Raw genomic sequence first — 72089 nt, forward strand, 5'->3', positions numbered from 1 at the left:
AAATGCAGCTTCTGCTGCACTAGACAACCTGAAAGCAGTTTTGATGGAAGTTAAGGAAGTCAAAGGAGCGGCTAGCTGGCTGAAATTGCGAATAAACCACTGGTAGAAATTGGCAAAGCCCAGAAACCTCTGCAGGGCCTTACGAGACTCTTGGGTTGGCCAATTCACCACAGCCTGGATCTTGTCGGAATCCATGCGCACCCCCTCGGCCGAGACGATGTATCCCAAAAAAGGAACAGACTGTGCATGGAAAACGCATTTCTCCCCCTTGACAAAAAGCCCATTTTCTAACAGCCTCTGAAGCACTCGCCTGACGTGTTGAACGTGTTCCTGGAGAGAATGAGAAAATATCAGTATGTCATCCAGGTAAACATATATGAACTGATCTACCATATCTCTCAACACATCGTTGATGAGTGCTTGGAATACCGCGGGGGCGTTACAAAGGCCAAAAGGAAGAACAAGATATTCAAAGTGCCCCCTGGGGGTATTAAAAGCGGTCTTCCATTCATCCCCCTCTCTTATGCAAACCAAATGATAAGTGTTACAGAGATCCAATTTCATGAAAAATTGCGCCCCCTGCAGACGCTCGAAAGCTGACGACATCAGCGGTAAAGGATATTTCTTCATCGTGATGTCATTCAACCCTCGATAGTCAACAGACGCACACAATCAGACAGAGACTCAAGATGAACTCACAGACCGATAAACCATGACACTCCCCTCAGGGCTGTGTCCTTAATATTCACCATGATGACCCACGAGGGCCGTGCCAGGTTCAGTACAAACCATGTTGTGAAGTATGCAGATGATACAACAGTGATGGGCCTTATTCAGGGTGACGACGAACAGGCCTATAAGGAGGATGTGAGACAGCTTGTGGACTGGTGCAATACAAATAACTTGCTCCTGAATGTTGGAAAAACAAAGGAGATCATTGTTGATTTTAGGAAAAAGCAGCACAGGCACACACCACTCATTATCAATGACACTGCGGTGGAAGTATTAAATAGTATTATGTTTTTGGGGATGGAGATCACAGATAATTTGACATGGTCCTTTAATTTTTAGTTTTTAGATGCTGCTAACTACTATGTGCATTATTTTAATAATTATATGTTGCTGTCATTCCTCTTAGGGCTATATACCCTTAAATGAACACTGCTGCAATTTTTATTATATCTATATTTTTATACAGATTTTATGGTATGTGTTTAGTTTAGTGCAGTATTCATGAGCCAGTGGAACGGAATTTCATTCATATGTGCAGTCTGTATGTACAGTTGAATGACAATAAAAGTTACTTACTGTCACGAACTGCAAACACAAACAGGAAGATCCAGCAGCAGTGTTTATTGGGTTATCCAGAATCGTAACTTAGCCAGGCAAAGGTCAAATTCCAGGTAAGCAGTCCGAAACAAGAAACATGAACAAAAAAACAGGTAACATGAAAAACCGGGTGACATAAACCAAGGACTCCATATTAAGGACATGTGCAAACAATGTAAGTGGGGACAGCTGTGTACAATGAACAGTGATGAGTCCAGACAAAGGCTTGTGTGAAAAGCAGTACTGAATTGGGGTGACGAAATGTGGAAGTGAGACCTCTAGTGGACACACAGGGATACACGAACCAGAATCTGTGACACTTAGGGCCCTTACATAGTCAACGCGAGAAACGCGAGCAAGCAACGCGAGCAAGCAACGCGAGCAAGCAACGCGAGCAAGCAACGCGCTCCCTTTCATAGTCTAAACAGTGGACGCAAGCGTCACGGACGATGCGTGTATGCAATACACCGCTCACGCAACAGGGGGTAGTAGAGTCGGGGTGATATTAGTAGAGTCGTGTCGCGTGATATTCAGATCACAATGGCATTCTGTTGCTGATTTTACATCGGCGGCAACAAAGGCAACGCAGAGATAAATGTGGATGAATACGTATAAGTTCGCATAATTTTTCCTCTTCGCCCGCCATTGTATTCAAACCTTCTTCTTCTGTAAACACAATATACTTGAATTAATGTACAATACTTGCAATGTCGCCCCCACCGACAACGCATTGTATTGCATGCATCGGCGCGTCGCGTATCAAAAACTAGGACGACACATTTGGCTACGCACCGACGCATAATGGCGGCCGAAGCGTAACGATGCGTAGCCTCGGGGATGCGTATGCGTACAGATGCGTTGACTATGAAACGGCCTTTACCTTACCTATCATAAACGTTTTGACAGAATTATTATTCAGTCTCTAGTAATAAAAACTGTCTCTCTTTTACAGATTCAGGTCTTTATTTTCAACATTAAAAGCACCTACCTAATGTTGTGTAGAGGCCCCCCGTGCTGCCGAAATAAAACCTAAAAACTGGAATTGTGTTTCTGATGAATTGAGGTTTGTTTCCTTTTCCTGAATATCTGACAGTGTTTGAAAATCCTGATGTATGATAAACTGAATCACACTGTCATGTACAGCAGTATAACATGATCAAATAATGTCAGATTCTTTAAGATTAAAATTATATTAAAGTATTCAGTAGGAATGTAGGTGTAGGTGTTTTTAATTCCTCTAAATAAATAAATCTGCGTCATCTGACATTTTTGATTCCAACATTCATCATCTTTCTTCCGCATCTAAAAAAACAATTTTAGCAAGAACTAGTAAGACACTTGCTCTCTAAATAAAGTTGCGCTTTTGTTATTCTATTATTATTTTATTATTTAAAATAAGTCCAAAAGAGAATTTATTTACATTATTTACCTTTATTCTACACCTTCACCCTAAATCAGAATAACATGACTTATTGTAAAATATTTTAAATTATTAAAAGGATTTAGCTCAGATGGTGTTATACTTTGCCACTAGGCAAACATCTTGCTACACATTGAAAAGCATATTTAACACCTGTTTGATTAATGGTAAAGTCCCGGGTTCATGGAAGGGTGCACTCATTCATAGAATATCGAAGAAAGATAATGTACCAGAAAACCCCTCAACATGGAGAGACATCTCACTATTGCCATCTGTATACAAAGTCTTTATGAAGTGCCTGCTTTCAAGAATACTACCTTGGCTGGTTGATGCTGGAATTTTGTCTAACAAACAATAATGCTTAGATTGAGCGACAATTTGCTTGAAAACTGCGATTGACGAGGCATGAATCTGCTAAGCTATACATTGTGTTCCTAGACTTCAGAGATGCCTTTGGCACATTGCCTCAGAGTCATGATTGATGCATTGGAAGAGATACAGCTCCCTGAGATCTATGTAGACATAATAAAAGATGTATATAGTGACTCCTACCTGCAAGTGATCTGTGGAAAAGACCTCACCAGACCGATAGCACCGATACACCATGGAGCACTGTAAACTTTAGCATTGCAATAAATCAATGGCTAAAATGGCTCTGTACACATGCACCTCCTCATGTCCTGTCACCGATCCCAGTCTGTTGTTGACATGCAATAACAGATTCCTGACATGGTCTGGCCTACAAATAAAGCACAGTAAATGTGCAGTTTTCTATGAGGGGAGCGTTGGTATCGATCAAGGGCTGACCAACCCCCCTCTTTTACCATCTTAGACCAGCCACTCAGAGTGTATACTAGACATGAGACCTACAACTAGCTGGGTCACAAGTTTAACATTGCTGGAGAATGGAGTCTGCAAGCCACTGACATGCCACATCAGTTTATGACCAGACTGTTACTCTAAAAGTGCAAGCAATAAGAGACATAGCTTTTTCTAAAATTCAACAGCTTTTTGCAAATGTCCGTATCCCACAAAAAGTATTGTGTGAAATGAGCAACAAAACTGTTGACGTGGTTATTAAATGGCTTTGTCTCAACACACACATTCCACAAGATGTTTTATCTTCCAGAAAAGACAGGACGGAGGACTTGGAGCTCCAAACTGCATGTGGGAGTACACAGCCACAAGACAGTCTCACCTTATCAACATGCTAAACTGTGATGACGTCAGCATCACAGTTTAATATGTTTAATATGGAGTACTGGTCCAAACTCCAGGGAAAGTTGGCAAAACTGCCCTGCGTGGACCACTCTGTATCACACACCATTTACAGCAATGCCACCACCAGTGAGAAGATCTTCACTTTCTGTGTAAAAGCACATCTACAGGTTCTTCTTACAAAATACAACCTTTATCTGTGATTTCCATCCACACATCCCTCCTCTGCCTGCTGCATGATCCTCCTCAACACCTGGAGACAGTTCCCACATCATGAACAACTGTTCATCATTTACAGGACTTCATACTGCCAGACATGACAGACTTGTGGAGCTCATTGATGCTCAGATCCATGTGTGGCTGATGAGAAGATCTTTAAATACACTACTGTACAGTCTGAATCGATCAACTCACCTGCAAACACTTTTCTAGGAATTGCTAATACACCAGATATGGTTAACATCTCTCAGAATGGCAAAACAGTTACTCTGTTTGAGGTGTCATGTGCATTTGACTTGTTTATAGAGGACTCTTACTGCTCTAAGACTTTAAAATATCAGTCGTGGTGATATCTACCATTGAGAACCTTGGGTACAGATGCTGGTGTTTTCTAGGACATGTACACAGGCTGGTGATCCGTGGACTTTGCATTGGGGCGGTTTTTCTTAAATAAGGGCTAAACAGTTGCAAAGTACTGTTCAACTCAGCAATTATAGGATGCATGTTTATTTGGAAACAGAGATGTTTTCTGTACCCATAGAACTGTATAATCCATTACAATCTGCTGATTTGCTGTAATCTGTTGGATCATTCAAAAAAATTTATTCCTAATGAAGCTTGACTTGTAATGTAGAATCAAATAAGGTATATAAAATGTGTGTGTTGATGTTCTCCCTTGATTAAAGTGAAGTGACCCGTCAAAGAGTGGTGATGAATGCCAGTACAATTCAGTTTTATGTTGGCTGATAGTAGAATTATGTGCTACATATTGCATGTTGAAAGCATTTTACATTTAATAATGTGTATTGTTCATGTTACTTGTATGACTGGGTATTTCAAAATATAATCAAATAAGTTTCAATGAAAACTTAAGCAGCAGAGGGATTTTGATTGTACACTTTTTTTGGGGGGGGGGGCGAAAACAAGAACATACACAACAGTACAAAATACAAAATATCAACAAAAGTGACACTTGAATAGTCAATAACAAAAAGTAAAACAGAGTAAAAACAATAAATGAAAACAAACAAATAAATAAACAAATAAATACAACAGAGTTCTGTCTTTACTTCTGAGAGACTCTGCCTCTCTGTTATAGCTGATCATGTTACAGAGCTGATGTTAATTAACTTAATTAGATGATAGATCTTCTCCCAGCTGAATCCTCTTTAGATTATTTTTAGCCCTTTGCTGCCCCCTTGCAAACTTTTTTTGAGACCTGTAACAGTCATCACATTTGAATTGAGCTCATTTAGTTGATAAAAGTGTAACATCACTCCATTTAACATTTGTTGGGTAATCTTTGTTCTATTGTAAATAAAATATTGGCTCGTGTGATTAGAAAGTCTTTCAGTTTTCATTTTATTCAAATAACAAACAACAACAACAAAAAACATACAAACATCCCAACATTTCCAGAATTCTGAGTCAGTGTCAGTGGCACTAGGGCGGGACACAGCCCCCCTCAAGGATCTTCCTGTTTTTGGTTGTCACTTTCATTAACATTAAAGATTAAACATTAAAAAACAAAAAAGTGGCTTATGTGTGGCCTATAAACAACTGATATTATGGGGGAGGGTTCAAGCAACACAAGCAAACAATGCGGAAAATGTGCAAGAGATATGCCGTGAACTTCAGTCAATTCATAAAGAAAGTGAAAGTAAAAATACAAAAAACTGACAGTGTTTCTAACACTGCATTAACGCTGCATATTCTGTGAGAGACAACAAGAGGTGAAACTACTAAAGAGAAATATTATTATTATGGGAACAATAATATCCCCATATTATCAGTTGTTAATAGGCCACATATCTGGCACCTTTTTTTTTTAGGTTTTTAATGTTTCTTTTTCAATGTTAATGACATCATCATTAGGCAATGGAACAATAGACACATCAAGCCCCGTCCTAGCACTGCCACTGTTGACAGATAATGTCAAAATAAACAGGAATTTTCTGACTTTAGAGTAATTAATTACTGATTGTTTTGTACACATTGTCATGTTACTGTAATTATAATTTAAATGCATTTTGTTTTATTGACTACAATATCATTGCTATTTGTTTGAGAGGGGCACTTTTGAATAATTTTGAGAAACCCCTAAACACCACCCCTCCCTCAACCCCCCTCTTTCTGCATGTGCCTGCTAAAGACTCATGCTGTTGGAGCTCTGTTTAAAGTGCACCCTGGTCAAAGGGATGTTATTCTCATAGAAGTAATGTTATTCTCATAGATCGTGTAATTTCACCAACTGCAACTGACTAAAGTTGATGAAAATTTACCAAAATTTGAGCCAAGCTCATTCTTCTCAGAACAGGGCACAGTCTTTGATAGCTATTTATTTATTTATTTAAATGCTTTTCACAAAGGTCATCAGTGATGAAGCTGTTTTATGTAGGACAGAAGTCAAACAATCATGTTCATATGAGCAGTAATGTAAAACAAATAAATAAAATAAACCACACACTGTTTACACCTGAGACATAAAAACTGACATCAACCACAAACATCCAGTAATAGACTGATGCAGAAGATGTTTCTCCACTCAGCGGATCAAACCACATCAGTACAGAGTGAGTTTTGAAGATAAACATATATGCTCTGAATTAGTTTTGAGGCTTAATGGGTCAGACAACAATGCTAAATTGGGATGTATGATCCTGATGCAGATCATCGGTAAAAGTCTTTGTATTACAAAGTAACTTTTTTCAAGATTTTTAGGGACCATTTCATTAATCTACCTCTGAATTTCACACTGTTAAAAAGTTTTCACCTCATATCATCTGTTTTATTTGTTTTGGAGCCAACACACAGATATATGTGTTGATTCTCTCTAATCCTGAAACTCAACCAGTGACTTTGAATCAGAAGTTTTGGCGGGAGATTCCTGGTGAAGACAAGGACACAGCTGGATCTGATACTAGAAGAGGTTTAAGATCATCTTCTCTTATAGTGACAGGAACATACACCACATGAACATCCTCTTCACGTTTCTAAACAAAACACATAAGATAAGCTAACATGAAGCAGCTTGAGACCGGGCTGTCAGTGTTTTTACTTCAGGGTTCAGATGTTACATTAGGTGTCAAGTAATAACGTCACAGTGGCAACATTTTAATTATTCAAAAGAAAAAATCACATAATGATAAGAATTAAATAACATTTTAAAGCATAAATAACAACAGCGGTGACAGTTGTGTCAAAACAGACCTGTGTCCCATTTCTTTATTCTCACATTGCATTTGACTTCCTGACTTCAGTTCACACAAAGGATTTCACTCGAGTCAGAGCCTGTTTGTGCAGTTTTAACAAATATGTTGTTGTATTTTGATCTGAGGACATTTTCATTGCAAGAACTGTTTTTATGGATTATGGTCAATGTCTTAATATCTTGATGGACTGGTTTCATGCAGCTTGCAGCATGCAGCTTTTCACTTCTCAAGATGTTGTGATGGATTGGAGGACTTTCTTATGGATTATTGTGATGTTTTTCAGATGTTTGGACTCTTATTCTGAAGGCACTCATTCACCTTAATCATGTTGTGTGATATGATTAGATATGAACATATTTCATATAGAACTGTATTAATGTAATATGTTAATGTCATCAGTTGAGAGGAAATACTTAATCACTGGCTCATATTTAGCATCAGAAATATCTAATTAATTAAATTAAACTATAAAGTACTACAGTTTACAATTGATTTCATGAGTATTATTGGACATGAGTCAGTGTTTCTCATACTGAATGAAGATCTTATGGCTTCTGTACACATCTGATGTGTGTAATTGTGTGTGATAGGCCAGCATGAAAAAAACAATGTGCACATCATAGATGCACAACATAAATTAGAAATGAAAGTTAGTAAAGTTTTTAGGCAAACTTTACGTTTTTAAGGTAATAAAATATATCAGAAAATATATAGATAAATAGATAAAAATGAGTAAACTAACGTGTCGTTAGCATGCATGATTAGCAAGTCACTGGCATGTCGTTAACAAAATTCTAGCATGTTGCTAACATTATTAACAAGTAACTAGCATATCGCTAGTATGTTTCAGACATGATTAGCAAGTGACTAACATGTTCCTAGCATGTCACTGGCATGTTTCCAGCATTATTAGCAAGTATCTAACATGTTCACTAACAATGTTTCAGGGAGGATTAGCAAGTGACTAGCATGTTACTAGCATGTTGTTAACATGATTAGCATGTGACTAACATGTTGCCAGCATGACTAAGTGATTTGCATTTCATTACAATGATTAGCAAGTGACTAGCATGTTGCTAGCATAATTAATGAATGAATAGCAAGTCACTAGCATGCCGTTAGCATGATTAGCAAGTCACTAGCATGTCGTTAAGAAGTTTCTAGCATGTTGCTAACATTATTAACAAGTGACTAGCATGTTGCTATCATGTTTCCAGCATGATTAGCAAGTGACAAGCATGTTACTAGGATGTTTAATAAGTGACTAGCATGTTGCTAGTATGGTTAGCAAGTTACTAGCATGTCACTAACATGTTTTCACCCCATTTTAGCTGGTTTTGATAGTCTGGTTTATGAAAACCATAAGCTGGATCAGTTAGAAAAGATATAGCAACCCGAATCAGACCAGTCTGAAGATCTGACCCAGGTTTGGTGGTTCTAGTCTGAGCTACATTTAAAATTTAATATTTAGTAAGAAGAAGAAGAAGAAGAAGTTTAAATAGAAGTGCAGTAAGCCAACCGAATTTTCTTACCGATTTATGTTCATTTCTTTCAAAGGATGTTGGATAATGTAACATTACAGCACAAGTGATCGTGTCTTCACAAGTCTGAACTGTTTGAACAACATCAGATTAAAACAACAATCTCAGTCATAATTCAATTCAGTCAAAGCCTAAAACATATTTTATTAGCGCTGTCAAAGTTAATGCATAAAATTAAACTCTGCACTTTTGTGAAACTGCGTTATCAAATTTAATATGACATAAAAAAAATTTCCACTCATATACATAAAAAGATCCCAGCAGATTACGCTAAAAAATATTATATGTTTTTTTGTGTGAGTGATATAAATTTGAAAGCGCTGACCAGTATTATTATAATTGTCAAAACCAGTATCTATTATTTTGTTCTTTATATAAAAAGGAGATAAATGCTAAATATGAATTAAAGTAGAATTTATTTTTAAATATTATTTGTTTTAATACTTGTTAAAATGAGAAGTTAACACTTGCCTTCTTGATCAGTTTTTCTGAGTGTCCAGCAAATCCAGCTCATCATGACTGCAGCTACAATCAACAGAGATCCAGCAGCAGAAATCAACACTATCAGAGAGACTGAGCCTCCTGGAAGACATGAAGAAGAGTGTTATGATGATGAAGAGAGACATGCATGTAAGTGAATATGAACATTAAAACAGCGCTGCTGTACCTGCACATGGCTGACAGAGTTTGTTGATGTCCAGATGTGTGGTCTGGTTTGTGATGGGATTGTTGATCACACAGCTGTAGCTGTTTTTCTCCTGATATTCCACCTCCAGAGGTAGAGAGAGACTGATGCTGAGATCAGACACACTGATGCTGGACAATAAACTGTTTCCTTTGTACCAGGAGAGAGTCACATGACCCACATTCACCACTGAACACAACAGTGAACAATTCTGCTGTGATGAAGATGATGATGATGAACATTGTGAAGAGTTACTGCTGATGACAGGAACAGGCAGACGAGCTGAAAACATAAGATAATAAACTAAAAATAAGGTTAAATCTACACAGTGATCTTATTTTCAGCATTGTATGTTGACTGTCAGTGAGTGTTTCTGTCATCTCAAACTATACATTTTATTTTTATTCAATTATGTTAATTCATGTTCATGTATTTTCACACGTCCTTCAAAAAAATAATAATAAAAAATGGTTAAAAAGTGAGGCACTAAAGTGTGAATCGGGCTGATTCATAAAGATTAAAGTTTCCAGTGTTTCAATACTAAGACCATAAGACATGAACAACAGGTTTTCTTATTTTAAATATTTTAGGATTTTATGAACACATCATAAACCCTACAGTCTTGTAAAAAAATATGGTTTAAACATGTTCAACTCAAATAATGAACATATTTTAACAGAAAAATGCTGTTCAATATAATGAGAGGACAAGTGATTTTTCTACTCACCAAAGACAGAAACATTGAATGATTTCGTTAACCCTCTTCCTCCTTTAATCTTTACTTCATAGAGTCCAGCGTGTTCAGTTTTGATGTCTGTGATGGTCAGAGATCCAGTCTGATGATCCAGCTTCAGTCTGTCTCTGAATCTCTTATCATGGACTTCTTTCTCTCTGTAAATTTTAGCTATGAGAGACTTGTCAGCTCCAAATCTCCAAACTATGTCTTCAATTTGAAGTATTTCAGTAAGATCAGTGTTAAGAGTGACAGAGTCTCCCTCCATCACTGACACTGATTCTCCAAACACACCTGAAGAACATCAACAGGTTTTGTCACAGATAAAGACTCTTGATGGTTTATAAATCATTTCGTTTGTATTTGTTTAAATATGAACTGAGAGACGTCCAGAACATTAGCAGACGCACCGAAGCAAATTAAAGATTAAATATATGAACAGAAATGTGTGAAGCAAACATTTAGTCTTTCATTTGTTTGAAGTTCATCTGCTAGTCCAAAATCAATGTGTAAAAATGCATGATTTATTGTTAAAAATACATGCTGAAAATTTTTGCTTCTTTTTTTTTTTTTACTTTTTATATCATTAGATAAAACACGCTCACTGAATCTCACTATCTGTGTTCACACATGTTGGTCATTGTTACTGAAGATTGATGGATTTATGGATTGGAAGATTGATTGAAAAACTAAATTAACAAAAGTCAGCTGAGATCTGAAAGCAGCTGCTGAGATAAAGTATATACATTTATTAGTAATTTCCATTATTTTCCAAGACTTTTCCAGATTTTATTTCAATATCTCAATGCCTGGAAATTTCTATTTTGAATTCATAATGGAGACCTGAATTAAAAGTAACTAGATCTCGCAATGATAAAAATGAACCTGGAAAATGAAACAAAGCCATAAAAATGCTTTTGTTACTCACCAATTAGTCGCCAGGAGCACAGACAAAACAAAGCAAGTGTGTGAAACATTTCTACAAGTTCAGTGTGTGATTTTAAAACGACTGTCTGCTGAAAACAGCTCTGTGTTTCCTCCCCCAACAGAGTTTGACCCTCCTAGTTCACACTCCACATTTCTATACGATAGTGTTATAGTTCTTCTGAAGACTTTAACTGTTCTTGATGAGTGAAATAATCTTTATTTGATTTAAATTCTTTTTGAAATGTAACTGTGTAAATATTTGACTGGGTTGGCTAAATGTTTTACAGATTGTGTGAATTGTGGATGGACTCCATTTCATTGTAAAATATGATTTAAAAAAATGTGTTTTGTGTGTGTGTGTGTGTGTGTATATATTCAGTTTTCAGTTTTGTGTATGAAAAAATAAATTAAATGGTTAGTTAAAGGCATGTATGATCTCATGGTACAAGTTTGATGTTCGTCTGAGTCAAACTGAAACCTGCTGTGGTCTGATTTCTGTAGAAATGTGTTTTGATCTGTTGGTGGACAAACCTCATGTGGACATTCACAGGATCTGTGTTTAGTTTGTAGATGAAGAGTGTCTTCCTGTCCTGCCTCTGTGAACAGCTTTTTGTGACACTATATAATCCACAAAAAATAAATAAATAAAGTATTTTTATGTTATTACTATTTTCTAAATGTTTTAGTAAGTTCTCAGTGTAGTGACTGACTTCATATAGTTCAGATTTGACCAAACCTCTGAAAAGAGCCGAACTATTAACATGAGTGTGTCTGCTGAACACATGATAAACACACCGATATCATTCACATTATCACATTATAGTCAAACATGCAATAGCATTGAACTACTTTCCCACATCTCTGATCAGAAAATATGTAGTTAGCACTGTTTGATTGTGTTTTTATAATAAGGGGAGTGTATCTGAATCAGGATGTGGTTTGTATGATGTTGTTTAAAAATATCATCATGACACTCTTGTAGGTTTGTCTGATGAGTGAATGTTTAAATCAGAGATGTTCTTCTGCTGTTTGTTCATATTATTAGTATCTTGATGAGCTCAGGCACTGAAGAGAGTCATGTTGAGACCAAAAATGTGCCGATGTTGTGGCTTACATATTTACACTTTGTAGATTTTTATTTCAGATATCTCCATGAACAGATACTAAGAGTACTCTCCTGTCTATGTAATATTTTTTATAGTACTATCCCAGGTACAATATATAAAAACTATTAACCTGAAAAATGTGTAAAACTAGTCAGTTCTCCTGTGAACACTGATGTTTTCTGTTACATAAGCTGCTGTGATGTTATTATTCATAACACCAGATGGCGCCATGCATTATCATAAACGTTTTGACAGAATTGTTATTCAATCTCTAGTAATAAAAACTGTCTCTCTTTTACAGATTCACGTTTTTGTAACAGCCACAACATTAAAACCTCCTGCCTGATGTTGTGTAGATCCCCCTCATGCTGCCAAAATGTTTGGTTTGTTTCCTCTTCCTGAATATTTCACAGTGTTTTAAATGTGTGGAAATATTTTATCTTCTTTAAGATTAAAATGCATTACAAAATTCTGAAAGTTTAAAAGTTTTTTTTTTTTTTTTATGCCTCTAAATAAATAAATGTGCATCATCTGACATATTCCATAATATTTCAAATGTTTAAAGCGATACTCCACCCCAAAATGAAAATTTTGTCATTAATTCCATAGACTGCCAAGTAAAAAGCAGTGTCAAGGTCCAGAAAAGGTATGAAAGTTGTCGTCAGAATACTCCATCTGCCATCAGACGTGAGAACACATTTTTTAAGTGAAGAAAACAAAAATAACAACTTTATTCAATAATCCCTTTGTCAAAGGTCTCCTCTGTGTCTGTTCATATCACTTATGCAGTGTAAGCTCCCATGTGTCCTCTGCGCCACAAGGATGCGCTGTTTCTACATGTATTTAACCTTGATCACAAAATATCAACAGTAGTGGCACTTGAAAAGTCAACCCACAAAAAGTAAAACAGAGTAAAAACAATAAACAAATACAAAAATAATAATAATAATAAAGGGTCATTAGGCTAATTTTCATAACTTCCCTCAGAAAAAGACCTTAAATGCGGAGCAAATTCTAACAGTCTTTATAGCTTTCTTATTTGTAGACACTGAAATAATATTCAAATAATTTCCCATGTGTCTTAAAAAGAACACAAAGACAAGTTAACAGTTTGAGAATTTGTATTTATGTAAAATTTGCTTAAGATTTAAATTTATAACCAATATGATCTTTTCTGGGGTCTGAGTCAAACAGTACAGATGTTGAGTGTAATGAAGGTACTGAGAGATTCAGAGACAGACTGAAGCTGGATCATCAGACTGGATCTCTGACCATCACGAACACCAGAACCACTGACTCTGGACTTTATCATCTAGAGATCACCAGCAGAGGTCATGAGAGTGAAAAGCTATAAACAGGGCTGGATTATCCATAGACAGGATTGGCCGAGTCCCCTATTTCAGTAATTCAACTCAAAATTGTGAAACTTGTGTATTAAATAAATTCAATGCACACAGACTGAAGTGGTTTTAGTCTTTAGTTCTTTTAATTGCGATGATTTTGGATCATATTTAACAAATACCCACCAATTCACGGTCTCAACAAATTAGAATATGTTGACATGCCAATCAGCTCATCAACTCAAAACACATGCAAAGGTTTCCTGAGCCTCCAAAATGGTCTCTCAGTTTGGTTCAGTTATATTTCACTCATTTATGTGATTTTCTTTTTCATGCAATGAAGTGAAATGTATATTTTTCCATGGGCTTCTCACATTTCTTAATTGTGTATCCTGGCTTCTGTTCCTTACATCTTGGCTCTGTCCTCTTAGAACACAAGTGAAGCATACAAGGAAAGAAACTTCATTTGGAATATTGTTTGCTACTCAAGAGTCCCTTCAAAATGATAAGTCAGTTGTAGTTCTTGTGTTTCTGCTCATCTCTTTCTCTGTTCTTTTCTTTCCTTCAGTGATTCTGCTTGTTAACAGGCGTATTAAGGCTGAAATTACTTCATATGTAATATAGACACAGATTTTGTGGCTCAGATAAGGTCCAGTTCTGGTTAATTTCTTTACTCTTGGCTGACATGTGGCATTGCTATGGCCTGCTTGTGGCTCAAATCTGGCAAACAGGAGCGGTCCGCCCAAGTGCCATCATTCCACGCTGCATGTGGGCCAGATCATCTTTCCACGGGGGCCAGATGTGGGCCGGATCTGGGCCGACACAATGTTGCTATGTGGGAAGGGATCTGCATTTATGTTGAAGAAATTTGTAATAATTATCAATAAAGCAGGATCCCATTTTGAAATATGTTTTATTTATACAAAGGTAAAAGGGGGAAGGGGGGACATTTAAATGTGCATCAGGATTTTCAACAAGAAAGACTTCTGAATGGGATTAACTTGTGAATCCTCACTTATTCCTCTGGAAGCTTGTTGTGTAACTGAATGTGCCGAATCAGGTTCGTAGGGGAAGGCATACAAAATGAGCAGTGCTGGGGGCCTCCAGGACAGGTTTGAATCTTTGCTGTAAAGCTGGAAAAGATTGGAATGAATGAATGACAAACAAAAGAGCACTGTGAAGGGATGATCAATATTTAATAATAGAAAGTTCTGTAAATGTCCATATGATAAGCTCAAAATAGAAAAGTGTAGTTTAGTTTTCAGGTGATATCTGTGAACCACTAAATGAAACTAATACAGAGTAACAGGATTTCAGACATTACAATATGTGCATGGGAGTGTGTGTGTGCCAAAATATGTAAAAAAAGCCAGAAGGTCATACTTACTGCAGTTACAGTATTAGATCATTGCTTCCTGGGAACATTTTCATACACCGCCTCTGCCTTTGATTTCTACAAGGAAACATAAACATCTTGCTGATAACAGAAAATTCAGACAACTCACTTCCTTCAGCCTGCCAGAGGTGTAACATGCCATCGCAAGGGTCCAGAAGTGTGTGTGTGTGTGTAAAATAGATAGGCCTTGTGCCCAAAAAAAGCTTAGTTTCTGGCTCGTATATGGAGTATAACAGCATATTATAGTGTGTGTGAGGGAGTGAAAGAGACCTTTGTGCACTTACCTCAGCTGTCAGAACTACATGGAGTAAACAAAAACAAAGTATATGTATTAATGCACCTGCTGCCTTTTGATGGTGAGAAGTGATTCAGATTCTGATTCTGATATCTTTCTTAGTCCCCAAGGGGGCAATTCAGTTCTACAGCCAACCCATCCAATAATGGTTAAATTAAAATTGTTAGCACACAATAAATATAAGAATTATAAAGTTAAAGATGTATACAACACGATCACACCCTGACACCCACATATAGCACAACACACACATTCACCTGCCAGTGACAGAACAAAGCAGTGTAATACAAGAGCCATTTGTGTAGTTATGAGTTATGATTCAAGAATATTATAGCAGAGGGAAGGAATGAGTTTACATAATGATTCGTTTTCTGTATTGGCATATACAGTAACACCACCAACCTGACTGCATGTGAACTAATCCATTCCTGAGCACATGATCTGGCTGGCACAGTATTCTAAGTGGACGGCCTATGTGTGAAATGCTTGTCTTTTCTAGATGGTAAAGCCAGTTTAAAACAAGAATGCATGGCTTTGCAATAATTTTTCATGGCTTTGCAATAATTTTGTTTTTATAATAATAGAAGTCAATGGGGCAAAACCAGCCACAAACAGTAAATGATGGAGAAAACTTTTAAATCTAATGCTGCACAAAAACTAACAATGCATCAAAGTCAATGTTGTTACTAATCTTTGACATGCCCAAGGTCAAAAAAAAAATCCAGTCCACAATCGCTTTTTTTTTTTTTTTGAAAACAAGTCATTTTGTGTGTTTTTCCCCCCAAATCAGTGACATAATTTATGAACTTGGCAATTAAAGAGTTCAAAGTTTGGATAGTTTGGATAATGACTGAGGTTAAGTAAAAGATTTAAGCAAAAAAAAAAAAAAAATCATACATTTTTACAGCGGTTTAATTTAGTGGATGTTTTCATCCCGAACAAAATGAAAAGATAGTGAATTTGAACAACGCACAAGGGTTAAAGCATGTCAACATATTGTAACTCCAAATACACAAAATAATGGTCTTTAAAAAGCATCATATGACACCTTTAAATTTGCTACCTATTGTGATTTATTAACGACTACATCTAACCCAACCCTAATCCTACCCTTTACAATATAATAAGTAAATAAATATAATAAGTATTGTTCAGCATGACAAATTACACATTATTGATGTGCGCATAACCAACAGACGTAGATATATCCCATCTAGCCTTAACTGTGTACAACTAATGTACACAATCAACGGCTAGAGAATATCCACAATGCTTATGAAATGAATGCATTATTTTCCTAGGCAATGAGGCATGAATGATCTTACCGTTTTCCGTGTTGTTGGTGTACACAATGCTGAATCAGTTCTGTCTTCCTCCTCTGTCTGAACTGAATAAATATTCAAAGAAGTGTAAAAAGGACAAAATTTGTGAACTTACTAACTGTTGGTAACATTAGTATTTAGACAAATTCCTTACTTCTTTTTCTACATTTCCAGCAGATGCAGCACATCACGACTGCAGCTACAATCAACAGAGATCCAGCACCAGAAATCAGCAGAATGTAAAACAAGGGTAGGCCCTGATCTGTAATGACAAAATTAATCTGTCAGTCATACACCAAATGAGACCGAGATCTCATTGATATCTATCAGCTTAACAGATCATTATTAACACAGCTCTTGTACCTGAGTGAATCTGACAGAGTTGAGTGATGTTGAGATGTTTCATCTGCTTGCTGATAGGATTGTTGATCACACAGCTGTAGCTGTTTTTCTCCTGATATTCCACCTCCAGAGGTAGAGAGAGACTGATGCTGAGATCAGACACACTGATGCTGGACAATAAACTGTTTCCTTTGTACCAGGAGAGAGTCACATGACCCACATTCACCACTGAACACAACAATGAACAATTCTGCTGTGATGAAGATGATGAGGATGAAAGATTTTGTGAATAATCTCTGATAATGACAGGAACAGGCAGGCGAGCTGGAAAATATGACAGAATAAAACGATGATTCTCAGCTTCAGTCCTCGGGACCCCCTGCTCTGCACATTTTGTATGTGTGTGTGACTCTTATCTGACACACTGGCTGCATCCAAAAACTAAAAATGGCTGCCTTCAGAGGATGCTTTCCAAGGTAGGAAGACATCAAGGCATGTCCGAATTCAATGTCATATTCAGTTCCTGTCTCCTGAGATGCCTTCATCTGACAGATTTTTGATAGATGTATCCTTCACTACATTTGATATCCCACAATCCTTTGCATTCAATTCTGTGACAGTTAAGCCAAAAAATAAAGATGGCGTCTGAAAGTTGTTGTCGGTGGTCAGTTTGTGTGTAAATGTACATTTTTGATCAACGTTTTCAACTTTTGAGGTCATTTCTAGCTAGAAATTAATATTGCAGTAATTAAATATCCACTTAGTTATCACAAAAGCGCTCCATATTCTGCTGTAGATCATTTAACCATTACTCTGCCTCAGGAGCCAGTCCAAAATAAGTTTCATGAGGTTCCTTTGTGCAAAAACGCTGACTGAAAAGTAATTGCCTGATACGGCAATTCACCTGCCTAAGTTTTCAGACGCAGCCACTTAGTTAAGTTCATGCCTCTCTCTCCTAATGAGCTGATGATCTGAATCAGGTGCGTTAAACAACGGAGTCATACAAAAAGTGCAGAGCACTGGGTCCTAAGGACTGGAGTGTTAACTTATACATTTGTAATTGTAGTAATATACAGGTGCTGGTCATATAATTAGAATATCATCAAAAAGTTGATTTATTTAACTTATTCCATTCAAAAAGTGAAACTTGTATATTGTATTAATTCATTACACACAGACTGATATATTTCAAATGTTTATTTCTTTTAATTTCGATGATTATAACTGACAACTAAGGAAAATCCCAAATTCATTATCTCAGAGAATTAGAATATTGTGAAAAGGTTTAATATTGAAGACACCTGGTGCCACACTCTAATCAGCTGATTAGCTCAAAACACCTGCAAAGGCCTTTAAATGGTCTCTCAGTCTAGTTATGTAGACTACACAATCAAATTTAGCATTTCCTTTGGAAATCAGGGTCCCAGAGTCTGGAGGAAGACAGGAGAGGCACACAATCCATGTTGCTTGAGGTCCAGTGTAAAGTTTCCACAGTCAGTGATGGTTTGCGGTGCCATGTCATCTGATGGTGTTGGTCCACTGTGTTTTCTGAGGTCCAAGGTCAACACAGCCGGAAGTTTTCATGCTTCCTGCTGCTGACCAACTTTATGGAGATGCAGATTTTATTTTCCAACAGGACTTGGCACCTGCACACACTACCAAAGCTACTAGTACCTGGTTTAAGGACCATGGTATCCCTGTTCTTAATTGGCTAGCAAACTTGCCTGACCTTAACCTTGGAAATCGGAAGATGCGATATGCCAGACCCAAGAATGCAGAAGAGCTGAAGGCCAATATCATGACACCTGAGCAGTGCCACAGACTTATCGACTCCATGCTACGCTGCATAGCTGCAGTAATTCAGGCAAAAGGAGCCACAACTAAGTTATAAGTAATATTCTAATTCTCTGAGATACAGAATTTGGTATTTTCCTTAGTTGTCAGTTATAATCATCAAAATTAAAAGAAATAAACATCTGAAATATATCAGTCGGTGTGTAATGAATGAATATAATAAACAAGTTTCACTTTTTGAATGGAATTAGTGAAATAAATCAACTTTTTGATGATATTCTAATTATATGACCAGCACCTGTATTTAGAATTGTAAAGAATTCTGCTCTTAACCCCTCCAAAAATGGACCTAATTGTCTTCTATTGTAAGCACTTGGACTGAGAGAATAATGATCTCTACTCACCGTAGACAGTAACACTGAATGTTTTTGTTGACCACCACATAGGTCCATCTATCTCTAGCTCATAGTGTCCATCAAGTTCAGTTGTGATGTTTGTGATGGTCAGAGATCCAGTTTGATTATCCAGCTTCAGTCTGTCTCTGAATTTCTCTTCAGGACCATCAGATGTAGAGAAGATTTGTTTCGCTCTGCTGATTTTAGCTATGAGAGAGTTTTCTAATCCAAATTTCCACAGCAGCATGTCATTGTCTTCATGAATTTCAGTAAGATCAGAGTTTAGAGTGAAAGAATCTCCCTCCATCACTGACACTGAGTCACCAAACACACCTAATGAACATCAACAGGGACAGATAAAACATACTTCAAAGATTTATATTGGTTTACAAAGCAAGAGCTTTAGTGAATCAGGATGAAATTAAAATGCTTTAATAACTTACCAGTCAGATGCTTCCAGCACAAACAGAACAAAACAAACGTGTGAAACATTTTTCTTCAATGTCTTATTAGGAAGACCATCTACTGAAAAAAAAAACTAGTCTGTTCATTTGGTGAGTCAATCTTCCCACAACAAAGTTTGACCCACCTTGTTCGTACACATACATTCAAACACACACACACACACACACACACAGAGAGAGAGAGAGAGAGTCTGAATATGTGTCTGTTATTAAGATTTCAATGGTTTTTGATGAATTGTAAAACAAACAAAAAGTTTAAACCATATACCATCTCGCATTGAAAGTCGATCTGATGTCTGACAGAAGCAGTTCAGCTGAGTCAATCTGAAACATTCTGTGGTTTAGTTTCTTCTGAAACATGATCTGATCTGGATGGAGTTTTTACAGGAAATGGCCATTTGTTTGTGTGTTTAGTTTGTATATGAAGTGCTTCTTTGTATGTTATGAACCTCTCACTCTTCCTCCCCCTCTTATTATCAACCTCTTCCTCTTCCTCTTCCTCTCTCTGCAATGTCTTCCATTGTTGTTGTAAAAAAAAAGGGTTCTCACCTGTGGTCTTTTCATAGTGCTTACATCTTGATTGAAGTGTTAACAATTAACCATTGAGGTGTTTGGCCAGGTGGCACATGTAAATGGCCAATTAGCTCATGTAGTGTCACTTTGAATGGCAGTGTTTTGAAATGGCAGACATGTGACTTTATGTCAGATTGTTGTGTCTTATGCAGATAACTGTGTTCAGTGCATTTAAAAAGTGGCATTTTGAAATGCAAAATGTGTGCAAAGCAGAAAATGTGCTTAGACTTTTGGAGACTTGAGAATAACTTTTGCTCTCTGTGTGTCAGTTTAAATAATTGTGCTGTGCATGTCATTTTAGTGTGTTAGCAATTGGGAAAAAAATGTAAAACTGCTTTACAGTGAAATAAAGTACTGAATCAGTCCATAAAAAATGTGTAATAACAGTTAAAGATAATTCACAGGTCAGAGCTCCATTATATTAGTATTATTATTTAGCAGTCAGAATTAACTGGATCCTCATTAGCAACACTGAATATCAGCACACACTTCTGTCTATTTCACATCCCTGTCACACTGTCAAGCTCTCACTCGTTTCAGTCAAACACAACCGTTATCATCTTGTGCCTCAGTTTACTGACTGCATTTATTGTAAAATGAAACTGAAGGACGTATGTATTAACAGTAGGCCTTTGCAATATTGTTGAAGCATTAACCCTAACCGAAAACTCAGAGTTTCCCCGTGAAACGGGCCCCAGGATTGTGGCACTGGGGAAATTATGTTACATAAATCCCTTTTCATAGCGGAAAAGATTCACAACAGCGCCATCTGCTGCGGATAGTCAAACTGTGGCGTCCCATTACTGTCTGTCAGAGACGTGTGGGACGTTTTTCACAGACTTTCTTTCTTTCTTTTTCTTTTTTTTTTTCTCTCTTTCTTTCTTCTTTTTTTGATATAGGCCTACATACTCTAATTTGTGTTTTATAGCAAATATAACGGCAAAGGAGTCACGGTAATTTTAGGTTATCTTCTGACTAATTAATCTGTCCATACATTTTATTCTCTGTTTGAAAGTCGTAGAAACGTAATCGTCGATTTTTATTGGGGAAAATAACGCAAAAATTATTGTTGTTAAACAGAAAAAAGGGAAAATAGTAACTTCCGCTTCTGAGAGCTCCTGACCGGAAAGCCAAACAGCTGTGTTGTGACTTTCGACATCTGATGGTACTTTCGGTTTAATAGGGGCATTTGAACAAATACTTTTATTTCCTCTTACATTGAAATGGTATTTTAAAGAGGCATCGGTAAAATGAATTACTTTTGGATAACAATAATTTTGCACGTGACTGGTAAGACGTTTTGTTTATATTTTGTTTCGCTTGTGGCTCAAAACATTTTTATGTTTGACAATCCCGTCAAAAAAAAAGTAATAATCGTTGGTCTAATAAGTTACTAAGAAGTAAAAATGACACATTGTTATGGGTTTAGAGACGTTTTAAGTGCTCCTTTATGTCAGAACTAGGCTAAATTATAACTTATAATGTAGCCGTTAGCCTACATAGCGTCCCTGTTTACAAACTAAGGGAAAAAAAAACACATTCAGTGTTTAATAGTTAACGTTACCAGCCCCCTTTGTTTCAGTAGCAGTGTAAAATACATGTTTACGTGATTGTAGTGTAAAACAAAAGTTTGCCTGTTTATGACAAATAAGATTGTTTAAATAAGCGTGATACATATTGTCTTGAACATGGCATCATTTTAATATGTAAGATTTTAATTTCGACAAGGTTTGAGTAGCTCTGGTGTTGTGCAGTGTGTGGAGGAGCCACAAATGCTCCCCAACTCACAACTTGTTGAACTGATTATATGACTTAGCACTTATTATGGTCCAGACTTTTACTTTCAGCATTGGTCTTTGTTTTGCCATGGCTGTAGAATCGGAGGGAAGTTACATTTGAATTGTTATTTGTGTTGAGGTAACGTTATATGGACTGATGACAGCATACAACTGAGAGCCATATGTGTGTGTTGATTTACAGATTAACATTATTCAATCTTATATTAAAATATATTATACTAATGTTGTTTTATTTCTCTCGTTTTTATTGACAAACTGTGAGAGAGAACTGCTGAGGCAGCAATTGTTGCACATTTATTCATGCATTTGACATTTATTACTGACAATATTAGCACACTTCTATTGTTTTGTTATATTAGTGATTTTATTATGATGCTATAATAATTTTAATAAGTTTGTGGATTTAAGAATATTCTAATTTTAAAAATTATTATTTGTATTTTTTCTACTATTGGAAAGCCGTTAAATCTAGCTTGAGTAATTCAGGTGTTATGGGTTTTTGCGAAACCTTATATTTGTGCATGTGTTGCCCCCTCGTTTAGTCCTCAGTTTGTAAATTGTTACCACCTGTTCCCTCCCTATTTGCTCTATTCTATATTCTATTCTTTAGTTCTTTTACTTCTTAGATAAAGTTGTGGGCTTTCTTTTCATTTGATTTACTCAGAATCAGAAGAGCTTTATTTTCAAGTGTTTACACTAGAGGTCAACCGATGTATCGGATAGTTATCAGCAAAAAAATCCATGCCGATAGTTTTTATTATTAATAGTAAATCCCTTTTGTTTGCCAAAAAAGTTTGCTAGTACTTACCAGTACTACTAGTATGGTTCACTCCTTCTTTTTTAAATAAAGCACTATTTTAGTTTTTGTTCAATATCCATTTGAAAAACTATTGGTTAATTAAACAGTATCGACCAGTGTGGTCCAAAGTAGCCACCGGTATCTGCAAAATACAATATTGGTCGACCTCTAGTTTACACACACATGGAATTTGACTTGACTTGACAGCTTCCAGTGTTGAAGAAAGTACAACATAGGAATAACACAGTAGGGATGGAATATAACACTAATATAAACATTTAAAATAAATAATATTTAAAAAGCCAAGCTTTTACCTCAGTCTTTTTTCTTCGGTCTTGTTTTTGGTTTACAATGTATTGATGGAAGAAACAAACCTCTTCAAAGCTTAATATCAAGTGAACCAATTGTTTCAGAAAATGATTCACTGTTTGGAAGCGCTCAAAACAGCGCTGTAGGCGCCATGCAAAACTGTGTATAACCAAAACATGTATAAAACAGCTTAAAAACCCATTGCAAATGTTGTATATTAAATGCAATTAGAATAATAAAATACAATTAGATATGAATTATTTGTATAATTTGTGTTTTTAATTATTATTATTCATTTGCAGTACTTATTTTCTTTGTTTTACAGAGAGCTTGTTTAAACAGGCCAGTAAGAGACTATTAACTACTCATCTTTTTATTTACAAAAATGTCTCATTAAAAATATTTACAAATGTATGAAACTGATCCGAGATCGTGTAAACACGGGTTCAGTGGTTCACCACTGAAACCGCTGAAATTTCGAAAAGTTTTGACACCGCTGTGATTTAACAAAGCCTTTTGAGTTTCATATGTTTACACCGTGAAAATGTTCCAAAAGCACGTTTGATATGTTTCATATATTTCACATGTGATTGCACTTTTATGTTATTTTATATTATATTATGTAAAGTGTCCATCCCAATCTGCTTCTGGGTCCTCTCCCTCATTCAGACTCTGACAGAGTAAGTTATTTACCATAACAGATGTGTGTTGAAGACAAAACTTACAAAACATTCATCTTCAGGGAAATATAAATGTAAGCAGCACTGGGGAAAGTTACCATTTAAAGTAATGCATTACGATATTGCAAAACGTATTTGAAAAAGTAACTCCGAGATTTCATAATTTTAAAAGTAATGCATTACTTTGCTAGTTACAGTAAAAAAGTAATCTGATTACTGAATTCACGTTATTCCCAACACTGGATGTAAATATCCTTTTTTTTTCTTTTTTTGAGGGGTACACCAGAGCTCTTAATGCATATTTTTTTTTTTTTCTGTAGGATCAGTGGATGTTTGCAGATTGTGTAAGAATTGTTTATGGGTCCCTTAATGTGAAAAGAACTAGGGCTGCATGATATCTCAAAATAAAATGATAAAAAGCAGACTGCAATTGAGTAAAATAAACGAGTTTTAGTAAGTGCATACATCACTTTGCCAGCAGTCCATCAAGAATTAAGCATTAGGCCTGGTTTAAAATTTTAAAAGAAACTAATTAAGATTTAAATATATTAAAGGAAACGTAACAGTTTTTTTCATATTCCACTATGTTATTCCACAACTTAGACGAGTTGATTTGTACCTGTCCCGTCTCACTGTAGTGTCCAGCGCAACTATGTTAGCGTTTATCTTAGCACCATTCATTCCTTAGGATCCAAACAGGGTTGAATTTAGAAGCCACCAAACACTTCCATGTTTTCCCTATTTAAAGATGGTAACATGAGTAGTTACACGAGTATGTATGGGAACACAAAATAAAAAGAGCATTTCAACCTCGGCGCAGTAATATCATCACTCCTGAAAACTTAGGTTATACATTTTTATCACCAGTTTCTGTGATCTCTGGGAATTGAACCCATTACCTTTTGCGCTGCTAACGCAACGCTCTACCTCTGAGCCACTGGTTTGACTGTTACATTATGAATCCAGACACAGTTCTCTACTGACATTTTTTATGAGCTCTAGAAATTATTTTGGTAACACTTTAGTATAGTGTCCAATTCACACTAATAACTAGTTGCTTATTACCATGTCTATTATTAACATATTAGCTGTTTATTAGTGCTTATAATGTACATATGATGCATGACATCCATAATCCTACCCAATACCCTAAACTTAACAACTACCTTATAAACTATTAATAAGCAGCAAATAAGGAGTTAATTGAGGCAAAAGTCATAGTTAATGGTTAGTTAATAGTGAGAATTGGACCCTAAAATAAAGTGTGACCATTGTTTTTTATAATATAATATATAATATAATTTTATGTAACTTGTACTAACTATTACTGTCTTCTCCAGGTGTGTCTGGTGTTTACACAGATGGAGTGTCAGTGACAGTGAATGAGGGAGAATCAGTCACTCTATACACTTATGTTACAACAGTCCAACAGGAAAAGATTTCCTGGTATTTTAATGACATTAAACTTGCTGAAATCACTGGAGGTCAGAGTAAGATCTGTACAGATGTTCAGTGTGATGGGAGATTCAGAAACAGACTGATACTGGGTCATAAGAATGGATCTCTGACCATCAAAGACCCCAGACACACAGACTCTGGAGTCTATAAACTAAAGATCACGAAAAACAGCAGAGACCTTGAAAAGATCTTCATTGTTACTGTTCATGGTGAGTCATTGCTTTTTAAATCAAGTACATCACACTATTTCACAAGGAGTCTGACAGCAGCCAGTGCTCCACACAGAGATCTGATCTCACCATCATCAGTCTGTCTGGATAACATGAAGAAACAGAACAAACTGAGACAGACTCAATCCAGAAGAACTGTGGCAACATCTCCAAGATGATTCAAGAGGTCTACCTGCAAAGCTCCCTGAAAAACTATGTGCAAGTGCACAGAAGGCAAAAACTGCTTTAAACGCAAAGGATGCTCACACCAAATGCTGATTTAATTTCGTTAATAGAAGTTAATTGATATAGAAAATCTATGTATGACATTAGTTCCCTATCTGTCGGTCACTACGAGTTATGTCGACCGACAAATGGGGTCTCACTTGGGAGGCCAATCATCTCTGATTTTAAGAGAAAACGCCAATGAAAATTGGCTAGTGGATTAACACACCTGAGCCACTCCCGTGCCGACGGGTATAAATAGGGCGACAGGTGCATCCACTCATTAGATTTTTGCTTCGGAGCCGAGTAGCTGATGAGAAGAATCACTACAAAGCCATCATCTTTGTTTTTGTTTGAAGCTGTTCCTGGTCGGTGTGACGGCGCGTTACAGCGGTGTCCCTGTGTACGGCGATTCCCCTGGGCGCTTCGGCTAAAAGAGACAGTTTCTAAAAGAGCAAATCACGGACGATTCGCGTCTTTTTCAAGATGCCGTTTCGTCCGTGTCCTTCTGGATGCGGTCGTTTCCTGTCTTCGGTTGACGGTCACGAGCGTTGTCTGCAGTGTCTGGGCGTCCAACACGCTGAGGCTGCGCTCGTGGATGATTCATGCGTCTATTGTGGGCGTATGAACATGGCAGCGCTGCGATCGCGTCTCTCACTCCTCAAGGGGAGTGCAGCAGACCCCTCTGTCGCCACCCGTCCCGGTCTCTCTGGCTCGAGCAGAGGGCCGCCGGCTGGCGCTCTGGGAGATCTGAGGATTACAGTGAGAGCTTCTCCGCCGGGCCACGCCCCACGGACCTCTCACTCCTCCCGCAGCGCCTGTCCCGTGCAGCTGCCGATTGATTCTTCTGGGCCGTCTCACGGCGTTCCCAGCGTGTCTTTCGGTGCGCCGCCCGAAGATCAGATGTCGATCGCGGCATCGGGGGATGGGTTATCGACCTCTGAGGATGAGGATGGGCAGCCAGGGGGTACGTGGAGGTTCCCCAGGTGGAGAGGGCGGTTGCGGTGCACTTGTGCCCGCAAAACGCCGCCACTTGGAGGAATCGTCCGCGTCTCCCGTCCAAGGCCTGTAAGCTGTCGGCCGCGCTCGCTGCCAAGGCTTACAGTGCTGCGGGCCAAGCTGCCTCTGCCCTGCATGCCATGGCTATCCTGCAGGTACACCAAGCCAAGCCAGGTACACCAAGGCACTCAAAGCTATGCACGAGGGTGGTACCGACCCGGGGTTGATGCAGGAGCTGCGCACGGCGACTGACTTCGCCTTACGGGCGACGAAGGTCACGGCGCGGTCCCTCGAGAAGGCGATGTCCACGCTGGTGGTCCAGGAGCGGCATCTCTGGCTGAACCTGGCTGAGATGAGGGACATGGACAAGGCTCGCTTTCTCGATGCTCCCATCTCCCAGGCAGGCCTGTTCGGCGACACTGTCGAGAACTTTGCCCAGCAGTTCTCGGCGGTACAGAAGCAGACTGAGGCCATCCAGCACATCTTGCCCCGACGTGTCTCTCCGGTTGCCACCGTTGTCACAACAGATGCCTCCAACTCGGGCTGGGGCACGACATGCAACGGGCAGGCAGCTTCAGGGTCCTGGACAGGACCTCGACTGCTTTGGCACATCAACTGCCTGGAGTTGCTGGCAGTGCATCTAGCCTTGCGACGGTTTCGTCCGCTAGTGCTGCACAAGCACGTGTTGGTCCGCACGGACAACACTGCGGCTGTTTCGTACATCAACCGACAGGGCGGTCTACGATCACGTCGCATGTCTCAACTCGCCCGCCATCTCCTCCTCTCGAGTCAGACGTGGCTCAAGTCGCTGCGCGCTGTCCACATCCCGGGGGAGCTCAATCGTGCAGCCGACGCGCTCTCACGACAGCTCACTTTCCCCGGGGAATGGCGACTCCATCCCCAGATGGTCCAGCTGATCTGGATCGATTCGGGGAAGCCCAGGTAGACCTTTTTGCTTCTCACGAGTCCTCCCACTGCCAGCTGTACTATTCCCTGTCCCAGGTCCCCCTGGGCACAGATGCGCTGGCACACAGCTGGCCTCGGGCTTTACGCAAGTATGCGTTTCCCCCAGTGAGCCTGCTCGCACAGACACTGTGCAAGGTCAGGGAGGACGAGGAACAGGTCCTGTTGGTTTCGCCTTACTGGCCCACCCGGACCTGGTTTTCGGAACTCATGCTCCTCGTGACAGCCCCTCCCTTGGCACCATTTGGCACCCGCGTCCAGATCTCTGGAACCTCCACGTGTGGCTTCTAGACGGGACGCGGCAGACCTAAGTGATCTGCCCCCAGCGGTGGTAGACACTATCACTCAGGCTAGAGCCCCTTCTACGAGGCAGGCCTATGCTCTGAAGTGGAGTCTGTTCACGAATTGGTGTTCTTCTCACCGAGAAGATCCCCGGAGATGCCCGGTCAGAGTCGTGCTTTCTTTCCTGCAAGAAAGGCTGGAGCGTGGGCTGTCACCCTCCACCCTGAAGGTGTATGTGGCTGCCATTGCAGCCCATCATGATGCAGTGGACGGCCGGTCCCTGGGGAGGCATGACCTGATCGTTAGGTTCCTGAGGGGTGCCAGAAGGTTACATCCTCCTAGGACACCCCTGATTCCCTCCTGGGACCTCTCTATTGTCCTGGCAGGACTTCAGAGGGGTCCCTTTGAGCCGCTGGATTCGGTTGAGCTGAAGTTTCTGTCTCTCAAGACAGCGCTCCTGATCGCGCTCACTTCCATCAAGAGGGTCGGGGACCTCCAAGCATTTTCGGTAAGTGAAGAGTGCCTTGTGTTCGGGCCGGCCTACTCTCACGTTGTCCTGAGACCCCGGCCTGGATACGTGCCCAAGGTTCCCACCACTCCCTTCCGAGACCAGGTGGTGAACCTGCAAGCGCTGCCCCTGGAGGAGGCAGATCCAGCCTTGTCGTTGCTGTGTCCCGTAAGAGCGCTTCGCATATATGTGGACCGCACCCAGAGCTTTAGAAGCTCTGAGCAGCTCCTGGTCTGCTTTGGAGGTCAGCAGAAGGGGAAGGCTGTCTCTAAGCAGAGGTTGGCCCACTGGATAGTGGATGCCATCGCCTTGGCTTACCATTCCCAAGGCGAGCCGTGCCCCCTGGGGGTGAGGGCCCACTCCACACGGAGTGTGGCCTCCTCCTATGCGTTGGCGCACGGCGCCTCTCTGGCAGACATCTGTCGAGCTGCGGGCTGGGCGACACCTAACACCTTTGCGAGGTTTTACAACCTCCGTGTAGAGCCAGTTTCTTCCCGTGTGTTGTGTAACAGGTAATTGGTGGGAAGGGCTGGCTGGGTGTCTCGCTTGCTGCGCCATTCCCCCTAACACGGGGATGTGAGCGCCTCTTTCTCCCAGTAGAGTTCCCCGGTTGGCGTACCCTGGTCGAGCATCCTCCAGCACCCTCGGCGTCAGACTTGGCGGAGCAGTCTGTCGCCAGGCCCAGTACTGGCGTTAGCATGCCCGGAGCTCGGTCAGCCCCTGTACTGGGCTAGGTGTCCATATGGCTGGGTTCCCTACGGGTAATCCCATATGTGTATTCTTCCACGGTAAGGTTTCCCTCTTGGCAAACCCGTGTCTTCCCTTGACAGACCGTTCTGTCAGTCTCTTCTGGCAGCCGTTCCATCCCTACTCCAAGGTAGGACCTGCCTCAGAGACCCCTTCCATATGTAGTACTGCCCCCTGGGTCAGTCCATATCGGTATATCCACATGTCACCTCCCTACGGGTAGGATGTGGTCTCCGTAGCGGCCTTTCCTTAAGGCTCGCTTCCCCATTGTCTTGCCAGCTGAAAGAACAAATAGGGAAGATTTGAAGCTATCTTTCACCGAAGGTTGAAATCCCTTTACTTTATGTGGGCGGAACAGCAGCATGGCCTTCTCCAGCAGCGATGTACTCACCCTTTGGCCCCTTCGGTACCAAGGTCAGTGAATTTGCGCTGGGGCTTTGGGAAGGTTACGACCTTAAGCGTAGCTTTTGTGGCACGCCAGTGCTTGTCAAAAATTGCAGCGCCACAGGGTTGTGACGAGGTTCAGGTTGTGGCGTTTTCCATAGGACCCCATTTGTCGGTCGACATAACTCGTAGTGACCGACAGATAGGGAACGTCTCGGTTACGTACGTAACCCTCGTTCCCTGATGGAGGGAACGGAGACGTTATGTCCCCATGCCACAACCTTGAACCATTCGCTGTTGCCGGGACACGTTCTCGGCTCCTCAGCGTAAAACCTAATGAGTGGATGCACCTGTCGCCCTATTTATACCCGTCGGCACGGGAGTGGCTCAGCTGTGTTAATCCACTAGCCAATTTTCATTTGCGTTTTCTCTTAAAATCAGAGATGATTGGCCTCCCAAGTGAGACCCCATTTGTCGGTCGACATAACGTCTCCGTTCCCTCCATCAGGGAACGAGGGTTACGTACGTAACCGAGACGTTTTGACAGCATCTTCATTTTACAGCATTTTTACAGAAGTGCCTAAACTTTAAACATTTAACGTTTGTTCTGTTTCTTTGTGTTATTCCAGACAGACTGATGATGATCAGATCAGATCTCCGTGGAGCACTGGCTGTTGTCAGACTCCTTGTGCAAACGCTAATCTCACTGGATTATTACAATTCATGTCAAAATGAATGTTCGGAAATATAAACTTGCATAGTGTACTCTCTCATGGGACAGAGACTAACAATAACATTCATTTTACCTATTCCTTTTTTTTTGGGGGGGGGGGGTCAACTCACATATACTTTCAAAGTGAAGCATTTTTTTAAAATTTGCAATTTTGTTTGGCTTATAATAACTGTTCATTCATTCTTCAGGTTTTTTCAGTACTGATACAGAAGGAGAGTCAGCAATAGTGATGGAGGGAGATTCAGTCACTCTACACACTGATGTTAAAACAGACCAACAAGCAAAGATTAGATGGTATTATTATGACACTCGCATCGCTCAGATCAGTGGAGATCTCAGTAAGACCTGTACAGATGTTCAGTGTAATGAAGGTACTGAGAGATTCAGAGAAAGACTGAAGCTGGATCATCAGACTGGATCTCTGACCATCACAAACACCAGAGAAGTGGACTCAGGAGTTTATCGTCTACGTATCATCAGCAGTGACACCATCACTGAAAAGGTCTTCATTGTTGCTGTATATGGTGAGTCATTATGTGTAAAAACAAGTCATGTACTTTCAAATTTAGTGATTTGTTTTTGCTGTGACATTGTGGGTGTCTCTTTATGTGTATATTAGTTCATAATAGGTAATTTTGTCAAAAACACAATTACTTTTGAAGTGGAATTGTAGATTTAAATCTATGAATGTTTCATTGTGATTTAAAACATTGCTTTCAATCGGTTATTTATTAATTTTTATCTTTTAGTCATATTCTGATGAAGATGAAAGTTCTATTTTTTTTCTGTTTAAATGCATCAGGTACTCAGGTTTCTTTTTAGTTCATCGGGAATCCAAAGTGCAAAGGATTTGATAAAAAATTATGAAGTGTTTTCCCCTCAGAAGAGTCCTCCAGCAGCTGTTGGTTTGTGTTTCAGATGTTCCTGCAGCTGAACAAGATAAAATGAAGAGAAAGTCAGTGAAGAAGGGAGAATCTGTCACTTTAGATCCTGGTGAAGTTAAAAACCTGAATGATTCGATGACGTGGTATTTCAATGACACTCTCATCGCTGAAATCACTGGAGATCCCAATAAAACCTGTTCAGATGGTCAGTGTGAAGACCCTGATGGACGATTCAGAGACAGACTGCATCTGGATCATCAGACTGGATCTCTGACCATCACAAACACCAGCACCACAGACTCTGGAGAATATAAACTACAGATGAACCGCAGCAGAATCAGTATCATAAGGAGTTTCAGTGTAATTGTCACTGGTGAGTATCATTAGTCACTCCACACACATTCCTTTGCAGTTTTAGAAAACAGTTTGACGTATGTAAATCAACCCAGTGAAAGATTTCATTGTGGGCTGTTAGAAAGAGTTAGTTTTGGTTCAGTTTTAAAATATAACCGAGATCATCTCTTATCACCTTCACATGCTTATCACATTGGCTGCATTTACACTGCAGGTCTTGATGCCCAAATCCGATTTTCTGACTATATCCGATTTTTTTGACGACCCGCTTACATCATCTTTTAAAAGTGTCCCGTATCCGATTTTTGCATTTACACTATACACTGCTGAAACTACCAAACGTAGACGTTCTGACCCGGAAAAGGATGTAAAACAGCACGAAATACAATGGATGCAGATGCAAATAAAATTATACAGTGTTTTACATTCCACAATATTTTGAAAAGTCAACAAAAAAAAATCAGCAAAACTTTGGTCTCATACGGCGGAGAAAAAAGAGGAGCCCTTGTTGCAGCCTGGGCGAATTTCGCGTTGATGTCACTTTTTTAATGAAGTACGACTCGCATTTACTGGGGAATATCCGATTTGTCTGCTTACATGGCACACGCAAATGCACGTATTCGATTCATATCCGATTTATTACCACATATGAATGAGGCCTGAATCCGATCTGAGAACATCGGAATCCATGCGTTTTTTTCCTGCTTACACGTACACCGGTCATATCCGATCTGTGCCACATGAGAGGAAAAAATCGGAATTGGGCCACTTGAACCATGCAGTGTAAATAGGGCCATAGAGTATTACATTATGAATTTTACAAGTCTGTTGTTATTAATGACAGAAATGCATAATTGTTGTCCTGTAAATGCTGCTGTTTTACCTGCTGTTCCTCAGAAATCCACCAGATTTATGAAAAGTGATGTGACATTCAGCCCCCTGGGGGTGAGGGCCCACTCCACACGGAGTGTGGACCCATACTCAGAATTTGTGCTCTGCATTTAACCCATCCAAAGTGCACACACACAGAGCAGTGAACACACACACACACACACTGTGAACACACACCCGGAGCAGGCATTTATGCTGCGGCGCCCAGGGAGCAGGTAGGGGTTCGATGCCTTGCTCAAGGGCACCTAAGTCATGGTATTGAAGGTGGAGAGAGAACTGTACACACACTCACCCCACCCACAATTCCTGCCGGCCCGAGACTCGAACTCAAAACCTTTCGATTGGGAGTCCAACCCTCTAACCATTAGGCCACGACTTCCCCTGAAATAAATCAATATCATACTGGTGACCTAGATGGACGAGTGTAAATATCAGTCAAAGGCATTGCTAAAGTTGATTATTAGTCAGTCTCTAGAAATAATGATTGTCTGTCTTTATCTGTTCCAGATTCAAGAGTGTCTTCAGCTGCTAAAGGAGGAGTATTTGCTGTTATTGTTTTTGTTGTTGTTCTGTTGTTTACGGCTGCAGCAGTTGCTGCTGGGATTTACTATCGTCACAGGAAATCTACACAAGGACTAAATGGCAAGCATTACATACAGCTGATTAGATTTGTTCCAATTAATCTAAGTACTATATGCTTAATGTAATTTGTTGTTGTTGAAACAGGCATGTTCAGGCTGCACAGTAACAATGAGGTGAGATACTCTTTCTGTCTGCAAACAAAACCCTGAATTTACATATTGATTTCTGTGAGATCTACAAAAATCACAGTTAGAAGTCTGTCTGAGATTTCTGTGTGTGTGTGTGGTTTCATTCAGATATTATTACTTAGAAACACCAATTACAAATAAATAAATAAAAAACACTGTTAAAAGAACATGCTGGAATTATCTTTTAAATGTATTTGTCATATCATGTTATTGTCAAAAAATATTATGACATTTTAGGATCTCTAGATTAATTTATGTTGTGATCAGCCATGATTAAAAGCTTTAGGCAATCAGATTATTGCATTAATTTCCAATGGATTCTACATTTTGTAAATATTATGAAATGCACTTGTTTCTACTTCATAAAAATATTTTATCTGCAAGCAAGTCATGTACAGTAATATGTTAGTTCATTCTACCTCTAACCAGATGATAATTTTGTTTTTGTTTCTTTTATCTGTTTATTATCTATAATTTGTTATTTTACCTGCTACCTTCAAAAGGTGTGTGTGTGTGTGTGAGAGAGAGACTGAGGCTGAATCATCAAATCTGATCATTTGTTCTCTTGCAGGGGAATGGTGCACTACACTCAGAATGGGGTTTAACTGATGACTGCTGATAATGGGACATCACAGTAGCAGTAGTTCATATTTGGGTGACTTGAAATGTAAGAGAGGAGCAGAAAAAGAAAAGATTGAACTGTGAGCCTTTACTGAGAAGAGGTTCTACTCTGAACCAGTTCTGATGTTTGATGGTCTGTTTTAAATATTTTATATTTTAAATATGTATAATATTACACATTATTCCTTCTATTTTGTTTCCACAAATGTGTATTTTTTTTTTTCTGCCAAGTTTGTGCATGCACTTTCTTTCAGTTCTGTTGCCTTAAGGTAAATTTCACTACTTTATTACTTTACATTATCTGTCCATTATAGAAATTTCAATTAGAAAATTTGTGTTGTTAATATAGAGGTTTGTTTTGTCAGTCTCCTTCAGTTATGTTTAAAAAAACATGAAACATGTCTGTTGCATTTGTTCATTTTTGTATTTTCTTTTGTTGTATGTTTGTGTTTGAATGTTATGATATAATCACTGTGTGATTGAAATAATCACCTTCTCTTGAATCTATCACCTCATTCCAGGACAGAAATAATATGTTTGACACCTGTTATGAACATCATCTGTTTGTCAGAACAATGGTAGACCTAATTGTGCAACCGTCTATTATTTCTCAGGTTTATCCTGTTTGATGTGGATCATGAGATCTGCTCCCAGAGATTTTGTATTTTTTTATTATCCAAGGAAAACAACATATATTCCATTTTTTAACAACTGTTTTGTACTAGAGATTTATGTGAATGTTTGTTTGCACATATGACACATGCTATTAAATATACTGTACTAACTGAGTTTGTAATTGAAATCTGTGTTTGTTATTGAATAGAAATACATATTATAGAAAAACATATTAAACTGTCACCATTAACATTTCAGGATTCAACCTTTGACCCAAGCAACAACTTAATCAGTTTAATCCTAGCAATAGGAACACGTGTATTAATATTGAATGAGGGTGAATTCTTGGTTATGGCACTAGATGGTGCTCTAGTAAAGTAGGGTACACATGCTTGTCTTGTACACTTAGGCCGGGTTCACACCGCAAGATGCAGCAGAGCAGAAGCAGCGCGTTAGCAGCAGGTAGGCAGAGCAGAAGCAGCGCGCGCCTATTTTGCTTTCACACTGGCAGCTGAGGCAGCGCGCAACTGAACAGCGGAGTTTGGTCAGTAGCAGGCACGGCACGGTTCTGGTGAAGCAGGCCTACAAGCTGGGATTGGTAGTGCTGCACTGTAATCATAGTTATTTATTTATATTTTTCATTATATTTTATTATATGATATTGGTTTGAGACTGAGAGTATTTTATTTAGTGGAGAACTTATTTTATTTCTTATTCTTTTTTTTTTTTTATTTATATATATTTTATTAAAAAGTATTTTTTTTAAAGGTGTATAGTAATAAACAACCTGCAGTTTAATGTTTGCATTTCTTTCCCTTACTGTACCGAAAATGAACCGAACCGTGACTTTAAAACCGAGGTACGTACCGAACCGTGATTTTTGCGTACCGTTACACCCCTAATATATACATATATATATATACATACATAAAAAGCCCTGTATATATATATATGTGCAGGTCAGAGCCATACTGATGCAGTCCAGAGTGCCATCGGCCTCCTGAACACACACACCACATATAAACATAGCAGTACATATACACACACACATTTTATATATATATATATATATATATATATATATATATATATATATATATATATATATATATATATATATATAATTCTAAGTGCATTGTTCATTTGTTTTACTGTACTATAAGTTGGAAAATGATCAAAACTTATTGGGGACATCCCACACACCTCGTGAAGCTCCTTTTTCTAAAGCAGAAGTCAAATGGTTTCATATGAGCCAGAATGGAAAAAACAAAGAAAAACCATTGAACCACACACCACTGACACCTCGAACACACTCCCACACTGACTCACGTTAACATCTAGCAGATACAAGCTCGTGCAGTACCTGTTTGTCCAACAGATAAACCACATACAGATGTGAATCAATGAGACCACAGCAGGCTCTCCACTGCTTTTGGTGAGCATTCTGCCTCTACGTTTAGCAGTTTGTTTTTTAATGATATTTGCACACATGAGAATTCTACTGGCCATATGATTTAGATCTGTTAAAAGTACTTTAATATTTTGGAGGAGACCATTTCACGAATCCATCTTTAATTACATTGCTTCAGAACGATCCTGCTGTTAATCCTAAAACTGAAACCGAGGTTGTTGAAGGAGATTTAAGAGTTCTTGTACTTGGAGAAGGATTTAAGTTTGATCATCTTCTCATGGCAATCGGGGCATACTCAACATGATCTTCCTTTTTAACGTTCTGTGAAAAACACACACACAATAAGAGATGAGTGAGAAGTATAAGACTGAACAAAGTGTGACCCTTTGAGCAGACAGAGATACAAAAAAAAAAAAAGCTGAGTCGTTATAAAGCAGGTTTAAGTGATTTTAACAATGCATTTGCTTTTGGACCGTCATGCAAACCTGAAGAAACGTGCATTGTGACTTTCATTTCATGAAGGCTTCAGTTTCCTGTGAGACTTTTTCTTCTAAAAATAAACATACACCGTTCACCGCTCAAAACAAACAGGCTCCATCCACTTAAATATCTAAAATGCAACACAATCTTTTTGTATTGACATGACATGAAGCGTGTTGTTTACTGGACAGTGTATCTGTAAAAACAGTGTTAAGTGTAAAAAAAAAAAAAAAAAAGCAACAACAAAAATCTAATTCTGACTCAATTTATGAATAATTATGAATAAAGTCTCTTACCGATTTCTGTGCTCTTCTTCTGTGGAATGTGGGGTCAGCGTACGTGATCTCTTCTTCACGAGTCTGGACTGTTTTAGTAAGAGCAACACCAACAGATGCATTAAAACAACTAAACTCAATCTTAGCTGGATTCATTTCTTCAGAACTTACAGTATGTGGTGTTAATATTAGTGCTGTCAAAATTAAAACATTAATGTATGCATTTAAATATTTTGAAGTGCAACTTCTTAAAAAAGCATTAACAACTTTAATTGTAACTGTTCCACACACAAACACACACACACACTGAGATGAGTAAAGAGCAGTGTTCATTGTCACATATATATATATATAGACATTTATGAGTTCCATCTACAGAAATTGCAAAAAAGCACATTAGTTGATGAGAATAATTGGCTTTTAAAATGTGATTATGATTTTTATCAATACATATCTATTAGCTTTTGTTATAATACTTTTTTAAAGCAGTAGGTAACACTTGCCTTCTTGATCTCTTTTCCTGTGTCTTCTGTAGATGAAGAAGAACCCGACTGCAGCAAACATCAACAGAGATCCAGCAGCAGCAGAAACAGAGACCAACACTATCAGAGACACAGAGTCTGTAACAATAATCATTCATGTCAGTGCAATCTACAACAGAAGACAGAGATCAACTCAGGGAATAAACTGCTGACACACCTGAACATGTGTGACAGTGTTGAGTGATGTTGAGATGTGTGGTCTGGTTTCTGATGGGATTGTTGATCACACAGCTGTAGCTGTTTTTCTCCTGATATTCCACCTCCAGAGGTAGAGAGAGACTGATGCTGAGATCAGACACACTGATGCTGGACAATAAACTGTTTCCTTTGTACCAGGAGAGAGTCACATGACCCACATTCACCACTGAACACAACAATGAACAATTCTGCTGTGAGGATGAAGATGATGAAGATGAGGATGAAGAACAGTCTCGGGTAATGTTAGGAACAGGCAGACGAGCTGAAAACATGAGAATACACAGAAATCTGAATAAAGCAACACTATTATTTTCAGTTCTGGATGCAGAGTGAGTGTTTAGTGTGTCATTTGATTATGTAAATCTAAAATAAGAATATGAGAAGATCAGGATAAACAGTGGTTCTACTCACCGAAGACAGAAACACTAAATGTTTTTGATGAATATTTCACTCCATCTGTCTCTCCTTTATAGAATCCAGTGTGTTGAGTTGTGATGTTTGTGATGGTCAGAGATCCAGTCGTTTCATCCAGCTTCAGTCTGTCTCTGAATCTCTCATCAGGAACATCATACGTGGAGAAGATTTTAGCTACAAGATCCATTTTTGGTCCAAAATACCAGATTATGTCTTCATGTTTATATTGTTCAATAACATCAGTGTTAAGAGTAACAGAATCTCCCTCCATCACTGACACTGATTCACCAAACACACCTGAAGAACATGAAGAGGTTTTATTACAGATTAAGTTTGTTTTACAAATCCTGAAAACAGCTGCTATTGACATGTGAACTGAAGGAACATCACAACAGCAGCAGAGAGACAAATTAAAATGTCATGTGAACCAATCATTTGGTATTTAATTTGTTTTAAAATTATCTGGAGCTAACTCAGTGTGTAAAATTGCATAATTTACTGAAAACAAAAAAATGATATGTTCAGGATGAAAAGGAGACAAGGAGTAAATATAAAAAGCCCATTATTTAAAAGCAGTATTTAAAGTTATGTCTTTCTGAGCCTCCATGCAGAGCACATCCATTTACATGAAGAAATTTCCACCTTTTTTAAATTACTTTTATGACCTGCTGAAATTTGTTTATGTAAAATTTTACATTCTAAGTAAGTAGAGCTCACAATAATTACTCATCTGATGCAGAGAGCAGCAAAAGAAAAAAATCTATTTTGAACTGCAGCAGCTTAATTATTCTGAAATGAAAAGCAATGAAACAATGGAAATGATTTTATAACTTACCAATCGTACTCCGCCAGCAGAAACAGAACAAAACAAACAAGTGAGACATTTCAGTTGTTCAGTGTCTGATCAAATAAAAGTATTCACTAAAACCCTCAAGCTACAGTATAAGTGCATCCACCCACGACTGAGTTTGACCCTCCTAGTTCTTACGCTGGATTTGCTTATTGTATAATGTTATAGTTTTTCTGGCCCTTATTAAGACTGTTTTTAATTTAATTTTAACTGTATTTAATGCATTAAATTAATGCATTTTTTTATCAGTTAAACACACACATATTTTTAAAAGATAGTTCTCACACTGTTAAATGTCTAAAAGTAGAAGAATAATGTTGAGTATTAGATTAACTATATTTCATATAAAAAAAAAATGAGCCTAACTTGTAATTATAAAAAATGGTTGTATATATTTATTCCATTTTCGATTGCTGCGCGTGGAACCAATGTTAAAAGAGTACCAGCTTCACAGAGGTTCAGCTTCTGAGTCAAACTGAAAACTGCTGCGGTTGGCTTGTTGTTGGACAAACATCTTGTAGATGAGAGTGTTTATTCACTGCATCTGCGTTTGGTTTATAGGTGAAGAGTCTCTTCCTGTCCTGCAATTATGAGCATTTTAAGACCTTTTAATCTAACGATTACATGATTCACTTTTAGAGAAACAATAGCTACAGATTGATCGTAAGAATGACTTGAGTTTTAGAATTTGTTTAAAATTTAGAATTGAACTGATTTAGAAGTTTTTATTTCAAATGTTGTATATGCTGTATGTGGTTTGCTCAATAAAAGGTACAACAGTTTCCTTTGTGTGCACACAGTATTCAATATTACCCAACAATATTTTTCCCCACCCACATTTTATTGTAAAATAATAGAATACTAGCTGTATAATGAGAGGTGTTGTTGGGTAACTCTCATCTGTTGTAAGTAAAGGATGGTGTGAAATTTACCACCCACTGAGCAACTCAGTAAAAAAAAAATAATAAAAACCTCAGTGGGCTTCAACACTTTCATTCCACTGTTTACTGTTTTTATGTTATAGCTATAGCATTGATTATTTTATAGAATTAGTAACATTAGAGTCCTATAGCGGTAAAATAAATGAATCTTCCAGCTTTTAAAATGGCTAATATTCACAAGAAGGGTCTAAGTGAGGGTCTGAAAGCACTGTATGCTGTAATTAAAGTATGTTTGATGTTCATTATGCTGTTCAAGATCATCCGTGAGAAATGCAGTGATCTTACATATAACTGAGATCATCACAGTCGCCTTTACATGCAGTCACAATTTTCACATTGAGTTTCAAGTCTAATGTAAGAACAGAAAAAAAGTGCATAAAGTAGTTATATATTGTTTGTCAAAAATATAAGTAAAGCCGATTATAATTTGATCTTTAGTATTAATAACCATCTGACTTTATCTGTATAGATTCAGGTCTTCCTTTAAGGCCTATAGCAGGAGTGTTGCCCTGCATTATGTGTACAGCTGATATAACAAGATGGAAAATATTTCAGCACTATGGAGAGAGAGAGATAAACATGTTTTTGTTTCATTATGTGTGGGAAATGTGAGGCCCTGGTCAAAGACCATGGACCTCTCCAGGCCAGCAGACAAATACATAGTAATAGTATAAATACATCTGAATACTAAAAACATTTAAATAAAAAAATGAATAAATAATAATAATTAAATTACAAGTTGCCTTTATTTAGGTCTCGACTACCTGTAAGTCACATTTTTTGATGCCATTGGTATATTTGACAGCATACAGGCAAGTTGTCCCAAATATACCATCTGATCCATTTAACCCTTTGAGCGGTACGGTCCCACATACAGGATTTTTATTTCCGTGCCCCTAGGAGTACAGTCCCAGAACATTTGGTAACGTCACATAAATGTCAAATTGAAACTGTGCTTTTGAATAATAAATGATCTCTGCCCCGTAACATACATGTATCTGCTGGGCTAAAGCAACTCCCTGCAGACTGTCCTCAGCTGTGTCTTATATTTTATATTTACATTTCACACACATAATGAAACAAAAACATGTTTATCTCTCTCTAATATATATGACAGTACTAGCTTTCCTATTGCCTGACTACATATTGTTATCAAACGTGTTAATATCTGTAGCTAACACTGGTCTCTCACAAGACCTCTGCCTTGTTCTCCTCACAGCTCACACAACTCAGTTTGTCTCCTCTGACCAGTGTTGTCTAATCCTGGCCTGTGCCTGCTCTTGCCCACATAGCAGGCTCATAATTATTATCTGTGGTCCATCATAAATAAACCTTTAAAATGTTCTCAGCATCAGAAATGTCTTTGTGATTCATTGTTTCCATGTTTGATATCTTTTGGTAACTCTTATTCTGATGTTCTGTTTTCTGAATCCACAAGATACTTGTAAACAGTGAACCACCAAGTGTTAAGAAGCAGCACACATCACACTATGGACCGCTCTCCCTTTCATTACATCAGTTCCAGTTTTGGCGGTTTTCAGATGTGGAAGTACAATTCTCTCACAAAAACAACCCCAGAAGCCTTAATAGCTTACTTTAAAGAAAATCTACATTATTTTTCTATACATGGACTCACTGGGGTCTCTAAGCTGGAATATGAACTTTAAGTTTGTGCCAAGCTTTCAGCCTTGACTTTCCATTCAACAAACATCTTCATCTAGTTTACATGAGTGAAGTTCACATGGTCTGAAATATCCAAGAGTGATTTAAGAGAACCACTGATCTGTCACAGATGCTCTGCAAATATTTAGGCAGCTTATAGCAGGAAAATAAATGGCATCCCCCGGTTCGAAAAAAAAAATCACAAAAGTCATCCCCTTGGTAAAAATCAATGTAATATCTGTTAATACAGTGTGTGCATATTACGCAAACCAGTTATTAGTTGCAATAATGGTTGCATTACAATGGGCAGAAGACATTTTAAATTATTTTTAAACACTAAATATAGTCCAGTATTATATAAATATATATTTTAGGAAAATAAATTTAAGTGGGAAGTAATCTAAGTGCACTAATGAAATATAGCCTATGGGCTAGACAAATGAATTTGATAGGAAGTTATAATAATTAAACACAAAGACAGATGGGAACACACAAGCTGGATTTCTGGCCTGAGAGCTGAACACACAGCAGCTAGAAATACAGCGAAATGTTTGCATCTGAAATAAAAGAATAAAGATGTTACTATCATCCGCTCATACACAGCTATGTAGAGCAGTATTAAGATGAATAATTCATATTTACGGATGGATCAAAGCAGCCGGAAACAGGCCGTACTGCTGCAGCATTTTTTATTCCTCGGTATGAAGTAGTAGTCAAAAAGAGGACTACAGATAATCTGTTAGTTTACAGTGTGGAATTGGTAGCAATACTACTGGCATTAGACTGGGTGGAAAAAAAATCATCAGAGTCAATGTATTATTATAACCTCAGACAGTTTATCAGCATTATTAAGCATTCAATCTGGGAGAGCGTCACTTGCTTCTCACACTTCATAATAAGGTAATGGTTGTCTCCTTTCATTTGGGTTCCTGCCCATGTGGGGGTGGAAGGAAATGAAGTTGTGTATATGCTAGCAAAAAATTATATAAAGCATGAATTAGTAGATGTACAAGTACCAATAAGTAGAGCAGAGGTCACAACCATCATAAAGCAACATTCTCTTAATATATGGCAAGAATATTGGGATACAGCGGATACAGGACGTCATCTACACAGCATACAAAATCAAGTAGTCACAAGCATGAGGAAGGGCAGAAGCCCTAGGGAGGAGATGTTAGTCTCTGTCTTAGAATGGGTCACACTGGTTTAAATACAACATTGCATAGAATATGTAAACATCCCACTGGTTTATTGACTTGAGTTTAATCTGCAAGATACAATGAAGAAAATACTGCTAGACTGCAAAATATATAAAGAAGATAGGGCAGAATTAAAGGCACAGATGGATGAACAAAGCATGACACTTGAGCATTTATTAGTGAAAACATCTGTGAGAATACACAATTTATTAATTTTGGCTTTGAAAAACACTGGGTTAAGTGAACGAATTTAAAATGAAGGACGTTTCTTAGGGTTTTTTTTTTCTTCTTCTCTCTCCTTCTCTCCTTGGATGTCATTTTAATACCCAATCTCCAGTCCAGAAGGTGGCGGTAATGCATTAAACCCGACAAACGACAACAAAGAAGAACACGTTCATCAGACTGCAATGGCGGACTTTAGTTTTCAGTAGGGCGAGGCGAAGGAAAAAACAGCGCAAGTTTCCTTTTTATCGTTGTTTTTTTTTTTTGTTACACACGTCTCGGTGGCTCGGCGTCGAACATCACATCGCTACATAAGTGTTTTTGTTTTGATGTTTTTCACGGTTTTTGCAAATGGGAGTTCACTTTCACTTCTGTCTAGGAACAGAAAAGTTAATGTCTGTTTCCGCGCAATCTACACTTATTTTCCAAAATGTGGTGGGAAATTATGTTTGGTGTTTTTCTCACGTGTGTTTTGCTGCTGCAAGGTGAGATATGTTTGAATTTTGACGCATTGGTGTTGTATTCGCCATTTCTGTGTGTGGCGGCGACAAACAGCCTTTTCTTGTGGCGTCGCCTTGTAAAACTAGGTTATCCCACCGGTCACTATTTGTGATATAATACTAGACACCTTTAAGATAATGTAGACCTTAAGATATTTGTCATATCTTTGTTAACATACTGATGCTGAGCTGTGATGCAGTCTTCATCTTCTCATAATGTAAACAGGAAATAAACTGCTCTTGTTGTGAGCCCATTTTGCACTAATCATGTGAAACTGCACATATTTAATTGAGACCCTTATAAGGTTATTGTTTTACCCATATTTGCAAGAAATGCGCTAAAACATATGCTTTGAATGCTAAGTATATAGTCTGTACAGTTTCAAGTAATCTTTTATTTAACTTCATTACCAATTTTGATTTAAGAAAAATAGTCCCACACATAGGTTTTGACAGGGTTTCACAGACATAAAAACAGCCTCGGCTGGATCTGAATGTTCTTTCACACAGATTTGTAGTAATACATAAATATATCTGAAAGAACATTAAAATATAATTCAGTATATCTCAGAAATAGTTTTTATTATTGATATGAATGGGTGAGGTCTGCTAAATTCGTGTAAAATATAAGACGCTGATATCTTTAATACTTGGACAGACAAACTACGTTTGAAGACAAACACATTATTTTGAATTAATAAATGAAATGGTAGTTGTAATTGAGTTATAAATAACTTTAAATGAATATCATCAGTGGTCTATGAACATCTGCAAGTCAAGTCTGTTTATCTGAAGAGTGGATGTGATTCAATGATGTTCTTCTGCTGTTTGTTTGCATGCGTTACATTATAAATCCAGACATATTTCTCTCAATCTTTATCATCTGTAGATAAACATTTTCACAGCACTTTCCTGTTGTATAATTTTGTCTCAGACATGATTTATAATCATTTGCTCGTTTCTTCTTCAGGTTTATCTGGTGTTGATTCAGAGAAAGTGTCAGTGATGGAGAGAGATTCAGTCACGCTACACACTGGCATCAAAACAAATCAAGACAGAATGAATTGGTTTTTTAATGGCATTCGCATCGCTCGGATCAGTGGAGATCAGAGTAAGATCTGTGAAGATACTGAGTGTCCTGAGAGATTCAGAGACAGACTGAAGCTGGATAATGTGACTGGATCTCTGACCATCACAGACATCACAAACACAGACTCTGGAGAATATAAACTAGATATCATCAGCCGCAGGAGTGAAAAGACCTTCAGTGTTTCTGTTCATGGTGAGTCATTTCACATTTAAAAGCAGGCAACATACGTTTCAAATCAATTGTGTTTATTATAGCGGTGACACTTAACAGTTTAGCAACAAAAACTGTGAATGATTTATGTGAGATATATCAACAGTTAGGTGTGTATTGCACAGTTTTAATGTACAATGTAGAGGAAAAGAACCACTTGATGTGCAACTAGTCATGGATCATCAGTGGTCACTTGTCAACACTGGCAACTTAAAACTGTTATTCATGTTTACAGCACAGTATTTGACCGAAACTGAAAAAGGCGGTTCTTTTCTTCAATGAAATAAAACTCTTTTCATAATATAAAGTGATCTTCTGTGTGTAATAAGTTTACCGTACTTATTTTTACCATAATTATTACTGCACTCTCTCTTGTGTAGTTTGTTGTTTTCAGCAAAATGTTCCTCCATCATCTGTTGGTTTGTGTTTCAGATGCTCCTGTCGCTGATCGAGAAGAAATGAAGTCAGTGAAGGAGGGAGAATCTGTCACTTTAGATCCTGGTGTCATGAACAACACAAATGTTTTGATCACGTTTCTTTTTAATGACATCCTCATCGCTGAAATCAGTGAAGATCAGAGTAAGACCTGCACAGATGTTCAGTGTGAGGACTCTGATGAGAGATTCAGAGACAGACTGAAGCTGGATCATCAGACTGGATCTCTGACCATCACAAACACCAGAACCACAGACTCTGGAGAATATAAACTACAGATCATCATCAGCAGCAGCAGCTTCAGTATTAGGAGGAGCAGGAGTTTCAGTGTTACTGTCACTGGTGAGTGTCATTCAGTGCAAATTAAATCAAATTAAATATTTCATTGAGAACTGTTTTGAGTAACATTTCAATAGATTTTATTACAACCCTCTACATTGCAAGTAAATCACTCGCATATGTGACTAAATCTTCACTCTGGGCGACTAAATGATGTCTAATATTAGTCAATGGCTAATAAATTCTCAGATTGTTCTCGCCAGTGTTCAGTTTCAGGCTAAGTATAAGTTTAGCTCAGATATATTTTCACTCGCCGAACAAACTCTGACTGAGCACTTCACAGTTTCACTCTTCGCCAAGTGTTCTGTGCTGTTTTACAGTTCATCTGAATGAATGTGCAACGCACCTGTATTTGACGTACCGTAAACTCTAGTGTGAAGGTGCACAATTCGATATCGCTTTGTCTCACACACGCAGAGAGAGAGAGAGAGAGAGAGAGAGAGAGAGAACTGATGTGCTACATGTAAATTATATTGTATCCTTTGGAATTTTTCAGCTTTAAGAACTGCCGGTGTTTTTCAAAAAACATGTGAGAAAATGGAAAAAATGCACAATGTATTAAATGCAGAAAGTTTCCTGTAATCATTAATATTTCCTGTTGAGTGCACTGATGTTGTTTTAAATCCTGTAACTCAGAAACCACCATTTGTCAATTAAATCTGCCTCACACAACTGATGAAGAAAGCAGAAAGGTGTAAATATCAGACAGAAACATCAAGTTAAACTGATACGACTGTCTCTCTTTATCATTACAGGTTCAGGTCTGTCTATGTCTGTTGTAGCAGGAATATGTGCTGCTGTAGTTATTCTGCTCGTGGCTGCAGCTGCTGGTGTAATGTATCTTGAGCAAAAGAAAGGTGAGTAATACATACAGATCATTGAACAAGATTAAATAATAGAGCCATTGTGTGTGCAAGATGTGAAAATATGTATTTTGATTCTAATTCACCAAAAGTTGTCTTCATATGTAAATGAGTTTGTCATTATTGTTCAAACAGGAAGGGGGGCGGAGCCAAATAATGATCAGGTAATATAAACCTAAACTCCTCAATAACACAGTTCTAATCTTTAAATATGTTTTGTGTGTGTAACTAAATCATCAGTCCTGTTCATTCCATCTCTTAACTTCTATTATTTATTATTATTTTTTCCAGACGAATACTATGAGATACTCAACCGTTAAACAGACTGAAACTGCTACTATTGGCTCATCCTATAAACGGACTGAGACTGCCACTGAAAAACCAGTGTAACATCATTTTTTTTATATACTTCCATTGAATGGTCCAGTGGAGAGATGATGGGAAATGAGGAAATAAGAATCAAACTCACTCAAACAAATATATAGTCCACGTATATTTTCAGTTACATAAACACTGCTTTACATAAACACTGCTTCTTAAAAGGCAGTTAAGCAGGAAACCAGCAATAAAGTAAAAAAACAAAGCAGCACATTAGCAGCAGAAGAACAGGGAGTGCTTGAGGATTTCAGTATTCAGCTATTGTGACCAAGAGCAGTGAATGATTTGTTTCTTGTGATTTGCACCATAATGCTATTTGCACTGATGTCCTTAACATGTCAGTTATCCCCTTTAACGTGACTTTTTACATCAATACCTCGCCAAGATGGCTATTATGACAAGGAAATGTATTTGACTCTTTGCATATAATCAGACAAGGCCTCGTACTGAAAGACTCAAGTGCACTTCACATACTATAGTTGCCATTACTGGTTACATTATTGTGCTCTTGACATCTCACTGCTTCTACATATTTGATGTGTGAAACAATGTGATTTTAGATTGTTACAGTTGGTAAGCAATCACGTAACTTCATGTTCTCATGCTTTGGATAATTATGGAATCACAGTGTACTGTATTAACAGTCGTTACTGTGTTTGAGAGGGGGGAAATAAATCCTCTAAGAAAAACTTGATGATGTGCAATGTTAGATCCATTAAGTGTACGAATCACATGGTGTGTTCATCCAATCAATGACACTGACACCTTTAAATATGCAAATGAAAATGCTAACCTGGGTTTAATCTGATCCCTTATCATGCTAAAAACATCACTCATGAGGCAGATTAGCCTGTGAAATATACATGTTTGAAAAATGCTAAAAAGGATCACAAATTTTAATCTTGCCTGAAACGGTGTATTGAGATTTCTTAATGTGCTGCTTAGATCTTAGTCTTACTCTCTTAGTCTCCTTCATGTGAGGATTTTGTTTTCCCATCTGTCTCTCTCAGTTCCATTCATGAATGGCTTGTGTGATTGTTATGTGTTTATAAAACATAATATCACTGTGTGATAGAGATGATTTGCCTGTTCCTTTAAGAACTCCTGTCCTCTTGTGAATTTGTCTATTATTTTATGCTCCATGTAAATGTTAACACTCTCGATAGGATTTATGGACTTCAGTTCTTATATCAGATATAAAATACTGTCATTTGCCAAACTCCTCATAAAAGCCTGTTACATTGTTAAGAACTGGACATGAAGGACACAAATGTTTCAGTGTTTATATTGAGCTGTTCAAATTTTAAATAATGTGTATAATAAAGAGTCTGTCTTTACTTTTATGAAAGAGAACTATGTGCCTTTGCTTAGCTTTGCATCTGCCAAAATAAAAAATAAAATAAAAGAAGTTAACGGTTACCCCCACGTTTTGAACTCAGACTTGAAAGAGCACAAATTTCTACACTTTCTGATAATGTTCTGTTTTCTGAATCCACAAGATACTTGAAATCCAGAAACCACCAAGTGTTAAGAAGCAGCACACATCACACTATGGACCGCTCTCCCTTTCATTACGTCAGTTCCAGTTTTGCCGGTTTTCAGATGTGGAAGTAAAATTCTCTCACACAAACATCTCTAGAAGCCTTAATAGTGTACTTTAAAGAAAATCTACATTATTTTTCTATACATGGACTCACTGGGGTCTCTAACCTGGAATATGAACTTTAAGTTTGTGCCAAGCTTTCAGCCTTGACTTTCCATTCAACAAACATCTTCATCTAGTTTACATGAGTGAAGTTCACATGGTCTGAAATATCAAAGAGTGATTTAAGAGAACCACTGATGTGTCACAGATGCTCATTTGCTGCCTATAGCAGGAAATAAAAGTGAACCCAGGGCTAGAATTGAGGGGGATGGCATCCCCCTGGTGGAAAAAGAATGAAATGAAAATAGATGTCAAATTGTGTTGGATACTGGCTCACACAGAGATCACAGGAAATTAAATGCCAGATAATGTTCTGTTCTCTGAAATCAGTTGGCAAAAAAGGCAACAATATTGAGATTGAGGTTCCATTAGGAAGAGGAGAAATTAAATCAATTATTACATTAAATATTCAAAATGAGTGGCAGAAGAAATGGGATCTAGCACAGGAAGACTTTATTATAAAAGTAGTTAATTTTGGAAGTTGTAGGAAAAGAAGAGGTGATTTGAACAAGATTACAGTTTGAACACACGACCACATTCATGCTGATTGTAGGGTAATGTAATCAGCTGAACATGTGATAATATTCAAATGTAGGAAATATAATACAGAGTGAATCAAAATTATATAAAACTAAAATCAGTTAACTCTTTATTATTAACCTAGGACTAGTGCTTAGAAAGTTTGACTCCTAACGCTAGGGATATGGGTTCGACTCTCGGACCGGCAATACCACGACTGAGGTGCCCTTGAGCAAGGCACTGATGCCCAAACTTGAAAACTTAAACACTGTGTAAATCGCACAAATAAAATAAACAGAATGGACATACAAATTAAACAATTTCAAACAGGGCCCACTGGTACAACCTGTTCGATCAGGGTTGGAGCTAAACTCTGCAGGAAGTATCTCCAGGAACAGTGTTGGCCACCTCTGCCATAGAGCTACTCCAACTTCCTGATACATGTGCATTCACTCCAGTGTAGTGATTATGGCACATAGACACTTAGACCCACCACCCCCTTGAAAATCAATTTATTTTTACACCTTTGAATCTCCTGTGTCAGAGCTTCTCAACCCTAGTTCTGGGCATCCACAACACAACACATTTTGTAACACATCCATTTCAGCTTCTGGAGCTTCTTCTAATGAGCTCATGAGTCAAGTCAGGTATGTTTGATTATGGAGACACAAATTGTGCAGAGATGGGGGCACCCAGGAGCAGGGTTGAGAAACACTATCCTATGTAATAAACATCAGTGCATTTAACATGTCATACAGCCCATTTCACGTATGGCCAAACCTGATCTATAATTCATCCACTGCACTGGGAACCTACTAAAACCAAAAGATGTGGTAAAAAATCTGCTAAATGAAAGGGTTAAAGGCCGCTATGGGTTTTTTTTTTTTTATAATTTTTTTTTTTTTTTGCACAGTGGGTGGAAATTTTACAAAATCATTTACTTGTAAAAGTTTGCTAACAACATCTCTCATACAGCTGTTCAAGTATTTTACAGCAAATGTGGAGGGAATCCATATTTTTTGGTGTAATGTATTTGTGTGCACATAAAGGGAAATATGTTATCTTTATTAAGTTAACTTTAAACATGTAGTATTTGGGCCAATCAGACACACAGCTATTTGTTATATTTAATAAATAATATATGGACCCACTTTATATTAAGTGGCCTTAACTACTATGTACTTACATTTTAATTAATAATTTAGTACAATGTACTTATTGTGTACATACATGTTTTTACATTGTACTTATATTTAAAAAAACAACAACATGTAATTACATCTGTATTTAATTTCTGTAATTACATTTATAATTACACTGTTGACCCATACTTTACACCTTAACCCACCCTTAAACTTACCCATACCTCCAACCCTCTCCCTAACCTTACCCCATCCCACCTCAATAGCAGCAAAAGTGTTTTACAATACAATATGAACACAATAACTACATTGTACTTATTTTTTTATGTAAGTACATAGTAGTTAAGGCCACCTAATATAAAGTGGGACCTAATATTAATGCCACCATAACCAAAGTGTCTATGGACCCTTCACCCGAAATACAACTATCACCTCATAAAAGGCAGAACAGGCCTCTGGCTCCACAGCTGCTAAAGCCACACAATCTGGCGGTCTGTTACGCAGTTTTTGTTTGAGCATCTGTAACTCGCTGAACTTGTATAATGATGAACAGTGTGAAATGTGAAGCAAGATATCCCTGGATTCTGTTAACCTGGAGTTGAGAATAAAACCATCAAATGTGGGTCAAATTTGGAACAACCCAAATTTTGGGTTAAATATTTTATGTACAAAATTAACCCAACGGTTGTGTTAGTCCATATTTTTCAACTTGCGGCCCACACAACCAAACACATATGTTTGCGTGGCCCAGTGCAAAAAAATGTACCGACCAAGCTCATTATTGGGTTAATAACTTAGTACTCAGAAGCTAGATTGTTAACACTCTTTATTGAATGAACTGGCAATAAACAGAAAATAACTCAGGCTGGCACCGCTTGGCACAACTGCTGTTTTTCTGTAGCAGCAAAAATATATAAGATAAATTGGCGGTTTATTCTTAAATCAATCTGCAATCTCGAATAGTGGAAGCATAGTTCCAGTTTAATATTTGATATTTAAACTATTTAATATTTTTTTTTCTGATTTAATTATATAAATTAAATTAAGTTAATAAGTTACGACTTAGAGATGTTTACATATACCAACAATATTATTACTTCTTTTAATAGTGTATTGACAATAGTGTATTAACTCAGTGTATCTCAGTGTGGTATGGGAACAGCTCCAGTCAAGACTGAAAAGCCCTGCAGAGAGTAGTGTGTTTAGCTGAGCACATCTTCGTTTCTGCTCTCCCCTCTCTACAGGACATATACCTCAAACGCTGCAAAACCAGAGCTCCACCCACCCCAGTAACCATCTTCTCACTTTGCTGCCATCCGGTAAGTGTTTCTGTAGGCTGATGGCAAAAACCGAAAGACTTAGGAGGAGTTTCTTCCCCCAAGCCATCAGGCTCCTAAACTCAAAAACAGCCTCTTAACATCTTAATGTCTTCTACTTAATATTCACTTTATTAGTAAGATATTCATTCACTACCTCACATTGACACACTGACAGTGTCACCCTGTTTGCACATTTGCCTCTTGTACATCCCTGGGTATCTACTTAGGTCTCTGCAGAGCAAAAGTGGGCGTTTATCACCATGTGGGTGTTTTCAAACTGCTGGGTGTTTCTAAATCATGCAGTCTAAATGATCCCCCTTACCCAACCCCACCCCTAAACCTAACGTCACTATGACATCAACCAAGCAGGTATCATGGTGTAAAAACAACCTGATCTGGTAAATCCCCTTACTTTCCTGCAGAGACCTATACTTGGGGTATCTTAATATTTAAGAGTTTACTTTCATGCACATTATTTTCCATTCTATATTTAATTCTACAATATACATATATGTTTTATATTTTATTCTTATATTTTTATTGTTTACTTTTATTTAATTCTTACATAGCTATATTTATGTATATTTTCATCTGTGTTGTTTTCTTTAATAATGGCACAGTCCATGGAGCGGACCTGACTCACATTTCACTGATAGTTATATGCTCTATATAATTGTGTATGTGAGGAATAAACATTTTATTTACTTAATCTGTGATACAGTATGCAAACACCTAACACCACCAACGGGAGCTGAACGTGTCCGGCTTGACATGTCTTTTTTTCAACTCCGCCCTGAATGCAAGCGGATGCTCTCGCTGATCGCCGTCTGTAGCCCTGCTTCAAGTCGAACGCACCCCTTTACCCAGCTAACACGTGACGACTACTGCTTTTTCCATACTAGGGAAGTATGCGATTTCGGACGCAGCCACTTTTCAATTATGCAAGGCGAAGGCGGACCAAAAACGGCGCAAGTTTCCTTTTGTTTTTTTGTCGATGGCTAGGCGTCGAACATCACATCGCTAGCAAAAATGACACAAGCTGTTTTCTTTTGATGTTTTCCACGGTTTCTGCAAATGGGAGTTCACTTCCACTTCCACTTGGAAGAGAAAAGTACATTATTGTTTCCTTTCAGTGCAGACTTCTTTTCGAAACCGTGGTGGGACATTATGTTTGGTGTTTTTCTCACCTGTGTTTTGCTTTTGCAAGGTAAGCGATTTTTAATTATAAAAATCAGTTCTTTTATTATCAGTTATTATCAGTTCTTTTATTCGCCATTTCTCGATGTGGAGACAAACAGCTTTTTCTAGTGGCGTCGCTAATAAAAATCTCCCTTAACCCGTTTGATCACGTTTTTTTCCTCCAGATATGAAAAAAAAAAAAATCCAGATGATGTGTCATAAATGATCAACAATTATTTAATTTAATTTTCATTTATTTTTAAGTGTTTCCAAAAAAAAAAGTGTTTTATGATCGTGACCGGTGGGATAATGTGTTTCTGCAGTTATAAAGTGTGTATATTTCCATCATTATTCAGAAGTATGGCCTGATCTATCATTGTTAATGTCCAGATTTATTTTAGCACTCAGTCTGATTTCACTTCTTCCTCTTTAACTCTTTCTGCCTGTTTGCTGGAAATTAATGCATGGGTGAAACACAACTTTCTGAAACTAAATTGTTCTAAAACTGACATTTTATTAATTTGCTCTAATGTTAATAAGTTCAGTCATTTTTAACAATAGGGGAGAGTGGGGTGATTTGTGCCAGGGGGGAAGTAGTTCCACCCCTTGTTTCTGGAAAACCATTGAAGAAATTGGTCATGTGACCACATAATTTTAAAAAGCCATCCATTTTACTCATCCTCCAAAGAAGAGAGACACATGGCATGAGAGGTAATCACATTTTATCTCAAAAAACTGTTTTTTTTTCCCTTTAAAAGTAAAATTTCTATTATCAAGGTTTTTTGATTGTAGCGTCTGAACAATTCTAGAAAAGTTTGAAAACATTTCACACATGTTTTAGTGCTTTACCAGGCTACACAATGAGTTTATACAGTTAGCATGATGTTAGCTCTTAACTGCTGGATCATGCTAGTTTTTCTAATTTTGGGTATGGGGTGTTTTGTGCCAAAGGGCCTGGGTTAAGTTGTGCCAGTGGCACTACTCACCTCCACTTATGATTATTTTCAACACATTATTAATTTGTAATTGTACATTGCACTATTGCATTTTAGCACTTAAACTATTTGGCATTCTTAATTTTAGACAAAACCCATTATGCCACGCACTTATAAACGGAAGACCGGCAAAAAAGTTATATCTATCTTCTGATTGGTTAATTGGAATGACCTTGAAAAGTTATATCTCACTTCTGATTGGTTGATTGGAATGTTGTTCCTGGATCAACAAGGATGTTGATCCGGGAACATGTTTTACTTGGTGAAATCATGCTCGCCAAGAAAAATACATATTCCCTCTTTCTCTCTCTCTCTCTCTCTCTCTCTCTCTCTCTCTCTCTCTCTCTCACACACACACACACACATTTAAAGAAAATAGTGAAGGGGTTATCCCTGAAGGTGATGTGCTCAAGAAACTACCCACATCCCAGTTTATATTCCCCTGAAGCATTGACAAGTGGCATTGACAACAAAATATGTCTTATTCCAACAGTTTAATAGGATGACAATATATGAATAAACCTTTTTTGTCTTGCTTTCATATAGCATTACATTAAAATGTTCTGTTTCGCTTCAGAAATCACTGGCACTATTTACCCTAACGTATTCTCCCAAAAGGCACAACTTACCCCGCATCAGGGGCAAGTTGTGCCACAAGACCACTTTTTTCCCAAAAGCTATATTTCTGAAACAATTTATTTCAGATCCAAAGTTACTGTTCTCAGGGATGCACCACATCCTGAAGTATATGTACATTCTAAAGTGAAAGAGATTACTGTCATGGCCTCACTTTAAAGTCACTTTGAGTAAAAACTGGCACAACTCACCCCACTTTCCCCTACCCAAATCCTGCTCAGATCTGTGATATGGGTTTGATTTTTGATGTTCAGTTGACTTTTAATTCTCACCTCAAAAACATTTACTAAAGTTGCTTTCTTTCTAGGCCTGATGCTGAGAGGCTTATTCATGCCTTCATCACATCACAGCTCGATTATTGCAGTTCTGTTAAGAGACTAAATTATATTCAAAACTCAGCTTGCGTGGATTTTGACTTGTACATCCTCACCCGATCACATTACCCCAGTAATATATATTAAGCTCACTGTTATCCCACCAGTCACTATTGTGAACATCAACTCATTCAATAACCACACTCAACCAAACTGAATAAATGTGAATTCATATATTATTACTAGACACCTTAAAGATAATGTGGACCTTAAGATGTTTGTCATATCTTTGTTAACATACTTTCTAGAATTTTGTTTTGGAGCTGTGATGCAGTCTTCATCTTCTCGTGGTGCAAACAGGAAATAAACTGCTCTTGTCATGTGACATTTTGCACTAATCGTGTGTCACTGCACAGTTTTAATTGAGACGCTTAAGTTTATTGTTTTCCCATATTTGCAGGAAATGCATTAAAACATCAGTCAAAGATTTTTAGTGCTTTATAAATGAAAACCTTCTTTACGGTGGGATTGAATGGGTTCATATTTGAGACTAACATTAGAGAAATAAGAAGAGTAATACTATTTAGCTTTGAATGCTAAGTATATAGTCTGTACAGTTTCGAGTAATCTTTTATTTAACTTTGTTAAACATTTCGATTTGGGAAAAATAGTCCCAACCAAAGGTTTTGTCAGGGTTTCAGACAAATAGATACAGCCTCGATCGTGGCTCTCTAAAATAGATCTGAATGTGCTTTCACACAGATTGATAGTAATACATAAATATATCTGAAAAAACATTAAAAACGAATTCAGTATATCTCAGAAATAGTCTTTATTGTTGATATGAACGGGTGAGGTCTGCTAAATCCATGCAAAATTAAAGACGCTGATATCTTTAATACTTGGACAGACAAAGTGTATTTTGTCTTATTTTGAATTAATAAATGAAATGGTATTGAGACGTAATAGAGTTATAAATAACATTGTTCTTTTCCAATCTCTTTAAATGAATATCATCAGTGGTCTATAAGTCGAGTCTGTTTATCTGAAGAGTGGATGTGATTCAGTGATGTTCTTCAGCTGTTTGTTTGCATGCGTTACATTATAAATCCAGACATATTTCTCTCAATCTTTATGATCTGTAGATAAACATTTTCACAGCACTTTCCTGTTGAATAATTTTGTCCCAGACATGATTTATAATTATTTGCTCGTTTCTTCTTCAGGTTTATCTGGTGCTGATTCAGAGAAAGTGTCAGTGATGGAGGGAGATTCAGTCACGCTACACACTGGCATCAAAACAAATCAAGACAGAATACATTGGTATTTTTATACTGATCGTATCGCTTGGATCAGTGGAGATCAGAGTAAGATCTGTGCAGATGTTGAGTGTCCTGAGAGATTCAGAGACAGACTGAAGCTGGATAATGTGACTGGATCTCTGACCATCACAGACATCACAAACACAGACTCTGGAGAATATAAACTAGATATCAACAGCCGCAGGAGTGAAAAGATCTTCAGTGTTTCTGTTCATGGTGAGTCATTTCACATTTAAAAGCAGGCAACATACGTTTAAAATCAATTGTGTTTATTATAGCGGTGACACTTAACAGCTTAGCAACAAAAAATGTGAATGAATTATGTGAGATATAACAACAGTTAGGTGTAATTTTTTTTAATGTACAGAGGAAGAACCACTTGATGTGCAACTAGTCATGGATTATCAATATATTCGATATATTATTTATGGTCACTTGTCAGCACTGCCAGCTTAAAACTGTTATTCATGTTTACAGCAGAATATTTGACCGAAACTGAAAAAGGCAGTTATTTTCGTCAGTTAAATAAAACCTTATAAATAAAATCTTATAAAGTGATCTTCTGTGTGTAATTATTTTTACCATAATTATTACATTGCTCTCTCTTGTGTAGTTTGTTGTTTTCAGCAAAATGTTCCTCCATCATCTGTTGGTTTGTGTTTCAGATGCTCCTGTCGCTGATCGAGAAGAAATAAAGTCAGTGAAGGAGGGAGAATCTGTCACTTTAGATCCTGGTGTCATGAACAACACAAATTATTTGATCACGTTTCTTTTTAATGACGTCCTCATCGCTGAAATCAATGGAGAACCCAGTAAGACCTGCACAGATGTTCAGTGTGATAAAGGTAATGAGAGATTCAGAGACAGACTGAAGGTTAATCAGACTGGATCTTTGACCATCATGAACACCAGAAACACAGACTCTGGAGAATATAAACTACAGATCATCATCATCAGCAGCAGCAGCTTCAGTATTAGGAGGAGCAGGAGTTTCAGTCTTACTGTCACTGGTGAGTGTCATTCAGTGCAAATTAAATCAACTGCCTTTCAACTGTTTTGAGTAACATTTCAAGAAATTTTATTAACCTGCATAATCCACTAAATGCACAATGGAAAAAAAGTTTCCTGTAATCATTGATATTTCCTGTTGAGTGCTTTGATGTTGTTTTAGTTCCTGTACAGTAAACCACCATTTGTCAATTAAATCTGCCTCACACAACTGATGAAGAAAGCAGAAAGGTGTACATATCAGACAGAAACATCAAGTTAAACTGATACGACTGTCTCTCTTTATCATTACAGGTTCAGGTCTGTCTCTAGCTGTTGTAGCAGGAATATGTGCAGCTCTAGTTATTCTGCTCGTGACTGCAGCTGCTGCTGTTGTAAAGTATCTTGAGCAAAAGAAAGGTATTACACACAGCTGATTAAACAAGATTAAATAATAGAGCCATTGTGTGTGCAAGATGTGAAAATATGTATTTTCATTGTATGTCATCTTTCTGTGTATCTGAGTTTGTCATTATTGTTCAAACAGGAAGTGGGGCGGAGCCAAATCAAGCTCAGGTAATATACCAAACATACCTTAATTACTTAAAAACACAATTCTAATATTTTTATTTTTGTGTTTGTGTAATCATCAATCCTGTTAATTTCACTTACTTCTGTGTTTTCTTACAGGAGAATCATATTAAAAACTCATCCGTTAGTAAGACTGAGGCTGCTGCTAATGGAGCGTCCTGTGAAAAGACTGAGACTGCCACTGAAATACCACCTTAGCGTTATTTATTATTTTATTTTTCTTGAAGGGTCGACTGAAGAGACGATGGTAAATGAGAAAATTTAATCAAACTCACTCAAACAGTAGTCCACGTATATTTCCAGTTACATAAACGTTGCTTCCAAAAAGACAGTTAAGCAGGAAACCAGCAATAAAGAAACGAAGCAGCACATTAGCAGCAGAAGAACAGGGAGTGCTTGAGGATTTCAGTATTTAGAGGTTTATTTAAACTGCAATAGTGACCAAGAGCAGTGAACAAATTATGTTTTATGATTTGCATCGTAATGCCTTTTGCATTGATGTACTGTGTCAGTTATTTTTATTCCATCTGTTTACATCCTCTTTAACTGACTGTTTACATGAATACCTTGCCAAAACAGTCATTATGACAAGGAAATGTATTTGACTGAACAAGGCCTCGTACTGTAAGACACAAGTGCACTTCACATACTATAGTTTCCATTACTGCTTACATTATTGTGCTCTTGACATCTCACTGCCTCGACATATTTGATTTGTGAAACAATGTGGTTTCAGATTGTTACAGTTTGTTCATAGTCTTATACTTTGGATAATAATGGAATCTCAAAAAGTATCAGAAAATTTAATCTCGCCTGAAATGTTGTATTGATATTTCATGAGGTGCTGTTTAGATAGTCTTACTGCCAAAAGCTTGAGTTTCATGTGAGGATTTTCTTTTCAATCTGTCTCTCAGTTCTGTTCATGCATTTTGATCTCAGAGTACACTGGTACGATTTGTCTCTCTAAACTACGCCTCTGTCCACACGCAGTCTTCAAAACAAGCAACAGAAAACGATGCAGGTCAATCAACCAGGGCCCGGTTTCTCGATAACGCTCACTCTTAGCGCGCTAAGAAGATCTCAAAAGATATATCTTACCAAAGTTGTTTATGTTCCTAAGTGTGTTCCCCCGAAGTGTCCCTAAGGAAGCTTCTTAACACGCTGCCTCTTACATCCGACGTTACACGAGCGCTGTCCAAAGTGAAGGTGCTGAATTAGTTGGCATCGATTGCTCAGGAATCGATTTTCCACTTTACGCGAAGGTGCAATACAGCGTTAAGAAAGACAACACCTTCTATGCAAATTAAACATTCCTCAAATTATTACAGTAACATTAATTTGAACATAGTTTAAGTTATCAGTAGAATATAGACTATACATTAAATGATCAACTGGTCAGTAATATGTTCACACGATATGTTGTGACGGTTAGACGAACCGGTTATCCCTCGCTAATCATCCACCCTCCTTATCCCGTTGTGCCACTTGTGCCGCTTCTTGACATGGGTTTAACAACTTTAAAAAAATTATATAATACACTTTTATATTAATGGTAAGGTACTTTACAATCAGAATTGATTGGCAAGCAGCTGCAGTTACTTCTGTTTAATGCGGTACTGATTGCAACCTTACGAAAGTGTGACTTACAGAAGATATACTTAGCGTACGAACGTGTCGGGAATCGTGCCATAATGTTAAGAGAGAGGTTAAGGAATTGGTTAAGAACTACTTAGCGATAAGAACGTTTTGGGGAACTGGGCCCAGATGTTTTTTTTTTTTTTTTTGAAAGCATTAACTCTAAAGTGTAATATGGCAATCAAAATAGCATTTTTACTCTATGATTTTTGGTTATTTTTGTTTTTAGTTTAGTAACTTTAACTTCTGCTTTAAAAATATTTTAGTTTTTAGATTTTCAGTGTAACAATGTAATGTGATTTTAACCTCTTTTTTTTTTGGCACATAATTTATGCATACATGCTAACATTCACTTTATTTGTTTAATCCAAATACAAAATACTAAGATAGGCTACTGCATACCGCAAACCAGCCAAAAAATACTGAGATCTTGAATTTTTACTAATATTGCCCATCCCTATACAGAAGTGTACTGGAGTTTTAATGAAAGTGTATTTAATGACCACACACTCAAAAATATTTCCAAGATTGATAGGTCTGGTACTGTGAGATAGAGGTGATTTGTCTATACTGTATGTTTGGGAAATCTTTTGTGAATTTGTCTTTAGTTTGAGACTCACTGTAAATATGTTAACGCCCTCGATAGGATTTATGCACTTCAATTATACCTTTTTTTATGTAAATAGTTTCTCCAAATGTTTTTCTTGCCAAACTCCTCACAAAAGCCTGTTACATAAACCAGTAAGAACTGGTTGGAACTAGACATTGAGGTTTTAGTTTCACCAGCACAAATGTTTCAGTGTTTTTAGTGAGCTGCTCAAATGTTGTTACATCTGTGTTTAATAAAGAGCTTTTACTTTGTCAAAAGGGAAATATGTGCCTTTTCCTTAACTTTGCATCAGCCAAGGTAAACAAAAATAAAAAATAAAAGTGTTAACTGTTACTCCCCACTTTCTGAAGATTAAAGGGCACTAATCAAACTTTTTTGAACACTTTTGAATACAGACCTAAGGTTAGTCTATTTAAAGAAAACAATCAGCAGATTATTGCAAAAGTGAATCATTTAAATAAAATAAAAAGTTATAGAAGTTTAAATTTACTTTAAAATGTACTGTATCTTATTTTAAATAAGATAAATATTTTACTATTAAGGTTTTAATCCAAAGTGTATATAACATTAAAGCCATATGTCTAAATTAGTTGTGTTTTAAATTTGATATAAAAGTTGATTTCATATATATGATGATTGAAATAAAAGTTGATTTTATATTGTAATGATAAAAACTTACTATTCATCGGGAAGAAGGAGGCGGGAACTGGCGGACAATCAAACTTCTTTTAAATATTAAAAATAAACACAAAACAGCGCACCAGCCCCTCACGGACGACTGGTGCGCGCAAATAAAAAGCAAAACATAAAATATGTCCCAGGCCTGGTCCTCTCTGGTCCTTCACTATAGTCGCTCCAGTTTTATATCCCTCCATCTCCTACGTGGGACTCGAGACAGGTGGTGGGGCGCAGGTGCAGCTCATCTCCAATCACTACACCTGGCCTCACTCCTCGTTCCCATGCCTCTAGGCCCCGCCCCACTCGCCACACACACACACACACATATATATATATATATATATATATATATATATATATATATATATATATATATATATATATAAATAAATATATATATATCTGTGTGTTTTGTTTTGCATTTTGCAATTTTGTTTGGGTCTTATAACACAAATAGACACATTTTTTCTCTTTTAATACATTTTTCTCATGTAACTCAGTTCCTCTACACAACCCTTTTCTTGCATGATATTACTGTAAGGCATCTTCTAGAAATTTTTAAGATGCTGTAGGGGAATTTACAGTTAAAACCCCAGGACCAGATATGTCGCAATGAAGACCAGTAGTCAGAGATGAGTTCAATTAAAAATAATAATTTTACTTGAAGAAAATAGTTTGCAATTTCATCAGCAGAAGTCAGCTTCAACACTCTCGAAGGAGTTCGCAGGCCGCCCCCAGTACAATACAAAATCAACCACAGTTATACCCTGACAGAGGATACTAATTGCGTCAATACATGAGTCAACAAAATTCTGATTGGTTCCAAAACCTAGATAAACTCTCCAAAGACGTAGATCTGATATGCTGGACACTGGCAGTTGATCGTTTGTCCTGGGACTGTCTGAGCTTCTCCCTGTACAGACAGATACTAACACACATACACAGAGAACTTATCTAAAATTCAAGGCTTTCTAGCACTGGCGAGTGTCTTATCATTACGGTTGGATACACACACATAATATGTGGACATTAATCTTGAGGAAAAGAAATACAGCACACATAAGGTTACACATTTCACTCTTGCTATAACTTGATTAATAGTCAAACAAGAAATCATTTAGTAAAATAATTAATATAAGTATGAAGGATATGGCAAATCGGCATCCACTCCTTCAGTCCCCCGTTTTAGATCAATGTGGGGTCTAATACCCCACATCTGGTCTAATAAATGAGGTCAGGTGTAGTTGTAATGCATGCTAATAATACAGGCTGTTTGTCAACTTAAGCAGGTGCATATACTTAAGATCTCTGGTACTGGCTGACATTTCTAGTAATAAACACATTATTTTGTACAAAATACTTCCCATAATCATTCTTACTTCCCATATACATTCATCTACTTACTTAATCCCACAATATCTGCACTTGCACTAGTCTTTCTTCACATAATGTCTTTTCCAGTGAATCATTCTGTGTGTCCCTCTACCTGGAAAAGTGTCCTCCATCCATATATACTTTCATCAACATACCTTTGTAAATACCTCTCTTCCTACTACAGCTACTTCACATTCACCCTCTAAAACAAAACATTTATCCAACAGCCTTGAAACTAAATTTGCATATTCATTAACCAGATTTAACAAATCATTAAAGAAAACTGCATACACTATAATTTTAGTTAATTTGGTCATATCTTAAAATAAACTCATTACAATCACTCCAAACTTGGTGTTAAAAACACAAAAATAAACAAACCAAAAATTAGTAAGATCAATATTGAGCCATCTTTAAAAATAAAAATAAAAATAATCATAATCATTATTTCCTAGAAAACCTAGAGCAGTTCCTAGTTTATTACTTAATAGCCCTTTTATTAAGTTTTACTTTCACCACGAATCCAGTTGCAGTCATCATAGTTCACATGCTGTTTAAACATACATGAACCATTAACCTAAACTTGTCATTGTTAACAACATTTGATCAAAATTACATTTTAACTATGGAAGTGTCTAACTTTTAAAATACAACTAACCTTTCCACTTATTGTCATGCATGTATTTTTATACCATGACATTACTGTTAACCATACTCATTGCCTTATTATGACCCTTTTTTTTATATGCAAATCTTGTCAATTATCACACCATATTACTGTACACATTCAGAGGCAAATCCTCAATACCTCGTATTAAGTCAATTTAGTTCTCACTGTTTTGTCAGTTAGAAATGCTTACAGGTCAGCTACTTGATCAATGTATTAAAAACCCTTGTTCATGTTTATCATTTGGCAGTGATATTTATTTACTCAAAATTATTATAAACTGAAAAAGAGCACACAGATTTCCCAATACTATTACTAAATGAACAATACTATTACTTAGTTCTAAACGCCCAAATATTTATTAAAGAGACATCCTCAGTTTCTGTAAATCTGTATTGAAACAGTATACATTATCAAAAAGCCCTGTCAGTGTTCACAAAATTAATTTGATTTGATTTGACCAGGTGTACATAAGCAGCTCCATAGAGCCTATTACAATTGTTTTGTTCAAACTAAATTTATTATTATTATTTATTTATTTTTATTTATTTTTTGCTGTGCTATTTCAATTAATTCAAACCTCTTGTTATGGTATTCCTCCATTAAGGGGCTATCCCAGGAGATCCACACGTTTTTGTTCAACTTATCTCTGTTCTACATAAACCAAACTATTGCGTCATTCAGATCTTGAAGAGCCACAAAGCCTTACGGCTGCTTTTGCTTTTGCACTATATTACATAAACAGGATTCACTCCTTTGTTTTGCCATTAGGCTTCTTTATGTGAGGGTGCTCTCTGAATAATTTGGTTAGTGACGTAGCCAATCTGTCACTGTTTTTCTGCCGTCAAGTCTAAAATATTTACCTTTACCATTCAAACAACAAAGTGTTAACTTGTTAAAATTTAGACCCTCATTTAAATTTAGACATGGATTTTAAACCCATTTTGGACGGTAAACTTAAGTTTCACAAATCCAATCATATAAACACTCTTAAACATATTAATCCAGAGATTGATTTAAATCAGTATTATAAAAGACAAAACAAGTCATTATTACCAGTAGCAGACAGAGCTGAATAACCAATCCACTTAAAGCTTGTCCCATGTTTGGCATTGTCTTTTCATTAGTTTCACTCAGGATTATCGACTTCTGTAAAGTAATTTCACTTAACACATCTGTAATGATAAAACACTCATTCCAGAGGTTAGTGACTCAATTGAAACAAAACAGGAACAGAATTGTCCCCCAATAATATATATATAGCCATCCTCATGCATGCACATACTTAACACATTTGTATTTTAACAGCTCATATTTAAGGTTTTCCTTTTGGTATTAAATCGGAAGGATTTAAACTCAAACATTGTCTGTGCATTTTACCAAATTTGTACCTAATCTCTTATCTAATCTCAAAGTTTGCCTGTTCATTAATGATTTTTATTTTGAGAAAAATCAGCTGGGTTGTTTTGGTCTTAAAATTATTGCTCTGTTTTGGTTACTCTTTCTTAGCAGGCCAATAATAGAAGAAGAGCACCATCCCTGCCTCCACTCAAGCTCTCTCTCTCTCTCTCTCTCTTACTGTGCAAAATATTATTTATTTATTTATTTTGACAATTTTTGCCAAACTTTAACTTAGACTATAATATAAAATTCATTACAACATATAACCCTAAATTATTCAAATAAGTTAAAAATGTCAAAGTTTCTAGATCTAAAACCTCAGTTTAAACTGTTTAAAATACATAATGCTAGGAACATTTCTTTAAAATTATTTTTACCTTACATGCTTAATTCCCTTAACCTTTGTTATCTAAACCATCTCTTGATTAAGCAGAAGCAGTCTTCATTTTTAGCCACCACCATATCTTGTTATCATCTTGTGTCATGCCTAATGACCTGCATGAGTAAAGACTATGATATAGACATATTAGTTCAATATCATTTTAGCCTCATAAGAAATTTTTGTCTCAAAATAATGGCTGTCATCACATGGTCTCAGATGGTTCTTGAAAGCCCATTGCCATTAACTTTTTATAAATAAGCTCCTTGTCCTCAGGGTGTGATCCACTGGCATAGTTGCATCAAGTTGTGGACTCTTGTCACAACAATCAATTAAGGAATGTGGTTGCTGGTGATCAGGTCTGGAGGAGCTCACATTTTGAGGCAGATTGCTGTACTTCATACAGTTCCCCTCTTAATGATGCTCTAGGCCTATCAAGCATCCGCTCAACTCCACTACCATCTCACATATAACACCTCCCTTCAGGGCAGGTGCCCAGTGGCGGTGACCCCCTGCCTTAGGTTGTCCCCTATTGGCCAGAAGAAGATCTTACCCGTCATTGAGAAATCACCTCATGCACACTGGTAACCACTCTTTCCCATTGCAACATCCTCGACAGTCTTCTTCCAGAATCCAGTATTTCCTGCAGCTTAAGGAAAGGTGCACTCAAGAACCATGAGAGCCATTGACAGCACCTACTAGTGTTAAAACATTAGAAAAGGTTAATCAAACTAATATTTAATCGCTAAACTCAATTGGATACCTCCAAACTATCATGCTGAGATTACTCAGTGAATTTATTTTTTTACACCCGTCCATTCATTGTAATTTTCTGTTGCTTCTGTAGCTGCAGCCATCAGGCCCTGTATGATGGTGGAGACTAAAAAAATAAGACAGATAAGTTACTGGTCATAGAACAAATAGCCAACAATTGCTCCTAAATTGTTATTCATTATTTTTATAATCTCTTATTTCTTACATGCATTGGGCAGTTGAACATTTAACTACCAATTGCCCTCTTAATGCATTAAATCTGAACTCTTTTTAGCATGTCCTTTAGCATCTCTGCCTATGATTTGACTGAAACACTGTGCTGTACTATAAATATCTTATCACTTAAACACAGGCTCAGATAACGGCATTTTAGCTTACTTTGAATGAGAGAGAGAACTCTGAGGGATTCAGGACTCGTAACAATGCATTTTCATTCATTTTTAACATAATTTCATCGTACTATCATTTTACTCTAGCCAAGTTTAAAACTTGTCAGAAATTATATGCATTTTAAAAATAAACATCTTTATATTTGTATTTTTACTTTATTTTCGCAACTCAAATGTTTCTCAAAGTTCTTTGCAGTCATTGTCATTACTTTTACATCAACTTGTGTTTATCCATTCACTTAATTCTGGCCATGGCTTCTGAATTTCAACATTGGTTTTAAATCTGTCAGAGGTTATCTGACCCAGGTATATTACTTTGGGTCTTGCTAGCATGCTGTTTTCAAAGTTACTTTGAAACCCCCGTTTATGTTACTTGTTTACAACTTTATCATCTCATAAACAAACAATAATTTTCTTTTCTCTTTTTTTTTCTTTTTTTTATTATGCTGCGTGGCTACAATTTTGCAATCCAACAATAAAATTAATCTTTTGGCCAAACATTAGTAAATATAGGAATTACAAATTTTTCACTCAGAACATGTGTCTGGTACTTTTACAGCTTAAGCCAGAATCATGGTGGGGGCCAGCATGAGATAAAACAACTGCTTCATTGTAGTCAAAGCAATTTTATCTTTTAAAGCAAAACATAAGCTTCTAAGTTTTTCCAAAATGCCACTGCCAATTTGTGTGCCTACAGTTTTTATTTTTTTTCACTAACCCAGAATTCTGTTCAGTATGCCTTGTCAGGACTTTCAACAATTATATAGGAACTGGAACAGGTCTTATGATATCATTCTTTGTCATTTAAACCTTCTATGCACAGAGAATCAGATTAAATCATCACTCAGTTACTTCTGGGATTATTTTTAACAAATCGGCACATACATTTATAAATGTTTATTTCTCAGGTTCTTTCTAAGTTTAAAGCCAATCAAGTTTTTGTTTTAACATTACAATCAGAATTAAAGCTCAGACTGATCATTCTTTAAATGAATTCAGAGAATATATATATATTTTTTTAAAGTCAGAGCTTCAGAGCCAAACTGTTTACAGCATTTGCTCTCTTCTGTTTCATTATTTCTATCAGGGCTGACCAGGTTACCTAATTTGTCAGTCATATTTCTATCATAAACCAAAACATATTGAGGCGGCGATCTTACCAACAGCACTTGACTTCTGCGTGATGAAATTGCAAAGTATATTCCAGAATTTCCATATACTGGTCCAATCCAATCAGGGTCATGAAAACTACATTTTAGCTCTTTTGGGGTTGTTCCTGAGGCATCCCAGATCAATCAATACTTTCCCTTTGCATATATCCCTATATTTTTATAGGTGCACATTATCACTATTTATTTTTAAACACTAATTTTGGATACTCTTTTCCCTAACCACTGACCTGGCCTATTTCTAAGCTCGGGGCGCCCCTGTCTGTAATGGTGGGTGATCGAGAGTTGGAAGAGCGAGATACGACTAGAACCCCGTCTAGTGTCTTACATTCTTCTCGGGATTTCCCATACCCCTACTTTGGCTTACCCGGCCGTAAATGCACTGCCCTTTATGGCCTCTCGTGCTTTTTGGCTCTCTGTGCTTTGCCCCAGCACTGCCTATTTACGGCCCTATGTGTCCCTTGTCCCTCGGTGCTTGACCCAGCACTGCCCTTTACGGGTTCACATGCCTGTTAAGAATGCGTTTTTGTCCCCCCCTGGACTGTGCACACCTAGAAACAAATTTTTACGTCTCTCTCTAAGACCTATAGGTGTGCACCTGTTCCCTCTGTAACTGTACACATCTCTAAATATCTTATATCAAGACCTACCGATGTGTACTTGTACCCCTTATACTCACAAGGTTACTTATTTACAGGTATATTGTGACACCAATTTACCTACTCCACCCTGGAGCTGGTGTCTACCCCCTCACGTCTGAGTGAGTCTATCGTTCCTCCTTCTCTCGACCCCCTCCACTTACAGACAGTCCCTAACCAATAATATTAAATCTAAAATCTTTCCTACCTTGGTTTGATGATTGATCAGGGATGTCACCAAAGAACTATTGCCCGCTGATCCTCCACCATTAACTGTAGGGGAATTTACAGTTAAAACCCCAGGACCAGATATGTCGCAATGAAGACCAGTAGTCAGAGATGAGTTCAATTAAAAATAATAATTTTACTTGAAGAAAATAGTTTGCAATTTCATCAGCAGAAGTCAGCTTCAACACTCTCGAAGGAGTTCGCAGGCCGCCCCCAGTACAATACAAAATCAACCACAGTTATACCCTGACAGAGGATACTAATTGCGTCAATACATGAGTCAACAAAATTCTGATTGGTTCCAAAACCTAGATAAACTCTCCAAAGACGTAGATCTGATATGCTGGACACTGGCAGTTGATCGTTTGTCCTGGGACTGTCTGAGCTTCTCCCTGTACAGACAGATACTAACACACATACACAGAGAACTTATCTAAAATTCAAGGCTTTCTAGCACTGGCGAGTGTCTTATCATTACGGTTGGATACACACACATAATATGTGGACATTAATCTTGAGGAAAAGAAATACAGCACACATAAGGTTACACATTTCACTCTTGCTATAACTTGATTAATAGTCAAACAAGAAATCATTTAGTAAAATAATTAATATAAGTATGAAGGATATGGCAAATCGGCATCCACTCCTTCAATGCACATCACCAACAAAAACGAATCCAGTTGTTTTTGACCCAAGCTTTCGGGTAATTTGGCGCCGAAAGAACTTGACTATCAAGAACTACTATGAAGAAAAAGAAGGTCTCTGTTTTGCTCATATTGTGTCTATTCTTCGTGTCTGGTAAGACATTAGTTACAATCTCTCTTATTAGTCGTGCAAGGCTGGTCTGACAGGTGATTATTCAATTTTCATTTCAGTTTACAATATAACATTTGAATATACAACGGATAATCAAAATTAAAACACAAAGTAGCCCTATGTTATGTAAAAAAAAAAACACATTCTGTAAGTAAGAGATTGTCATCTGATCAAGCTGAAGTGTTTGTGAGATATCATCAACTTGTGAAGCCTCTTAATGTATCAACACAAGGCACAAAAGGGTTTTTATAAACAAAAAGATGTACAAGAGCATCTACTAAATGAATACCATGAATGGACAATAAAGTAAAATGCAAGATTAATATATAAAAATGATTAAGTTCAACGTTACTGTAGTTGCATGTTTTCAAACGGAAGTATAAATTAACGTGTGACGTGATTGCTCTGATGCTAGGGATGTTTTCAAAAATCCTCCTGCATAACTCCCTTGTTTTACCCTTCTAACGGAGTGAGGGAGTTTCTTTGCCTCAAGAATAAAAGTAAAATAAAAAATCATTCTTCCTGAGTAGAGAAGGGGCAAATCGGCACCTTACGGATTCAGTGCTTTCATTGGTTGATGTTGTGTGAGGGTTATCTGCATAGGTTAGGTTCATATGTTTTATATGTTTCTTTGTTTTTCCTGGACATAATTAACCTTTTAAACCAAATCCACATTAACCCACACATTATGCTGAACAAATAGCACCCATGAACTCTCATGTGTTTGTAAAGTATGCAGGCATCTTTTTCTTACTTGTCTTTCCTGTTTCTGGCTCACAGACGGGGACCTGAATTGAAACTTAGAGAGGGGAAGTCATCTTGCCTGTTGTCCACTACACTAGTGTGTGTGTGTGTATGTGATGACAAAATGTTAATTTTGTAAAAATCTTGGAACTCCATTTGTGGGAGCTAAATAAACTCCTGTTTCAGAGTTGGGTCTTAAGCCTATATATACCCCTGTGTTTCCAGCCTGATCTCACGGCAATTCATACATATTTTATAAAGTGGCTAATTCGTAGGAATTTTTTTTACAACCTCATTCGTACAAATTCATATGATTTGTGCTAAATCATACGTACGAGTTGCACAATTTGTACTAATGACCTACACCTAACCCCAGTCCTAAACCAACCCCACATTCAATCAGGAGTTCTTCTTTTTTTCATCACACTCCCTGAGCACCGACAGACAAAACAGGAAATCATCTTTATATAGGTCAAAAAAGAAGCCGTATCTAAACATGATCCAGAAGCGCAGGTGTTTTCTCGGGGCCAAGGCTCATTTAAATTGGAAACTGTTCTGTGGTCAGATGAATCAAAATTTGAAGTTCTTTTTGGAAAACTGGGACGCCATGTCATCCGGACTACAGAGGACAAGGACAACCCAAGTTGTTATCAGCGCTCAGTTCAGAAGCCTGCATCTCTGATAGTATGGGGTTGCATGAGTGCGTGTGGCACAGGCAGCTTACACATCTGGAAAGGCTCCATCAATGCTGAAAGGTATATCCAAGTTCTAGAGCAACATATGCTCACATCTTTCAGGGAAGACATTGCATTTTCCATGGCTGCGTAGAAGAAGGATCCGGGTACTGAAATGGCCAGCCTGCAGTCAAGATCTTTCACCCATAGAAAACATTTGGCGCTTCATAAAGAGGAAGATACGACAAAGAAAACCTAAGACAGTTGAACAACTAGAAGCCTGTATTAGACAAGAATGGGACAACGTTCCTATTCCTAAACTTGAGCAGCTTGTCTTCAGTCCCCAGATGTTTGCAGACTGTTATAAAAAGAAGAGGGGATGCCACACAGTGGTAAACATGGCCTTGTCCCAACTTTTTTGAGATGTGTAGATGTCATGAAATTTGAAATCATCTTATTTTCCCCTTAAAATTATACATTTTCTCAGTTTAAACATTTGATATTTCATCTATGTTGTATTCTGAATAAAATATTGAAGTGTAAAAACTTCCACGTCATTGCATTCTGTTTTTATTCACAATTTAGTCAATTTGGAATCAGGTTTGGGTACTTGTTTTAAATTAATGTTTTTTACAACAATACAAAGAGCAATGTGTAACATTTTACCAGATTTAGTCCTACAATTAACTTTTAATTGTTGCCCACGAAATAATGTTGCTTCACTAAATGTTTAGTTTAATATTTTTTTTATAATTATTGTGTAGTCTTGATTTTTCTAGAATAACATTTGCTGCTGAATAACCAAGCTTAATATATTTAATATATATATATTTGTATACATGTATTTATTTATTTTTATTTGTAATTTTTCATTGAAATTAAGTTGTCTATATTTAGTAGAATGTTTAAAACAGACTGGATCTCTGATCATCACAAACACCAGAACCACAGACTCTGGATTTTATCAACTACAGATCATCAGCAGCAACAGCATCAGTAAAAAGATCTTTAGTACACTGTAAAAAAAAAAAAAGTTGTGACATCTTAAAAGAATAAGGCAACTTATTGCAAGCACTTTTTTGAGTAAACTTAACAAACGGGGACTAAAATCCAGCCAACTTAAAATAACTTAATATCACAAGTTGTCACTACATAAATTGTCATGTTAAGCTAAAAAATATCAGAACAAAATATATTTTGTTTACAGAACACAAGGCCTATTATCTATAATCATACATCATTTTAAGGTGAAATAAAAAGGGACTTGACATTCAGCCAAGTATGGAGACTTATACTCAGAATTCATGCTCTGCAAAAGTGCACACACACACACACACACACACACCGTGAACACACACTTGGAGCAGTGTTCATCATTTTATGCTGCGGTGCCTGGGAGGCAGTTGGTGGTTCAGTGCTTTGTTTAAGTCTTTTGGGTAAATGCAAAGTTTGTTCGGTTTTACAACAGTCAACATTGACCCAATCTGTTGGTTCTGTTTGTTTCTCGATGACTCCAAGTCTTTCCATTCTGTTAAGTTCTGACTTTAGTTTGTCTTTTATTGCTATAAGGACTTTTCTGGGTGAATATATAACAGGTGCCATGGATCAATTCTGATGTGATGCACACCTGGTATGCACCCCAAACCGTTGAACACATCATCAAACTCCTTCAGGATGTCTGTGTTTCGATTCTTTTGACAAGTCCTAACTCTGTGCATGCTGATCTTCCCAGAATGGCAGATGAGTCTTTCTCAATAATTTGGAGCTCAATCTCAGCTTCATTGTCTTTAAACTGGCAGATGAGTTTTGTGGTACCTTTTGGCTCCATCTTGTGTCCAGAATAGGAAACTAACATACAGTTTGACTTGCATCAGTGACTCTGATTTCCCTGAAACAACTTGAAAATCTTTGTACAAGATTACGTTGCACTGTGCTCCTGTATCCAATTCAAAAGAAAGTGCTTTTTTGTTTCAGTCCATTTGTCTTTCTTCAGTACTGTGGCATGTTACTCTTATTAACTTGTATCTCTACTTTGGTTCCAGACTGCTTCTCTTCGATGGCACCCACTAACATTTATGTGTGTCCTCTTGTTCAATCTCATGAACTTTCTTTATCAAAAACCTTGTTTTGTCTTTCTGTTTTTGCTTTCTGCACATCCTGCCGAAGTGATTTTTTTCTACGACATACATTGAATATTTGTCCATATGCCAGACACTTCCTCGGCTTGTGGATGTAACCACATCTAGTAAACTCTCCTTCTTTCTCAGACACTGCACTTGAAGGAGCATTCTTCTCAGTTGACGTCTTTGTAGGCTGCATCTTAGTAATTTTGTTTACTGTCACTTCAGTTTCTTCGTGGAGGGCTATAATCTGTCTTTTTGTGGCTTCCCTTTCTATGACTGAACACACAGCAGCTAGAAATACAGCAATGTGTGAACCGGAAATAAAATAATAAAGATGTAACTATCATCATATTGTTCGACTTCTTTAATATACAAAAATATGAACTCCCAGCTGCTCCCCGGGCTAGTGTGCACTTTGGATGGGTTAACCCTTGTGGGAATATCTTACATTTTACATTTTTAAAAATCACAGCTTCATCGGTATGACATGAAATGTGGTGACGTTTATGGCATTTGGGATGTGAATAC

The 72089-nt window shown here is 37.4% G+C and overlaps 3 protein-coding genes and 1 long non-coding RNA gene across 6 annotated transcripts; 3 read left to right on the top strand and 1 right to left on the bottom strand.

Annotated features, from left to right (window-relative positions):
* The first annotated feature begins 4914 nt into the window (after window positions 1-4914).
* LOC113080625 (uncharacterized) lies at window positions 4915-13675 on the top strand. The gene is made up of 3 exons (XR_003281917.1): window positions 4915-4924; window positions 8730-8732; window positions 13585-13675. It is a non-coding gene; the product is annotated as an uncharacterized LOC113080625 (long non-coding RNA).
* Window positions 13676-16880: 3205 nt separating this feature from the next.
* LOC113080626 (natural killer cell receptor 2B4-like) lies at window positions 16881-20259 on the bottom strand. The gene is made up of 4 exons (XM_026252788.1): window positions 20220-20259; window positions 19284-19607; window positions 17107-17409; window positions 16881-17005 (listed from the first exon to the last, which is right to left on the bottom strand). The coding sequence occupies exons 1-4, from the start codon at window positions 20257-20259 to the stop codon at window positions 16881-16883; spliced, it is 792 nt and encodes a 263-aa protein (XP_026108573.1).
* Window positions 20260-21429: 1170 nt separating this feature from the next.
* On the top strand, window positions 21430-33986 carry LOC113080620 (carcinoembryonic antigen-related cell adhesion molecule 3-like). 3 transcript variants are annotated; one of them, XM_026252780.1, is made up of 7 exons: window positions 21430-21601; window positions 25239-25565; window positions 30595-30930; window positions 31325-31663; window positions 33043-33177; window positions 33262-33290; window positions 33877-33986. In XM_026252780.1, the coding sequence occupies exons 1-7, from the start codon at window positions 21562-21564 to the stop codon at window positions 33922-33924; spliced, it is 1254 nt and encodes a 417-aa protein (XP_026108565.1). In that variant the 5' UTR covers window positions 21430-21561; the 3' UTR covers window positions 33925-33986. The 3 variants fall into 3 exon arrangements, with proteins under 3 accessions (XP_026108565.1, XP_026108567.1, XP_026108566.1); XM_026252782.1 differs by having other exon boundaries at window positions 21458-21476; XM_026252781.1 differs by lacking the exon at window positions 21430-21601 and adding an exon at window positions 23842-23898.
* A 9179-nt stretch (window positions 33987-43165) lies between these two features.
* On the top strand, window positions 43166-58381 carry LOC113080627 (uncharacterized). Its single transcript, XM_026252789.1, has 7 exons — window positions 43166-43220; window positions 44206-44517; window positions 55586-55897; window positions 56347-56691; window positions 56984-57088; window positions 57216-57244; window positions 57359-58381. Exons 1-7 carry the CDS (start codon window positions 43166-43168, stop codon window positions 57455-57457), a joined length of 1257 nt encoding a protein of 418 aa, XP_026108574.1. The 3' UTR covers window positions 57458-58381.
* The last annotated feature ends 13708 nt before the right edge of the window (window positions 58382-72089 follow it).

Source organism: Carassius auratus, unplaced genomic scaffold (genome assembly GCF_003368295.1).
Source record: "Carassius auratus strain Wakin unplaced genomic scaffold, ASM336829v1 scaf_tig00031891, whole genome shotgun sequence".
NCBI lineage: Eukaryota > Metazoa > Chordata > Actinopteri > Cypriniformes > Cyprinidae > Carassius > Carassius auratus.

Coding starts and splice junctions, on each gene's coding strand:
- LOC113080620 (XM_026252780.1), top strand. CDS start 21,562: ATGAATTACTTTTGGATAACAATAATTTTGCACGTGACTG. Junction 33,178..33,261: donor ATCTACACAAGGACTAAATG/GCAAGCATTACA, acceptor TTGTTGAAACAG/GCATGTTCAGGCTGCACAGT. Junction 33,291..33,876: donor GGCTGCACAGTAACAATGAG/GTGAGATACTCT, acceptor GTTCTCTTGCAG/GGGAATGGTGCACTACACTC.
- LOC113080627 (XM_026252789.1), top strand. CDS start 43,166: ATGTGGTGGGAAATTATGTTTGGTGTTTTTCTCACGTGTGTTTTGCTG. Junction 44,518..55,585: donor CTTCAGTGTTTCTGTTCATG/GTGAGTCATTTC, acceptor TTTCTTCTTCAG/GTTTATCTGGTGCTGATTCA. Junction 56,692..56,983: donor TTTCAGTCTTACTGTCACTG/GTGAGTGTCATT, acceptor TTATCATTACAG/GTTCAGGTCTGTCTCTAGCT.
- LOC113080626 (XM_026252788.1), bottom strand. CDS start 20,259: ATGGAAGACATTGCAGAGAGAGGAAGAGGAAGAGGAAGAG. Junction 19,608..20,219: donor AGGAAGAGGAAGAGGAAGAG/GTTGATAATAAG, acceptor GATGTTCATTAG/GTGTGTTTGGTGACTCAGTG. Junction 17,410..19,283: donor ATTCAGTGTTACTGTCTACG/GTGAGTAGAGAT, acceptor CATATTTTCCAG/CTCGCCTGCCTGTTCCTGTC.